The following is a 72,089-nucleotide window of genomic DNA, read 5'->3' as shown; positions in this document are numbered from 1 at the left end:
ATGCCTAAATAAGTGGTAGATAATCCCTCACCATGTAAATAGTTCGTGGAATGGAAAAAGAAACAAAGCAGTTAAAAAACTATTCTGAATCCTGTACTGAATGAATGCCATAAATTTTGCATTTAAGTAATTTCATCTAATATTTAACTAAGAACTAATGGGTGCTGCTCTCTTGTTTTCTTCTGAAAGAAATCAATTTCTTAGCTGTATGGCAGTATTGTATGAAAAAGGATTACTGTGTACATAAAAAATTTCCGTATTTGGCTCTTACCTAGGCATTTCTGGTAGAGTTTAGCTTCTATGGGACAAAACATTTCCTCATTAAAATGTTAAAGTTTCAGGACTGTGAAGTAAACTTATACTAGTTGTAGGTTGGAGAGGTATCAGGGACTGGACTGGGGATGCTAAGGAAAGCTGAACTGCATTAGGTACATTGATTGCCCATTTAATTTAAAATGGGTTTCTCAAACAAGCTTCACTGCTTTTTTATTGACATGATTTCCCTAAACAACTTTGTCTCACTGATACCCAGATCCCAAATCCATTCAAGCACAGGACACTGGGTTAAAGGCATCTTCTGATGTGACAGCTAGAAGGTATTTTAGAGAAAGTGGGGTTTATGTTTTTTCCCTGTTATTTGGCAGGTGAAGAATGAAAGCAAATAATCTAAACCAGCAAAATTACAGACAATAGTGGGGGATTAGAGAGAGAAAAACTGCTCAGCATTGACCATCTTCAGTAAGCGTTGCTGTGCTGTCACAAAGTTGCTTGAGCTGATCTTTAATTACCGTGAGGTAACAGACTACATAAGAGCACATGATCTAATAAGATTTTATAGGACACAAAGTTTAGGTTTAAGTTTTTAACAGCAAGTGATTACAAAACTGAAATTCTCCACCTTATTTACATTTTACTTTCAAATAAAATAGTATGTTCCTGAATGCTTAACTTCTGTACCACAGTAACATGGGTTTGCTTGTACTTGAACAAGTTTAATACATTTCAGCACTGTCACTGTCTCAACTAATACATATAATTTTGCTTTTGAGTTTAGCCCACTTTTGACAGACAATTTGGCAATTCAAAAAGATGGTTCAATTGTGTCATGAAAAAAAAAAATCCTTCTAGGACCTGATACTTAACCAAAATTTTCTGCTTAAGTCAACCAACTATTTGTCTTGAATTATTGATAGCTTTTCACAACATAACAAACTTGGATTGAATATTCTTTTCTGTCCACTTTTTGTATCTCCTTTTGTAATGATAAAGCTGAGGAGGCTGGGAACCTGGCTTGCTTAGAGAGAATGTGACAAGCACAAATGTGCGCTTTGGCACAAAGATTCCTGGTCTTAAGGAAAACAGAAGTGTTAGAAAGCAGGAAATCTTGATCCTGGAAGAAAACTACTTTACGTACTTCTGAAAACTTGGGGCAAATTTAATTAGCTGGCACAAGGAGACAAAAAAAAAATTGCATATGCTTTCAAAGTACTGTGCATGGTCAGGTGTTCTAAAATACTGTCAAGAGTTACTGTGATTAATCAATACTATTGTGCCACTTGCATGAAAATGCATTATCTGGTAAATGAATGATGATTTCAGGCAGAGCAGCCTAATTAGACAGGATATATATTTATGTAGCCATCTACTTTATACCATAATAATAAACAGTAATAATAAATAATAGGTGAAAATGGATTTTAAGAACCTGACCAAATATGCATTTAGTTGATCATGCTCTTTCCATTGGCTTCATTGGCTTGGACCATTGTTCATACTGGAATGCTGAAGAGCATTGAAACAAAAAGATTTAGTAAAAAAGATAGGAATTTGTCATTGGAGAGGATGTTGACATTTATCCAACACACAGAAATCCTAAAACTCTGCAAGGCACTAAGTATGGTTAACACACTCTTCCTTTCATGATGTGTCCAGTTTAAATTGCTGTGGCTCTGACTCACCGAAGCACTTAGCCCTGTGTTTGACTGCAGGAAAACTCCTAGAACACACAACAGGTCAGATTAGGTATGTGCTAAAATGCTTTTGGAGATTAAAATTAGGAAGCTCCAAATTCATTATATGATCAGACTTCTAAATGCAAAGAGAAAACTATAAAATTAGGTCTTTTTCTATACTTGTTTTCCAAACAAATATCATGGACAAAGAACATGAAAAATCAAGTACTCAGTTTGGGAAACAAATCAAGGCTGCTCATGCACAACTGCACCTCTAACAGCGTGCCCAGCCCCAGCCGTGTGTATGACAAAGGAGATGCCAGACACAGGCATTATGTGCTGGGTCTTTTTCTACTCTTTCTGCCACTCCCAGTTCAAGCAAATATCTTTAAAAAGAATAAGAAAAACTCAAGGGAAGTTTGGTCTGGATTAAAAACTCAGAAAAAAAATGGGCAAGGAAATTAGAACAAAGTGAGGCTCACAACCTTAGTGAAGACAGTTGATGCAAAATCTTTTTGTAACTGAAAGATTTGGATTTTGCAGCAGTCTGATTCCCTCTGATAGAATGATCAGTAATCTTTCCTCAGTCACTGCCTGTAAAATCATAAAACCTACTTTCTCTTGATTTAGATAATCAGATGTTACACTGTGTCTTGGCCTATTACTAGGAAAACCTTCCAAGAAAATTATTGCAGCAATTTTCTTAGTCCAAGAGCAAACTACATGCTCAGATCTGGTTTGATTTTTTAATTCTTTTCTTTAAAGCAGTATGTATAAAGAAAGATTAATGATTCTGATTGGGTTCATAATAACAACAGCCTGCCCTTTACAAAACTCTCAAGATTTATCTTGAGAGAAATCCCAGCATCCACACAATAGTTGGTGCTCCTACTCCTGCTTTTGTCAAGTGTCTGAAATTTTAGCCCCTACTGACCTGAGTCATTTAATCACTGCCATGAAATGGACATAAGAATCAGTCAAATATGCAATTTATTTCTCTACAAAATTCCTAAAAAGACTTGTCATTTAGTTGCACTGAAAATGTGGGAATGGACAAGGTCAACAGGAAGAAATGGGAAAGGAAAAAAGTAAAGAAAAGGCTGTAGCTGCAGCATTTTGTGAAAAGATGTTGCTTTGGTTGCTAGCACAGTAAGAGGCATGATGTGATGGCAGGTTTATTCATTTTTAATTATGGACATGGCTTTATCTGCAAGTCTTCCTCCCCCTCCACTAACTGCCCCCCTCCTTTTTTCTCCCATCCCCTGGGGCAGCACTGTGGTGGGGCTCAATCACTCTTTTATTAGTTGTGATATACTGTGGCTAATTCCCTTAATCTGGACCTTGCTTTCCTATAAAGCCCAGACCTCAGGTATTGAATTTCCCTGATCAAAGTGCAACCAGTGTGGGACACAGCAATCTCCACTAAACAGGGGAGCTTGGGAAAGCTCGTAAATGGAGTCAAAGAAATACACACACACAACGCGCTCACAAGATGGTGCAATCAATTGGTAGAACAATCACGTGTGAAATATTACTGGCTCCTTAAAGTGCTGGTTCTGGGATTTACTGCAGTGTATTAATCTGCTATGCTTAATGCATTGACCTTTCACCCCCAGCAATTCAGTAGACAGGGCTTGAATTGCCAGGAGCTGATACAATGGATTAGGAGCAGAAAGACCCCACCACACTCAAGTGCCATGGCAGCCCTAAAGCATACCACCAGTAACTTCTCCATCTTTCCTAATAGATACTGCCAGACAATGTGGCTACCACAGAAAGGACTGTATTGACAGCAGAATTTCTGGAAGGGGAGATAGTGGAAATAAGTCTTGTGTTTATTGTTATAAAACAATAGAGAAGGGAGTCTTGTGACTGAGTCACAAGTAGGGATTTAGAAGAATTGGTTTTATTCCGTGCAGTCATTCTCTCCTTGTGTGTGACCTTAGGCAAGACAATTCACTTCTTAGGATCGTGTCCTTCCTATCTGTAAATCTGGGATAATGGAACTTCTCTGATTTTCTCAGGGGCAGGCTTTGTTCACTGACATTTGGAAGACCCTTTAGGATCACAGGATTAGACGTGTTATATGATATGTCCATGCAAAATAGTATGGTACTCTGTACATTAAATTTCCATGTGGATGGAGAAGACAATGAAAAGAACCTCGTTTTCTCTTCAAAGTGCTGTGTTGAACTAAAAAGTTAACTCAGATCTAAAAATCAGTGCTATGCAGACTTGAGAAAATGTGTAGAAATAAATGAGATGGAGAGCAATGCATATTTATAATTGTGAGATAATCATATGTCCTCCTGCTTCCTTGATCATTCAAAATCTCAACATTTCACATACAGAAGACCCTTTGGAATTCAATTTCTGACGTTAACTCTTCAATGTCAACTTTATTCCATATAATTAAACAAACAGTGCAACTGAATTTGAGAGGAGTGTCCAAAAACCCTCATAAAGGAGATTATTCTAAGTAATTGCTATCAAATGCCATTAAATGCTGAATAGCTTTAAGCCCCCTCCACCCGCCTGCACAGGCACTCTCATTTAGGATTAAAGGGACCTTTATTTGATTTGTTTTACTTCAATACAAAATAAATTAGGTTGACCTGAATTAAGGCCTCTTTGATACTCAGGAAGAGTGTCTACACAGGGATTTACTACGCTTTAATTGGTCCACTTCAAAAGTTAATTTGGATATTTTTCCCAATATGCTCCAAAACTACCCCAGAGTACATGTGTCATATTTATAAAATGGCAGAGAAATTCAAGCACAAGGCTCTGTGAATCTACATTCAGAATTTACCATTTCAATAAGCATACTGGCACTGCAGAGTAGCCCTTAGAACTGGAATATACTTAAATGATAAATGGTGAGATCCACCTCACCAAACTTTGGTTGTCCAAAGTGAGATCCCTAAGTTTGTTACATGTCCTAACTCCACAAAAAGGTGTGCAAACCTAGAGGATGACAAAGCCATCGCGGTAGGCATCTCTGAGGGTGCTGTTACAGGGTTGCTGTGGATCCACATAAGGGGAGGTTGTCCCCAAAAGTTCACCTCATATTCCCTTGTCCTTAGCTGCATGTTTCCCCATGTTTCATGTGCCAGCAAGCATTCATACAGCCGCGGAACAAATCAAGTTGGGAAACTGATCCAACCCAAACCAACTCTGAACAATACCAACAACGAGAAGAGAGAGAAAAACATGAGTTATGCATCTTGACTTAAGCTGGCTTAATTTTGATTGTGCGACCGTATCCGAAAAAAAGCAGGATGAATTCTTTTCCAGAGATAATTCTTTCAGTCTACCAATTTTATGAGCTTTGCAAGTTAATTTATAGCAAACACCTAACTGAAGACAACTGAGGAGAAAGAAACTTAGCCCCAAGAAATCGTACTTGTGCCAACTCCTATGAATGGAAGTACATCTGAGTTTCTGAGCAACATTTATACCTCAGAACTTGTGGTTAAGTGTCTTTCCTTCAATTTTTCACAGCAAATATTGAAACAACAGTTGAAAACTCTTTTAAGTGCACAATTAATAGTACCTCAAAGGGGCCTGGTTTTCAGAAAATGCTGGGAGCCAGTCCTGTGAAAGCCATCACTCATGTAGGGCATTCAGAACTGCTAACCAGTTTTGAGACTCTTGGCCCTATCTAAAAAGAGTTGAGTTCGCATAAATTAGCTTTAAAATAAATCCATACATATATATTTTAATCCAACCATGTGCACATCAAGAAATAATTTTTGTATGTGCAGCACTGCTGATCCTGTTACACGTGGATCAGACAACACATCATGTTTTTCAAGAGTATCTTGACTAGTGGTCAAAAGGGCTGAGTGCTCAACTTGAACAGCCTGGAAACCAGAACTCCTGAAATCATAACACAAGGACTCGGGAGTAGCATAGGGTAGAAGAGATGAATAGTGTAAGAGTTGAGAATGGATCTGAAGGAAAGGGATGTCACAGGGCCAAAAAGGACAGTTGGGACATTTCTTTGCCCTGGTGGGTTTGTGGGCCCTGCTGCTCACTGCCTGACATCAGCCACTTGGAATGCCAGTAATATAACACCCCTGTGACACTCGTGCTCCTGCCGTACAGTTTTATTGCCCTGCTTCCACTCTCTCTGGTTTATATCGGATTGTGTTTTCCAAAGACAGGCAATAAAGAAGGGAGGAGGGGAAGGGGGATTTATAGCCTGCTAAACTAAACTTCCCTGGGCTTGCTGTCCTCTGTCCCAGCCCTCCTCTTGCTGCCCTGACTGATCTGGAGGAACAGTGCTTACAGCAAGGTCTCGGGGTGTGAAGGACGAGGCTTGTCAGAGACTACTTGGGTTCTCTTCTTGGGAGGTCAGGGAGCACAACCCGGTCACCCCCCACCTCTGCTCCCTCAGTGTCCCAGGCACTGTGCCCTGCTGCCATGGAAAACATGGTGGTGGAGTCATATGCTAATAATCTTTACTCACATACTTACAGTTTGCCACACAAGGCTCTCACTGTCTGTGGAAGGATTGTGGAATAGCTAAAGGCTCACAAAAATCTGCCTCAATGCAGGCATCTTTGGCACTTCTGCTTCTGAGAAATGATTGCCAAGGTCTCTATCTCAGCTGATTTGAGCTGAGGATATGCAGCTGAAAACAATTGCAACTGCAGTTTTCTGGAAGAGGGAGCTAAAATCCTGAAAGGGTGCCATTTAGACATATCTGTTTTGTGACAAGCCCTAGCACTATATGATTATGGCATTCTCTGTAAACATGAGAGGTGGGACAGAGGATATAGAGATGGATTTGGGACAGGGAGAACCATTTCCACACAGCAAATATGTGGTGAAACGCTCATAAAAGGCTTAAGTCTCTAAAAAAAAAATTCAACTATCATGAAAATTCCACTGAGTGGAATACTCAAACTCCTGTGCTATTCAGAGTTTTTAAAACATCCAGTCTTTGCCAGTATTTCCTGGGAGATGGGATAAATAGATGGCATTCTTCCCTACTGGATTTTCAGTGTGATGTGGTATAGGACAGAGAGGATGAGAGCAAAGTCACTTTGTGACTCAAGTCACTGCATTCAGGTAACTGTGGTGGGGAGGTGGACAAACACCAGTAAAATGCAAGCACATGCACCATGTAAACAGTGAAATTACAGTGTGCTCTGCTGTGATAAAACTGTCAAGTGTCTCTGAACTGCCTGTCATCGACAGAAATTTTAAACCAGCTCTTACTAGTGTGATCTCACAGTGCCAGATGCTCCCTTCTGCTCTCTCCATCACTGCTTCCTGCTCACCTCCACCTCTGGCAGCTGTCCTAGCCGTGGTGGGCAAGGGGAACACACCAGGCAGTGGAAGGGATTGCCTCAGCTTCTCTGGGGAGTAGAACAAGTAGGATGGGATGAAATGCAGAATGGTAAGTGCAGTCTGCAAGGGTCTTGTTAAACTGTGATGTTCAAATTGTTTTAAGATGGCACTGAACAAAGAACAAGAGAAAATACTGCATTGTGAGGGAAAAAACCAGCAGAGATGAGTGGTGTAATGGGACTTCTGAATGTACCAGTTCTCTGAAAGCCTGCCTGTCACAGCTTCTCAGCCCAGTTCAGCTGCACACCACTGGACATGCCAAAGGATACCAACCAAAAACCACCCACCATTTAGGTTAGAAAGTGGTTTTTTTACACTTGTTGTCATTCCTTTTTAATTTTCTGTCATGAACCAAAGTGGTGTTGTGCTCCATAGTGCAACATGTAAAAAAGAAAAGGGGAATCTGTGTTGGACACTGGTCACTTCTCCCATTGCACTTGTAAGGTAAGCCTGGTTTTTCTCACAAAAAGCAGAAAGATGGTTCCAACGTCATGAGCTTTTTATTTCCTTCTTAGTTTTGTACAGAGGTAGCAACTCCTGTAAATGGTTTCCCTACAGGTCTTGAGGGTAAAACACTACTCAGGGCAGCTTCTTGTGTTTTTATGCTTTGTTATTATCTGTTGTAAGAAGAAAAAAATCCTAACAGGGCAGAGGGAGAAGGCAAACCTGATGCTTAGAAAACATCCAATACATTCAGAGAGAAATCCCTCATCTCTTCTCTAGCTGTTGGGACAAGATCTTTTCTATATTGTGCACGCATAATTTATTTACATCTCTCCTCCTTATGCTTTGTATATTTTTAGAAATTGGAATTTAATCAATATTAATAATAATAACATTCCAATTATTATTTAAATATAATTCCAGCTTCACAAAGTATCAGGGAATGCAACCATGCTATTCTCTGTGGTGCATTACACAGATGTGCAAGGCTTGAAGCAGCAGCCAAAATTCTCAAAAACTCAGAGAAACACAAGCTGAGTATTAAAATAGGGTTTACCATTTGCTGCAGTGACAGGGCGTGTTAAATGCAAAAGTGTCTCTAGACAGTATTACAGACTGAGAAGCAAAGACCACAGCAGAATAATTCAATCCAACTTCTTTAAAAAGAGAACCAGCATAAACTGGCTAAGGACTCATTTTCACCTGTTAGTTCCTGGAAGGTCAACTGCTCTGGACACTTCTAAATAAACTGGCATTACTCATCCATAACATATCTATTCATACTTCCTTAAATTCTCCCCGTTCAGAGCAAGAGATAAAGGTACCATTTACACTCCAGAATTACAGATTAGGTCTAAGTGGAAGTTATATTTGCCCACCCTTCAGTGATCATCTACTTGGGAATTAATTCTGCTGTTTGTGAGTGAGAATGCAAGTATTCTTGTGGGATTTTCTTTCCACAGGGAAGTTTCACATTAAACTTTGTCTATATTCTGAAATATTTAACATAACCCTCTGCAAAAACTTCTGACAAAACCAGTGCTCATTAAACAGTTACAGAACCTCAACTTATCTTGAATGGTTTCCAGTCTGGCAATACACAAGTTAGAGCAGTATTTCCTGCCAGGTTTTCAGTATGTTAATCTGATATAAACATCTCTCCCACCTTCATGCTTTTATTTCCTGCTTGCCCTGCATAGTATTTAATGCATTTAACAATTGCTTCATCTGAAGTATTTCTAGTGAAATAAAAACAAATCCTGGACTCTTTCCTTCTCCATTTCTGCTGCTTATTAACCCAAGGTGATTTAGGACGTCCTTGAGCCTTACAGCAATTGAAATTTATTTTGGGAGCTGTGTGCTTAGGGACATGTGGAAGAGGTTATTTATTCCAAAGAGCCATCCAGCAGTGATGATGTCACCAACAAAACATGGTATCAGCTCAGTTGGTTTGCTACCAAATCACTGCCTTGAGTTTCCTATACGTGGTGGCACCTGCTGATGTACAGGGTGCCTGTATATAACTGGCACATAGATTACTTATTTTGTTATAAATACTTAAAATTAGCTTTTGGACTCTTATTTTTTGCCTTCTTGAAACCCCTGATTGCAAACTTGTGCAGTAGAGAAAGATATATTGTAAAGAAGTTCCATCTCAATCTAAAGTGAAATGCAGCTCAGTCATGGCAGGGTGAACTCCCAGGCAGCTCTTTGACTGCTTCCTTTGCATATACAACAAGAGATGACAGATTTGTGAATAAAGTGATCTAAAATGAGGACACTTTTCTGTAGACTACTATGCAGATGTAGTTGAGTTTGAAGAAATTCTGCTACAGGTAGCTCATCTTATTTTCAGTGCTGCTTCTAGAATTCCTGGCTTCCTCCTGAGACTAGCAGTATTCCTACTTTGCCCTTGGTTCTAGACAACACATACTGGTAAAAACTGTCCAGGGTGATGAGTAGACACAGTCCCTTCACTGGGATTTTTTAACTAGTTATAACTTGGCTGCTCCAAAATCCAAGCAGTGGAGTGTCAGACTTACTTTATAGAACACAGCAGAGAGTCATAGAAAACAGGCCAGAAAGGAAGCCTAACAAATCTCCTAAGCCATCCCCTCCCTGGGACAGCTATACTTGCAGTCTTCCTCAATGAGGAGTGAAGGATTGGGATGGGATGGGATGGGATGGGATGGGATGGGATGGGATGGGATGGGATGCTTTTTACCAGCTGAATTACAGGCTACCTACACACTCTTTAGGAAATGATTCAGCACAGCATAAGCAAAGCCATATGACCTCTCTGGTTTTCAGATGGGTATTGAGCTTAAATACTGACGATAAAATGCTGTAGGGCCACGCACTGCTGGATGGAAATGCATATAAAGGTGTCCAAAGTGGTTTTTTCTCATGGTTTTGATTCTCTTAGCATCTGATTCAGTGGGACTTAAATACCCAAGGGAAAATTCTGAGTACTAAATTAGGCTCTTTATAGTATCGAGCCATTTGTAAGTGGATTGTGACATTCTGAAATTTCAGATGCTTTACTACCTGTAAGTGTTAGTGTGCAATATTGCTTGTTGCAAATAGCTCAGAACCAGGCCACTGTGAATATCCCACCTGCAAATTCACCCCAAGTGAGCCAGTTACAGGGCTCAGGTGACAGAAATACTGTACACCCACTGGTGACTGAACAGCACATTCCAAGTATGCCATGAACAACTGCTCATTCAGTGTGTGCTTTCTGCAGATATTCAGATGTTAAATTCTCCCTTATTCAGGTACACTGCTATATACAATGAACATTTGCTGGCCCACAGAGCATCCTGCTATGATTAGGTCCATAACTCTTTCAAGATTATAGGATATGTTCATAAAAGTATTACTCAACCCTTAGCTATAACAAGTATAGGAGTGGGTTCTGTGCTAGAGAAGTGGACAGAGTATTATTGGGACATAATGGGAGTATCAGGTGTGAAACAGTTATTTGCTGCCTGGAAACTTGGGAGGGACAGAAGGTAAGTGTAGAGAAGGACCACACCTCCAGTGTAAGGTGAGTGGGTCACTTGGTGCTGTTGCTGTCTCAACAAGTCCAGTCTGCACTAAGTGAGGACCCACATACCCTGAAGCCGGAAGTGGTGCCACTGCACTTGTTTTTAATTTACACCTCTAGATCTCCTTCACTAGGATGATACAGGTCGTCACTGCTATCAGTCACTCTAAACAAACACATTCTTTTAGCATGATCTTTCCCACACTCTCCCATGGAAGCTTTTTCTTCCCCCTCAAAATGCATTGTTTCCTACCAATTCCTCTTCTCCATTTCCTTAACTTCAAGCAAAGCAGATCATGTCTCACAGAATAGGACAATGTCACCTCTAGGGAAGAATAAGGCTCTCACGTTCCTCTCCTACTTCAAAAATTCTATTTATAGACCTTTTTTTATTCCTATGCCAATTTCTCATCTGTTATTTCTTTGCTTTTGTTCACTTCTTACTCCCTTCATGGATCAGAATCTTTCCTATATCTGCTACAGACTTCTTAAGGTGTCCATGTACAGTTAAAGGGTCCTATTAACAAGAGATTGTTTGTATGACCTAATTAGATCTCCACAGAGACAGCCTTAATAGGCCCTTTTGGTTTTTTTGGATTGTCTGCAAAGTAATAGTGCAATGGCAGTGTTCATTTTGCTTGGCTGTATCAGGCCATATATCACATCCTTTTCCTTCCAGTCCTTCAAATAAGCTTGTCTCATTCTTATTTTGGTTTCAAATTATAGATTATAAATTTCACTTCTCTCCACTTTTCCCTATAATTTGACCCCCAGCTGTTGAAACTACTTCGAGTGATTCCCCCTGCCCACCATCCACCCCACGGTTTCATATGAAAGACAGCCCTGGCTTTAGGAATAAATGACGTCCCTTGGACCAGCTGTGCCCAATAAAAATCCAACTTCCACCTCTCACTTCCCTTCCTCAAAAGGGTAAAACTGATTTGAGAGTGCTGATGATAAGATACATGGGAATACAAAATCCACCTCAGTCAATAGACCAAAGCTGTGCACTGTGACATCATCGTATCCAAAAGAAACTATTCTGTCAGTTCCTCCACTGCCCTATAACTACAAGTTATTGCACTTGTCCTAGAGACAGGATCTTTTTTCATTTAATTTAGCCTTGTTTAGTCTGGCAAGAGTTATTTTCATTCCAGAAGTGCCATAGCAAATACTAGAAAATACCAGTTGCCCTCTAGGGTCCATTAGAATCAGTTCATGTGGTGAAAAACACTCCCTAGTACTGGATGGCCACTTGAAGCTGTTTTCCAGTAACCCTGTGGAATGCCTAACTGGGAAAACAAGGTGGCTTTCAGCTGGCAGCGAGCCTGCAGCACCTGCTGTGCACAGCCAGGGCTGGGAGGTGGCAGGAGCTGACACTGCTCACTCTTACCTGAGTGTCCTGGCAGGCAGACCAAAGGCTGCCTGCACATGGCTGTGTGACAAAACACAGCTGTACCAGAGCACATTTCAAACCACTCCACTGCTTGGGCACTGAACATTCAAAACATCTTCTGTTTCCCTGTCTTTTCCTCTCATCAGCCAAAGCAGGTATTTCTGTAATGCTTCGTGCTGAGGCAAAAACAATTACTTGATTTTTTTCCCCTCTTTCTTACTGGAGATTTATTCTGTTCAGCACTCCCAAAGTTTTTTAAAAATCTGCATTCTTCCTTCTCTTCACCCTTTTTTGTACTCTGCTTTGATAGTTAGATATATTTCCATAGACCTGTTTGATTGAAAACGTTTTATGGAACCCTAATACATAATATTTTAACTTCAAGATACCACTCTGGCTTTTAGTTTTTAGTTCCATTTTGTCCTTCAGTTCCTAAACGAAACCAGCAGATACAGGGCACCTAGAAATGATCTGAGAAAAATAGTCTGGAATCTTTTTAACAGTTCAATGTGTTAGCTATAGAATAAGGAGATTTAAATGCAAATTTAATGCTTTTGTTACTACTGTAGAGTGTGAAAATGTTCACGATCAAAAGAAATAAATATATCAATGCTATATTCAAATTTTGCATCAAGGCTGCTCTTGCCCATTCCTGAATTTTATTAGGGACCTGATTCTGCTGATATAACCCTTCTCTGCAACTGAAAATTGAACAGTTTCAATGATCTGGCGAGTCAGCTACTTATGACCTTCCAGAAAGTTCTGAAGAGCTTATAGAACTGAACTCTTAATTATTCACAGGTGCAAGCAATCTAGGCAAGGCAGCTGGGAAACCCCAGCTTTTTCACAGCTCCATGGTTCACAGAGCAACTCCCCAAAATCCTGGAGAGAGAACATTAGTTTAGTTTTGTCCTGAAACTGCTGCCTACTGAACATTTTGTACAATGAATTTACCACTGGCTATAAAACAGGGCCTCTGTGAGTTCCACTGGAAGAGAGTTCAACTGTCTAAAACAGATCTTACCATTAAGAAAATTTCTGGTACTCAGCTAAAATGCAGTAATATCCAATCAGAACTGCAGCCTTGCTTTAGTATGGCTGATCAATGACAATAAGTTGATTAAATACAGAATTTAGAGAGAAACACAGGAGAACAAACTTCAGAACAATGAGAACTCCAGGGATAGCTTTCTGATTTTCAGGAAACTGCCTCAGTTACCTTCTATATTTTTGATTCATTTCAACAAACACGACAGTATAGAGTAAACACTGATTTTGAGTCATAGAATATTCTGAGTTGGAAGGTACCCACAAGGATCATCAAGTACAACTCTTGAATATATATGACCCCTACAGGGATAGAAACTACAACCTTGATGTTACTAGCACCAAGCTGTAACCAAGAGTGAAACTAATTTTATTGGGAATCACCTAGATTCTTGTTACTTGCCTCAGTTTCAGCCTTCAGTATTATCTGAATGCTTCAGTCTTGCTAGTGCCAGTGTGGACCAGGAGATGGGGAAAGGCCACTCAAGCTCTCACAATGGGAGAGGAAACCAAGGCATTTTCTGTCTATTTTCTGGTGACAAATTTATTTGATTAATTAAATTTATTTTATTTGACTCAATGCCATGAGTGAGTTTAACAGAATGCCACAAAGCTGAGTTTAGAAAATAATTGTCACCCTCATCTCATACCTGAGGGTAGCCCACATTCTCCTTTTACAGGGTCCCAATACTATGAGGCGAAGCCCCGGCACAGGATGCCCAGAGAAGCTGTGGCTCCCTCATCCATGGAGGTGCCCAAAGTCAGGCTGGAAGGGGCTTGGAGCAACCTGGGATAATAGAAGGTGTCTCTGCCCATGGCAGGGCTTGGGATGAGATGAAATTTACAGATCCCTTCCAACCCAAACCATTCTGTGACTCTCTAACATCCGAGAGGATCTCTTCCTCAAGCCTACCTGGGATGTCCCTGGCGCTGGAATGTGCTGCTGGCAGGACACGGGTGACCAGCCACCTGCTGCGGTGGCGGCGGGACAGGGAGGGCAGAGCGAGGGCGGCCCGAGCCGCGGAGGGACACGAGGCGCGGTGACGCGACCCTGCGGCTCGAACGCGCAAACCATGAGGCGCGGAGGGGTACGCGAGCAACGCGGTGATGCGCTCGCGCTCGGAGGCGCGGAGGGACACGAGGCGCGGAGATGGAGCCCTGGGTCTCGAGCGCGCGACGCCATGAGGCGCGGAGGGACACGAAGCGCGGTGGTGGTGGTGATGCGGCTCTGAGGGAGCGCTGGCGGCGGGAGGAGGTTGAGGATAAGGAAAGTGACCTCAGGTGCAGTAAACGCGGCTTTCACGGGTTCGCGGGATAGTCAGGGCTGGAGGGGACCTCTGCAGATCACCCAGTCACACAGGGCCACCTGGTGCAGGTGACAAAGGAACATGTCCAAGTGGGTTTGGAATGTCTTCAAAGAGGGAGACTTCAGGTGTTCCAGCTCTGCCACCCTCCATGGAAAGAAGCTTTTCCTCATGCTGAGGTAGAACTTTTTGTGTTGTAGTTTATGGCCTTTCGTCTAGGTATTGTTTGTGAAATGCTACAAATGACTTTAAAACTCTTAGTTGGCTGTTTCAGTATCAATAGTTAATCTCATGTTCATTTCAATGACAACCTTCCTGAAGGTTTGGTTGTGTCCTAGTCTGCATTTCCAATTCTATGCTTGTTTCTGCTTATGACTATAGACAGTTTATATCAAAACTCTTTTATTCTTGTTCAGCAGATCCATCCCTTTAGGGTCACGTGATTTTCTCCTTAATTCCCACTGTGTCCTCTGCATCCTGGGATAAAATGGCTCCAGAGCCTTTGGTGGCCCATCTGGGCTCCATTCAGTAAGGCAGGACTGGTTTCTCCAGGAAATCTGAATATACGCAGTCACAAATATGTTGTTAGTACAATTATTTAGAAATAATTTTGTTGTTGTTTAGTAAAACCCCATTAGAATTGTACAGTGATAGAGCAAGGCCCCAGGGGGCTCAATATCTGTGAGACCTGGGCTAAAAATGAATATTACAGGGTGAAATTTTAAACAGAAGAGGAGCAGAATAGTGATGGGAAGATGGAGGGGTTGGGCAAACCAGGTATGACTGAACAAATTTATTTATGGGAGAAGCCTGATACTTGTATCCCATAACCTATTTGAATCTTTTTTGAAGTAACATAATCCCTTGTATCTTAATTACCTGTAATTTCCACTGTAAATGAGGTTTTGGTGGGTTTTTATGTATTAACTACAAAGTATTTGCTGCCATAAATACCCTGATACAATTGTATCACTGAATCTTCTGAGTGGAGCCACGGCTTTAAAAGAACCATTTATCTGCATAGTTTATAAGGATTTCCTCATGCCCGAGGCAAGCCCTGGAAGAAAATTGACTTTGGTTGTTTGCTTTTGGGTTTTTTGCCCATTTTTGAATTCATCCATATTAGGGTTACAGGAGTAACTCTCTACACCCAGTCAATACCAGTATTCTTATGCAACTTTTAAGTATAGGCCAGGTTTCAGTTTTCTATTCTAAGCTATTGCTACCTGTGCTAGCTATGAAATTACTTAAAGCATATTTTTCTGTAAAGCTGAATGGACATCGTTTTGATGGAAATGGGAATTTTGGACTGAATTGTATGACAATGCAATTTCTAACCACAAACTGTAAAAAAAAAAATAAAAAGGGAAAACCTATTTAAAGCTGAAAGCCCAGTGTTTCTTGTGGTTCCCCACACAATTGTGGATTCATTATAATCTACTTATGAGTTAAAAGAGTTGTTAGAAAATTGAACTTCTGCATGGAAATTGTTAAGTTCTCTCTTTTGCTTTAGAATTTGGAAAATGTTTCTCCAAGTTGTTTGAATTTAGCCTCTACAGATGTGAAATTTATTTAAATTCTGTTTCAGCCTTAGTTGGAATCTGTGCAAGCTGCTTTAAAACAAAGTTTAAAAACATAGTGTCAATTGGCCCAAACATTTGCTATAGGTAATATTCTGACTTTATTCTTAAGGTGGGAAGATCAGGTAAATAAGTACTTCTGTAATGTTATGAATAAAGCTAAGAACAGCCCTTGTTTAGGTTGTGGCTGCTCCCATTGGGCGTCATTCCCAACAAAATGATAACAGGAATGGTTGACAAGGCTTGTATGGCATCTCTCAACAAAGGACACCCCATCTGTCAGTGGAGAAGTGCTGGTGGGTTTAGCTCAGCCTGTAAATTTAGTCTTAGCCTATAGCTGAGCGTGGTGATCGTGTCCTGGAGATCTCTGCTAGAAGAGCTTGATGCCAGCCTGGGCTGGAGCCACATGGTTCCTGCTGTGAGCCGTGTGCTGTCAGCCCATTCCGAGGCAGAGCTTTATCCCTGTCTTATTCCATATCTCCTGCCTCGAGTGCCTTGGAGTAGAATAGGCCCTGTGTGCTCCTGAGCAGGCACCGAGGCAGCCACAGTGCCCTACAGAGTCTCACATGTTCTACTGATTATGCAGCACACTTAAACTTTGAGTTATAAGGGTGACCCCAGCCAGTTGGCTGAAAAAATATATTTGACATCATTGAAAATGTATGCTGCTGCTGAAGCATGGATTTTAATTTGAGGAAAATGTCGGCCATAATCTAGCATACATTAAAAAATATATCTTTTTATTTCCATATGGGTCACGTTAAGGAAAATATTAAAAAAAAAAAAAGCCAACCCTATTATATGAAGTCTCATTAAAGCAGCCTGGAAAAGTTTAGCCAATTTACAGGCTATACATCTTAATCTCCCCAAATTACAGGACCGATAGAAAAACGGGTGGTTGAGAGGGAAAGCGGGTCCAGCAGAACCTGGCTGGGGGCCAAACAATGGATCAAGTAGCCCTTGCTTTCACTTGACTGCTACCCCTTGTTATTTAAAGAAAAGAAAGGATTTTTAAAGAAAGGCCTGGAAACGGCAAAGCATGGAATGTACTTCCTTCTCTGGGTGAAAACTAAAACCCAAAGCTTGGTTATTTTAACATGGTGTTTTGACCCAGCTCTCTAGTGCCTGTGCAGAGAGATTTTTGTGAACTCCTGAGAGAAAATAAAGTATCTGCAGCTCTTCTGTAGTTTTCAGCAGGCAGGTGGTTTAAGGACTGATTGTACCATCTTGGATAGTGTTTGTGGGGAAGCCAAAGGTGGAATGGGTATAGGGATACTAAAGGATGCGGGGGAAAAAGGGTAGGAAGCAGTGAGGTGTGAAATGGCAGAGAGGTCATTGTCACCAGTAAATTCGGTGCCGTGTGTGTAAAACTACGCACGTGCTGCTTTTGCTGCAGTTGCACCGTGACACAGAGCTCTACCCAGTGGCAAAGAGGGTCTGTGAGGGGAGCATGGAGAAGTTGGGGATAAAGATGAACACCTCTTGCATTGCTCCAAGAGACCAGACACTGCAGAAAGTGTGGAGAGGAGGTGAAGTGTCCTGATGTGAGTTAGCAGATGTTTTAAGAGCCAGCAAAGGGAACAATCCTGATCAGCGGAAAGAGGAGGAAAAAGCTGCTAGATCTTGAGTGTTTGTAAATCATCCTCTTACCTAAAGCCAAAGCTGTCCTAAAGGATCTAGAAGAGAGTAGGATAGGACAGGTACTAGGTTGGTCTAAGAAATGTGTTGTGCCTGCATTGTTTTCAGTGAATAAGAACTTGCACTGCAGCTCGGAGCAGAACTGTGTGGCAGAAATCAGTGGTGTTTTCCTCCTGCAGGTGATTGTAGCTGACCAGCCTCATCACCTGTTTCTGTGGAACCAAGAAAGCCAGCTGGTTACATGTGTAGATGGAGGTGCTCACTGCTTGCCTCCCTGAGTGTGTCTGTGCCTGTATTAACCTGCTGTGCATTGATGTATTTATTAGACAAATTATGGGTGACTGACAAGTTCTATAAATTTTTGAGAAGACTTTATCTCCCTGAACCATTTATTTTCTGCTTTTAGATCAGGGAAAGTTGATGGGGATGTGTATTTTTCTGTGCTCTGGTAGCCAGTGTTTCACTATGGTATTCCATGAACTGGATCTTGAAATTTCCTATTCCTGCCTTCCTATTCCTCAAGCCCTCTGGCCAGGGATTGCCCCATTATAACGTAACAACCAAAGGGAGGGGTTACACTTTTTGTGTGGCCAGCTCTGGCTTGTTTGAGGAGTTTCCTGCAACTTGTTTGCTCCAGGAAACTTGGAGCTTGGCAAATGGGCTGCTCAGCCTGCTTCTCGTGGATATGGGAGTGGTTTTTCATGTGTTTGCCATGCCCTACCTATTTCTGCTTTAGCACTGTTCCTTTCATAGCGCTCAGAAATATTGCCCGCAGGGGCTGAGGCATTCTCTGTGCCTTCCATGTGAAATGGGTGCATGTGGGAATGTGAGTATGGGCGTGTCTTGGAGGCAAGTTTATTAATACCACTGGAGATAATGGCCTTGGCAATATTTTGAAGCATCCTGCTCCATTAAATTATAGACTTTGTGGAGACAAAGAGATTAGGGAGAGCAAGGAAGATTATTTCACAAAGCATAATATTATTATAATTTGCTAGTCTAAAAAACTTTGCAGAATTCAGTGGGAAAAATTAGAGGCCTTAAATATGCTGAAGTTCCTACAGCTACACTTGATGACTGACTCACTCCACTTTCCAAGTTAGTGTCCAAGAATGCACAAAGAAATACATGTTTGTACACTGATATTGTTAAAAATATTTGTCATTGATCAGTTGTGTGTTTTGAAAAAAAAAACAAACAACTGAATCCTTGGCTTTGTTGAGGTCTGCTAGGATAAGTAATGGTGCATATTTTCTCCTGATTAATTTAATTTTTTCCATCCCTGTTTTTGTTCATGGTTTGTCTGCAAACAGACCATAGAACATCCCAACTATTCAGCATTTATGAATTCCTTTCATCATCCTAAATGCAAATACTTCAAGACGGGGCCAGGATTTCTTATATGTTCCTACCATGCTTAATAGAACAGTGTCTCAGTCTGGACTGAATTTGGTTGTCTGGGCAATGCTTTTCCTGTGTATAGTAATTTATTTTCAAAAGAGATTTTTTTTTTTTTTACCTGTTTCTTATGTACTCCATCTTTTCACAATTTCTTTTGTTAGAGCAAATGTCTAAGATTTTCCCAGCATTCCCATTGGATTTTCATGACTGCAATGCCTTCAGCTGTTCATATTTACATTACACAGCTCTGCCATGGGCTTAGTGAGTTTCATTTGAACCAAGCTCCTAACACCTTCTCTCAGGTAGGCTAAGACATCATAGATACCTACTGATTTAATTTGCTTTTAATAGTAATTTTTATTGCCCATTACCATCCTTCTGTATGAGTCTGAATATCTTGACATATGCATAAATCTGGTCAAGGTCTTCTGACAGAAGGAAAAATTACACTTTATTTATTAACATCTGCACTGAAAAGCTGACGCTTCTGTGATGTATTTTTCTGAGATACCAGGAAGAAGTGTGACCCTGTGTTCCGTGGGTTTTCTTCTGTGATAACTTTCTTTTGCAGCCTCTTTTCCATGGAATTTCACTGAGGTAGTCACCAGTCCAGAGTTTCTGCTGTCCACATTTGAAAACCCAGTGAATTCAGATGTATGAGCTGGCACATGTCTCTGTCATTTCCAGAATAAATCTGCACATTGGTGTCACTGTACTGGTTCTGGGGCTTTATGGCTCTGTTAGATCTTACACCCTCTGGTAATTGTATCACTAACCTTTATCCTGTCTGATATTTGGGTGCTTTGTGTGCCACATCTCGTTCTTTGTTCACATCACAGTGTGTACACCTGCCTAGTGCAGTTTCAAGCTACACTAAGGAATTTTACTTTTCTATTTCTTCATCACTATAAATGGAACCCTTTATTACAGAGCATTGGTCCTTTGCAGGTACAGTGCTCTCATTTTATCTTACCCAGAGCTCCTGAAATCTTCTGTCACACTGATACTTACTGTACTCTTTTTCCCATATTAAATGTCTTAACAAGTTCTTCAAGGCTACACCTCTATTTGTGATTGTTTGCTTGAGTATCTGGGAAAGCAGGACTGTAAAATGTGTGTATATATATGCGTACTATAGAAAGGGAAATTTTGAATTCTTAGAATTCTTTATTGTATGTGTTATATTTACTGCTAATTAGAATAAATACCCTACACTCTGCATGAAATTCCAAACACTGCTCAGTGGGAATCTTGACTGTTCCCTACCCCTGAAAGCTGAAAGGGAAAGTATGCTTGCTTCACCTGCTATTTGAATGCTGACCTAATTTATTGAGGAAGCTTTTCCCTAAGGTGGAAAGTTTAAAAAGATTTTGCTGGTTGACCCCAGCTAGAACTGTCATGGTCTCCTGAGGCAGCTCTCCCTCTCCCCTGGGAAGGAAGTTCATCCAAGTTCCCCAAGGTGAGCCTGTATCTTTTACAGATATAGACAATAATACCGTGTGGCTGTGCATACACTGATGGTGTTTTCCTCTGCCATGGAGATGAATACAGGTCATTTGGGCACAACCCACTAATTTAGGCAGGAAGAAAATAGGTAAGTATTTGTCTGTGACTGTATCTTAACCTCTACTGTAGAAGTACCCCAGGGTCATGGACAGTGTTTAGGGCTGATGTCTTGGTAAGATCTGGTCCAATTTCTGCTCTGCTGCTGATCCACGTCTTTGTGGAGTTTGCACTCCTTAGGACTTTTTGCGAGTGTTGGTGCTGGAGCAGCTGGTAGGCTCTGCTTCTGTCTGACCCAGTCCCTGCACCCTCTCTCCACAGACTTGCAACACCTTAAAATTAAAATACAATGCCTTAAAATTAAAATACAAAGCTTTAAATGATCCTGACCTTGACAGGACTTTAAGCAGTTATTTCCACTTGTGCTTGTACGTCCTGACTTGTATTTGGCAGCACTACAACCACTTGAATATGTGCGTGTTACTGAGAGATCTATTTGGCTTTCCTGTTCATTATGCTCTTTACTGCCTTCTTGTCATTCTAATCAACTCTTCTTTTTAGTCAAGAGAGGCATGAAAGAAGAAAACAAAATTCAGTTCTGAAAAAAGCTATATACTGAGCTCTGAGGAAACCCCTTTGATGCTAAAAATATGATGTAATGGTTTCAAGAACAAAGAATGTCCATATCATACTTTCTGTTGTCTGGTTTTGAGGAGCTTATCTTGCCTATTTTCCCACCAATCATTTATTAAAAATAATTAATAGGGTAAAAATTAAAATCAGAATTCAAAGTATCTTTCAGCTGACTTCAATATACCTTAAGCATGTGGGCATTTTTGAAAATTTGACCCTGTCTGTACGTTCTGTGTCCTTCTCTGAAGCCCTGTCTTGCTTCTCTAGAATGTGAAGTGCTCTAGGGGAGAAGATACCAGGGTGCATGTTTGCACAGCATCCACGATCCCAGGCTCTCATCCTCAGAGCTCTTAGCGCTGCCGTCATGTAACTGAACGTGCCTCCTTTGAAGTGAACATTTCCCAGGTCTCACAGATCTGCTGCTGAGGCATCAGGTTAGTGCTGAGCAAACCTGTTCTGGGATACCCCTCACCTCTGAAGCTGCTGCACAGGCCTCCCACTGTACCTAAATTGGCTGGGCTGGAATCAGCATGGCATGGAGACAAAAGCAGCTCTATCTGTCCTGGGGAACAATGGAACAACCTTAGCTAGTGCTGCAAGAAAGCAGGTAGGGAATGTCTTTGTGCTGTGCTAATGCTGGGAAGTTAGCACAAGGAGTCAGGCGTACAGCTCCTGAGAGCTTCTGGAAAGCAAGAGAAGTGAGTTTGCTTTCTTCCCTTTTTCTTTTTTTTTTTTTGTCAAAGTTTAAGTTGATTCTCTCATCTACTCTCTTGCCCCCCTTCCCCCTCTGCTCCCTAAGCCTGCTTTTGATTTGGTTTTATTGGCTAGTGAAAGGAATCATTTACTAGTCAAGGGCCAAGCAGTGACAAAGGAATGCAGGTAAATTAGTTTCAGTTCCTATTTCTCCCCGTCTTCCTCCTTTGGAATTTGAGCTTTAGAAAATAAAGTCCTTTTACCCATACCGCCCCCCTCTTTTTTCCTAAAAGGATTTCCCCCCTTCTCAACCTCTCTTTCAAGAACTTCGTTTTTGTAACTAAGAAAACCCCATTAAAGTACCTAAAATGTCAAGGTGTACAACACATTCAATGAAATCCAACCAAAATGCTTTTAAAAAAAACCCCACAACTTTCTGCATGCACCTTAAAAATGCAGAAATTAACCGAGAGTGTCATAAAGCTTGTTTTAATGAATAACTGTGTACACACTGGAGGTTTTACATGCACATATATCATGCTTCAAATGCTAAAATGTAGTTAAAGTTTAAACATTTTGCAGAAGAAGATATGCAAAAGAACTTGCAGAGAATCAACATGGAGAAAACCTGTATGTTCAGTCTTTCATCACTCAGTATTATTGAAGTATTAAGCACTAAGTAATAGTGTTAGCATTCAAACTGTCTTTTTCTTTTCTTGCTTTTTTCCCCTTTGTAGCTTATCTTCCTTTGGACAACTTGCTTCAAATATACCTGGATGTTTCACCAACTGTGCTCTTAAACAAAATTCTTTAGAGGTTGAGGCCTTCTTTTTATATCACATTGGTGTCCTTGGTAAATAATGTAGTTTAAAATGCTCTGTGATGTTAAATAGTACACAGCGTTGTGGCATTAATGACAGAAAAGGGTTTGTATCTCATTGGTAGCTATTTCTGTTAGTTCTTTCCAATTCCTAACATAGAAATAAAACTATGATTTATCTTTTTTTTCTTAGCGCAGCAAAAAGTTGTGTATTCAGTCTTAGTTGACTTCATAATTGGATGCATTTTATGTTCCTGCACAACACAAACTTGAAATACAAAAGAACTCAGTTCTGTCTAAACAACTGTAAAATTTTGGACAGCAGCTGGAAGAAGCCAGGAAATGTAAGTTAAGACTGATATTCCCCACTTGCCTCATGCTATTGTGAGGAAAAAGCACAATGATGAGAGAGGTAAGAACACAACGTCAGTCCTAACACTGCATTTCCTGGCTTTTGTTGGTTTGTGTCACAGACCTAAAAAATTGTCTTTAATTTCCTCAAAAAGGGGGCAAATATGTTTCCCAGAGTGTTGTATTATATACAAACATAATTTAGCTGTCCAGGCAGAACATTGGCTACTGGGGGAGTAGAATCAGAATTTGCCGTGATTTTCTCAGAAAAATCTCTCCTGTATTTTCTAGCTGTGTTTAAGTACAGTTACTTTAGTTGTAATTTCCATCTGATATTTAAATGACTGTTGGAGACCAAAAAATTCCTTCTCCCAGTGGAGCAGTACCTTTCATTAAACACCCACTAAAGGTGTTTTTACAAATGATTTCTAAAGTTCAGTGGTGGTCTGCTTTTACTTGATTTAGAGCCACTGAGTCAGTTTCTTTTCTCCTGGTGGGTTTAGAAAGTACAGAACTTGCTTGGAAGCTGGGAGGTCAGATGGAAGGAGTGAGATCTGTTGTGTCCTTCCCAGAACAATGGTAGGTTGGATCCAGGAGCCGCTGCAGTAAGAAATGCCGGTCTTGGTTGTGTCAGAACTGAAGGACGAGATTCTTGTTCTGTGCTTGGTGTGAAAGGAAAATGGAGCTGGTGTAAATTCATAATGTATGAGTGACAAGTTATGGTCGTTTTTATCTGACATAGCTGCATTTCCTTCTACTTCATGATTTTGTCAACAGAGTTTGAAATATTTTCACATGTGCACATCTTGTTACATTTGTAACTCCTTGGACAGTATATGAGGCAGACACCTCCACTCATTCGATATTAGACCTTGTTTAAATTCTACAGATTCTTTAAAAGCATCACTGTAAGCACAAATAGATGTCTTTGCAGTTAGTAGTCCTATATAACAGGATCATACCAAGGATGTACAATATTTGTACAGGTTCCTACTGGGAGACGTTATTATTATTATTCACTTTAAGTAAACACTTTGAAATACCAAAAGATTAGATTTATTTAATGTGTATTTAAATTTTCTTTAAATATATACAGAGGAGGAAAAAAGTTATCAGAAATATCAAAATCACATTAAGTACCTAAGTTATGGATATGAACATGAAATGTCCAATTAAAAATTCTTGAGCCCAATATTGTCTTTACCATTGAAAACAAATGTGTGTGCTAGTAATCTAAAACTTAAACAGTCAAATTTCCTGCTGCAGTGAGCTTCTATCCATTTTTCCTGAAAGAATGGTTTGGGGAGGAAGTGTTTATACAATATTAAGAAGAACAGTGACGGCAATAACTGAAATTTTAAAACAATAAAAATTTTGCATATATTGGCCCAATTTTGTGATTGATTACACATGTTTAAATGTTAAAACATTATTATAAAGTCTCTCTGCCTCTATAGCAATTTTTATCAGATAAACAAAAGTCTTGGGATCAATGGATACTCTTGTCTCAAAACCAGAATGATTAATTTTCTGGTCTGCACCCTCCAAGATATTTTGCATAGTGAATTGTGTCTTAATGAAGCAATAAACTGGATTCTGATAGTCTACCCCACCTTGGATATATTTATTTTTATCTTAGAAAAGTAACTGAATTTCACAACTTCGAACCCAAACTGGAATTGGAAGTCATGTAATACAGGTATTTAGATCTGTGTATGATTACCAGGTTTGTATTCAGTACATTTTAAAAACTGATCATATACAAATATGATGGACTTTGCTGTATATGGTGAGCACTTTCTCTGCTTTAGTATGGTGCTGTTAAACATAAGAGTTTAAAAAACATGTGTGAAGTCTATAATTATAGGGGTTGAGCTAGAAGGACAGAGCCCGAGCAGTTTGGTCATGAAGGCTTTAACTCACTCCGGGCAGTTTTCCATACAAGCTCCCACCTTCGCTAGTTCCATAGGTAGCAGATTAAAATCTTTGGGAAGCGGCCGAGGTCAGACCCCAGCTAAAGGAGGCTGAAGGGGAAAGGGGAAGAGCTTTTGTGAGCAATTTGCCATCATTTGGGAGCTCCGGGCCGAGACGCCGCCGTGCCCCGGCCCGCGGCCTCCAGGGGCCGCTGTGACACCACGAACCCCGGACCGTGGCTGCTTTAAGGGTTCCTTTAAACAACAACAAAACATCCAACTTGGAAATCTTTTTTGTCTTCAGATGTTCCAAACCAGGATTCCAGCAAAGGAAATGAAAAAGGGAAACTAAACGAGCTTTCCCCCGCCCCCCCCTTTCTCTCTCTCTGGTTTCTATTTGTAATACTTTATTTCTACAACAAGCACAAACCACTAGAAAGGCAGAAAACAAAATATGAATTTTTCCTTCCTTTTTCACTGTAAACCTCTGTAAAAACAATAAAAAAAATTCTGGACTATATTAGATGGCCTGTTTCTTGTTTCTTCTTTTTCTTTTTTGCTTTTTCTCTTTTATTTTTTCCCCGTTTCCCCCTCCCTTTCTCTTATATTCACTGAACTGTTTGCATTTTAACTTTGCAGGAGGAGGAAAAGAGGAAATAATGTTTTGTAGAAATATGTAGTAAATACCAATTGGACTACACTAGAGGCAGCAGCTGATGGTATGAAATGGTTATGTTTTATGTCAAAATTCATCCCAACAGGACAGAAAGTACTGGATTTGGTGTTAAGAAGCTGCATCTATCAGACATGATAGCCTTCTAAAGAAGAAAAGCCGATGTAATATTCAAAAGAAAAATGGCATTTGCTATATGATAAAGATTTCATTATAGGTCTCCATCAAACATTATCTTACATTCTGGAAGCAAATCATAAATGGTATAAAAGAATATAGTTGATGCATACATTTAATTAAGGTTTATTTACTGTGGGCTATATAAACACTTTTGTTTCTGTTAGAGGAAGGATTTGTATCTGCGAGTTCTGCCTTGAACATTTCAAGTTAAAAACAAATGTTTTAAGAAAAGACACTAACATAAAACAGCCCAGTGTTGGCTTTGTGTCTTTGTAAATGTCTGTGGCGGTTTCTCCTTGTCTGAGGGAAAGAGCCATTCATTAAATTAAAAGTGAACCAGTTAAACTGGACCTTTCATTGAAGAAAGTCTCCCAGTGATCCGTGCTTTATTTGGTGGATTGTCTTACAACACAAATAAACCAAGGGGTTTTTTATCTTGGGATCTAAAAATACTAGAAAGAAAGGAAATCCAAGCAAGGCAGAAAATACTAGGAAATAATTTCCCATTAAACAGACCCTCTGCCTCCATATATCTCAAATCATGAAAGTACACAAGAGAGAAGGGCTCATATTCCTTTTTCTCTCAGGTTAAAAGCCAGTGACAGAGGAAATCAAATTCAAAGGTACCGTCAATGTTTGCAGTGTTCAGAAATAGGAAAGAAATATACACTGCAAATCCATCATGGCTCTTTGCTGGCAGCTAACTGCTAAATGCAGATGATATTGCTGCCTCTGAAAACCATTGAAATAGGATCCTATGTGCATAAATGTTGTGTAAAATGCATAGATATTTGGGGCAGGTTTGAAATAGTTTGTATTTTCTGAACAAAATTCTCAGGCATTTATTTAGATATCTCTTTTGGCTGACTCAAATCCACACTTCACAGTCTCTTTTTCCTGTCAAATCTTATGCATAGCTTTACAAACCCTGCTTAGGAACATTATGTGATAATAAGCAACAAAGAAATCAGTATAGTTTGGAAGAACAATTACAGTAAAAGATGGAAGAGAGTTTAGGAAATACTTTTTCCTTATTTTTTTTTATTTTTGCTGCAAATGAAATCTTGGTGGTTTTATTTGTATTTTCATATTTTTGTAAAACATTTGGATGGAGAATTTTCGAAATAGACTTTTTATAATTGTGTACTTAATGAAAAATGGGAAGAGTAGTGGACTCTGAGATACAGAATTGAAATTCAGAATAAAATTGAGTCTTGTACACTGAAATTGCATGAATGCATAGCTGATTAAATTTTGGAAGGCAGTTAGTAGTTTGATGTAATTTTTACTTTTGGTTGGTGGAGCTCAGATGCTCTAAAGGAGTCCAAAGATGTTCTGAAAGGTCTCTTGGTGCTCATGCTGATGAGCAGCCAAAGGCACCAATTTCCTCTGCATGGTGTCTACAGGCACATGTATTTATGAACAAAGACAAATTTTATCTTCTGCAAACACTAAAAATAGCTTTGCCTTTATCTTTGCTTGTCAGCAGCATCCACACATAAATATAGCACATCTCATAAAATTTCTTTTGCACCCACAATGAGCCTCTAATTAATTCTACATATAATTCCATAGAATTAATTATTAATAAGTATTAAAACAATTAAAAAAATAGAGCCATTCTCAGCATTATGACTCTGACTTAGCATGTCTGGGATGAAAGAATGTACAGAGATGATACATGCATTTTTTGTTTTCTTGAGATAAAGATGAAACAAAGCTAAATTAAATGAAACAAATTGTCACCAGGCTGCTGTAATAGGCAGATCACTTTTCTGTGCATGTGATTTTTTGTTTAGTGATATAGGCATGATTATGCTGACATGTAAAAAATACTTGCCAGTAAATTTGCTCACTTTTGTGAGTAGTGTGACCAGGTTTTGAGAAAAATAGATATCTGCATATATTCACAGACACTTTAGATAGAAATTACTTGCAAGTTTAACCCCACGGAGTCTGGTGAGGTCTGTGTGTGAAAAGTTCATGATAAAAGCATGGACAGGGAAGAGGGAAGAGATCTGTTCTCTTTTCCTTGCTGGAAGTTGTCTGTAATGCTGGGAGCAAATGTGTGAATTTTTGTGTCTCTGTAGGTCTTCACCGAATGAAAGGGGTGTGAAACTCTGCAGCTTCTCCTCACAGCTTCTGCTCAGCCATCGTGGGAGTCGCTGCTTCCTCAGAGTTCGCTGCTGAGAAGGTACTGTAGCCTCTCTGGATAGGATTAGATATGATACATTCTATCAGTCACTACTAAAACGCGGCTCCTTCTAGGATATAACAGACTAGCTCTGAAATGCAAGAATACCTAATAACCTGCCTCTTGACCCTTTCCCTTCTATGGGACTTGCAAGGCAATTCAGTGCAAAAAGTAGCAATGAAGTACAAAAAAAATAAACTGATGGTTTACCTTTTACATTCCGGTCCAGTAGGAGTTGGAAACTAAACTAGTACTAGCAAGGCCTGATTTTAAAAGTTTTGGCTAGTCTGATGCCAAAAACAAAGTATGTTTCTGACTGTGATCTGGTGTTAAGGGAGCACATTTTCTGAAGGCTTCACTTCTCACCTGGGCAAATAAATAAGGATTCAGAATATCTTCTCCATCCAGGACACATCAGATGGGTTTAACTCATTCCAATTATATGTCTAGTCACCCTAAAAGGCAGCTTAGCTGTTCTGAAAATCTGGCCATTTGTGCAGAATGGAGCACAGTTGCAAGTGTGTTTACTTGTGCCAAAAAAAGCACACGAGGACCGTCCATGCTGGGCTGCCAAGGGCTCCTTTTTTCAAGTGGTGATCATTTGTAATCTGTGCCCTATAACTGTCAATGTGGGCTACCATATATCTGAATTGTCCTGAAATGTTGTTTATAAATGAAAAGGAACTTTGTGCTCTGCCTGTTTGCCCAGGATTTCCTGACATTCAACAGCCTTTCTGGAATTGTAGTTTTGCTGCAGTTGCTGAATATTCACCGGTATGGGAGAAGCAGCTGTTGTGTTGAACTCCTGTGTAGGTTGTCTCACACTGCACAGGGATCTGAGCAGGCACCATGAGCCCAGCTTGTCTTGGATTGTGGAGAACACTTGGATTGCTTGCTGAGTCACTCCATACATGAGGTCATGCTGCTGTCTAGAAGCCCTTTCTGCCCAACAGTCCATACTCAGAATGGTTTACAGCAGTAGTAAGAGAAAATTTCCAAAGGCTTTGCACACTTGAACTTCAGACAGTTTCTCATCCTCATTAAAGCTGGTGAGTGGAAGTGCACCAATCCTCTTCTGGCATATGATTCTTACTCTCTGACTGATACAGATGAGAGGGGTTTGGTGTAGTTTAACAGTTGTGCTTTGAAGAAATGTTTGCCTTAAACAGTTAAAAAGGAAAAATTGGTTTGGGTTGTAAAGGCCTAAAGGGTATAATCTGCACTATCTGATCCATTTGCCTTAGGAGCTGCTACACTGAAGCACAAAACAGCCACTTGATTTCTTAAGCACCTGAAGAGGAGGAGAGGCAGGGGCTGGAGAGTGCAGGAGAGGGGAGCAAACAAACCCTCGCCAAGGCTTTCACCACAGAAGTTTCATTGTTTTAATTTAGAAATAGTCACACACTTAAAAGTTGCCAATTTTTTTTCCAGCATTTCCATTAGCACATTTAAATCACAGTTGTTGGAAAGCTTGGTACAGGTAAAAATACTCTTCTCATAAGCTCTTGGAGAGCAGTGAGGGAAGTAAAATAAGTAACAAAACACTTTTCCTTGATTCCCCTCCACCCCCTTCAGCAAAGTCACCTAAAAATGAGGGGATTAACTATTACCAGTCAATAAGAGGCACTTTTGAAAGAGGAAGCATTGCTATCCAGATTTGAGGGAAATGAAGCATTTATTGGAACAAAAATATACTCTTTGTTCACGTTACTTCATTGAATTGTGTATTCTCTTCTAAAAGCATCAAAAGCAATTGAAGAAAATGTTTCATGCCGCTCTTTCTTTTACCACTCGACTTTTGTTTTCCTGTTTTACCTCCTTTTCTCTTTTTCCATCTTTCTCATTAAATTACTAACCAATGCTTTGCTAATTAATGCCAGCTTAATTTAATGTTTAATGACGCTCTGTCTGTGTGGGGAGTTTGATTTCTTTTTGTGATTCTGGCCTGACCATTGAGATTAGCAGCATCTGTACAAAGCTGCAGAGTCCCTTGGGGCACTGAGCAACACTTTTTTTTCACAAAATCAAAGTGACTGGCATGTAGGGTTAGTAGAAAGTATCTCTTCATAAAGTGACTGCAAATGCTTTGCAGCTTTCTGCATCAGCTGATATTTACTCACTTTCTTGTAGATTATTAAAGCTGATTGAGTTAAGTACAACATTATTGTAATACAGCAGCAAATTGAGCTGGGAAAACTTTTTAAGAAAAATGTTGACAATTTTGTCAAATCTCATCTATCAATATTCTATAACTATTTATATAATTATACCTATCACTGGAAAATACTAACAAATATCGTATATGAATGTACTTCAAGCTGTAAGTTGTTTACAAATAGTTTTCAGACACTTTTTTCCTTAAGTATTCAAATTTTTTATCCCACTGGCCATCTAGATCATATGATGCTCTTTCTGTTCCATTTTGATTAAATAGCTCAGAACAAAGGCATGATGGCTGACAAGTTTTAAGTGTCACTGCTGAAAGAGTTGGCGTTACCGGACCTGTCCAGAGAAGTTGGGCTGTGGTGAGCTGGTGTCTGAGGCAACCAGGTAACTGCAAAGCAAATCCACACAGGCTCATGGTGGCTAAAACGAGCACTGGTGCAGGCCTTGCTTGGCTCATAAACATGCACTCACTGGTGCGATAGACTTCAGTGTTTGTTGTTTCCAATCATATTATTTCTTTTGTGTATTTGTTTTTTCTGGTGGGATTGGAAAGAAAGTGTCTTTCAGATGTGTGATGAACTTGTCCATCATAGTCTAGCTCTTAATGACTTTAAGACTCCTCCTGCAATGGTAAGTTTATCCTCTACTGGCACCATCCTGCATCATTTGGATGAATACAGAAAATTAAGGAGCATCCTCACAGTTTTCCTGTGAGATTATGCATTGAAGCAGAACTTATTTAGGACACAGTTGAATTCTGAGGTTTGTTTTCATTTCAGAAAAAGACTTGCAACATGATTGTGTCTTTTTGCATGGTAACATGCAGGAGTAGGATACAGATTAGATGTTTAAGAGAAGCTAAGAAAATACACATACTTTCGGACACATATATGCTTCTTATATGACTTTCACCCATTGCTTCATACAACCACTATTTACATTTGGAGCTAGTGGTTTCTCAAATGCTCAGAGCCCACAATTGAGCCCAGATTTCCAAAAGTGCTTGGCACCCAGCAGTTCTCACTGAGACATTTTTATGGCCAGATAATCAAAATTGCTCAGCATGGTGGAAGCTAGGGAGTTTTGAAAATCTAGCCACTTATTTTAATGCCCAAATGGAGGCTGGATTCTTCAGGAAAGCCGGTTCATATATTACTGTTCCTATGACTCTGTATTAATCCTGTAAGTACTTTTTTTTCTCTTATGGACATACAGTCTATCATATATGTGCCCACTTTAAGACTTTCCCAGTCATTCTTCCATATAAATTGTAATTACATTAGTTTCATTGAATTTCAGAAGTTGTTGGTACCATACGAATGAAGCAAAAGTTCAAATGAAAATCAGATCTGTAATTACAGGATTTTTCTTCAAGCATTTTTCTTTTCAGGCTTGACTTGGAAATGAAATAAAGACAAGAGATGCCCATTTCCAGGTTAGGAAGCAAACAAAACCAAATTGTAGAGGGTGAGAGTTGCTTAGCTGAGCTGCTTTTTATAAAGCACTTTGACAGCTGAAAAGAAAAACATTGAGGTAACTTGTAAAATGAATAACTTCAGCTATTACATTTGCAATTTTCCACTCAGTGTTCCCTGTCCTACTGCGCAGAGAAACTTGGTGGGACGTAATACCCCAGCAATAATAGTCAGCTTTGACTTTGTACTCTGCAGACATTAACTAGCTCACCTCACACCCCTGCGAGGTAAGGAAATGGTGTGATTGCCACCTTGCCTCTGGCAGAGCAAACACTCTAGTTAAAGTTGAGGTTTGCCAAGAGAACTGCTGGCTGTGTTGTTCCTTTCTCATTTCTCCTCACAGTTGCAGAACCACCTCTTAGTGCCCCAAGAGATGTACTTTCTCTGCACCATTCCACACACCTGATCCTTATCAAAGGATATGCTGTTCTGTTTGTGACAATAAAGGATTATTATTAATATTTGTGATGGTTGAGATATTTCACAGCTGCCCACAAAAGGTTTGTTTTACTCAGGCATTTGTTAGACGTGAAGGGCAATTCTTGTACTTTGTAGAATTTCAAAATGTGCAATTAATAGCAGTCTCCATGCCTCACAAAGTCATTTGGAAGAAGGCTTAAGGAATGTTAGAATGTCTCTGTGCTGCAGGAGGGGCACCTGGATGCAGAGTCAGCAGAAGCCATGACTGAGACAAAGAAAAGTGTGGGATTTTGTGGGACCTGTGTCATGTGAACCTCCTTGTTCCTCATACTGGCTGCTAGGAGCTCAGCATCCCCATAGGAGCTGACCGGGTGCCTGGGAGTTTTGTACCACTCAGCCTCAGTTTCTGAGGGATCCAATCTCTGCGAGTGAAGGAAAGTGTTGCAAGGCTGGGTGTTCCAGGCAAGGACTGGTTCTCTCTCCATATGCTGCCCAGTCAGGAGGTGTATTCTCAGTAGCAGTATTCTCATACCAAAAGAATGCCTTAAATTGGATCCTCTGAATAAAAACCAGCTTCCAATGCATTCACCTGCAGGCTTTGTTCTACACAACTCCTGTTGAACACTGTGGTTCCTTCCTACCTCTCATCTGGAAACTGACCCTTTTTTTGCTAAAGATTGAGCAGAGCCACCTTTTCAAGGACACCCAGGTAAGTTTCCTCAGGCTCCAGGTTCCCTTGAGCAACACACATGAGTTTCAGTCTTACTAAAAATCAGTAGATAGAAGCCCAGTTCTTTGAATATAATCAGGTACCTGTCTCTTACTGATTTCAGTAGAGATGGATGTATAAATATGTTTAATATATTGGACTATGGCATGTCTGAATTAATAGTTAGTGAGGTTTTAACCATTCCCTCAGACCCAATTTTCCTTGCTATTTGCACTCTATGCCTCTTAGCTTGGTCACCAGCTCTTCTCTTATGGAGACTGAAACGCACCGTGGAACTTCTGTTTACAGGGTTTGGTTAACATTTTCCTGGGAAGCATTAACCTTGGGATTGTCCCACTCTGCTCTCTTCTTACCCCATGAAACATATTTGTTTACTATCCTCTCTCAGCTGCTTGTAAGGAGTAAAGTCAAGGTACAGGCCTGGGGAGAGGTGGGTTGTTTGCAAACCTATGTCCAAAAGGACTTCATTTAGCTAATGGTAATCAATAATGTAAGTAACTGTAGGGAGGAGATAGGTAAGACGTGGCTTGTGTGGTGTGAGCTGATGAATTCAAAAGGAATTTGTCTTTTAATTACTTTGCCGCTTTTGAGAATGTGTGCGTAAGTCTTTCCTTCAGACAAAGGGAACTTAAGCCTTCAGACAAAGAGATCTCTGACTCACTCAAGGCATTATGACACTAACTGCTTGCAAGTTCATTCTGCTGCTGGATCTGCTTCCTTAAATATCTTGTTAAGAAACCTTTGCCAAAAATTGTATTTGAGGCTGGCTTAACATTGTGGTAAATGAACTCTTTCATCTGCTTTCTTCCAGCAACAAGTGATAGCTTAAAAGGAGGGTGCTGAAAAGGACAAAATAAGTGCTATGTTAGTACACTTATTTTTAATAGCATTACTGGTAGTGGCTGGCACTAAAATATATTAGAATCCTTTGTGCTGTTCACTACAAGAGGTCCAGAAAACCAATATAAATGTCTGCATACTTTGTGATAGCATCTGATATTCTGAATAACAGGAATGATAGTAGTCTCCAGGTCTCCAGCCCTCCCTCTGTACAAAAAAAACCCTAAACCAAACAGTGTTGTTTATTTGACAAGTAAACACACTGATGACTGGCAATTGCTGTTATTAAAAAAAGATTTCAAACAGTGGCCACTTCTTTGAGGGGTCATTAAAAATGCACTGGCAACTGCATGCAGTTAAATTGACAGCTTGAGCTTTTGCTCTTGTACTCTGCATCCTTTTGTCCTTGTAATTTCCAGTGGAGAATTATTCACTGTCTAATCTAAGGTGTTTAATTCCCTGGTAGGCAAAGCACAGACAACAGCTCCTGGTGGAAAAAGTAGTACAGTGATTTTATCCACCTTAATGCATTTATTTCCAGCTCCTCTTGCACTGTTTTCCTGTTTTCTGACATCTTTTCCTACTAGAAGAAGACAAAGTTAGGTTACAAGATTGCACCTGAAGCCCCAAGCTCAGATCTTTCAGTGTATAACTTTAATGTAATTTCAGTCAAGAATCTGTCTTTTGTATAGTATCATGCAGTGTTCAGCCTGCAAACTGAATGATTTAATTGCCCTGCAGGGTATGCAAACCAAATAAAATTAAGTCCATGTGAGCTACTGTCATCTCTTTTGGCTTGACAAGAAAAAGTGATGTTAGTTTTGCATCTGCCTTAGTGTTATTAAATCATTCAGTACTTTGGGTGTGTCATACTTTGGAATTTCATTAAAACCTTATCATTAACTAAAGGGTCATATTGCTGGTCTTGGTCACGTTAGAGAATAGCCTGAAAGTGTGTTCCTTAAGTATGGTAATGGTTGAAAAAAAGAGAAGATGGGTGAAAATAGTTCCCACTTTGTTCTTTTGGAATCCAAAAGTACTGCTTGCTCTTCATTTATTTTTCTCTTTGTTTTTAAGATCCTGTGACTGTCTTTCAAAATCATACAATTGTGAATTTACACACCAGTTTTGCAGATATGGGAAGGGGCAGTTCTAAATTCTCTGTAGGGGACTCATGCTGGGGAGCTCCTGACTTAGTGATGGAAAGTGCCACATTGACTCAAAGGTTCATTCTGGAAGCAGATTTGTGCTATGGAGAATGTAGACATTATTTGGCATTTGAGGTAGTGTGTGTGAACCAGGATAGCTATGCCTGTAAGATTGCATCACTGCAGGTGTTCCCTTTCTGCTGGGCATCACTGGGAATGCCTTGGATTTGGTAATTCATGGAAGAAAAGCCTGTCATTGCTGTCTGTGCCACAGTGTTTACAAGCCCAGAATCAAACCTTGTAAAATGAGTCCTTTCTCCTGTTGAGCAAACACAACAGGGCCTTCTGCTGCCTCCCTTTCCAAGTAACATCACAGGCCACACTGCTCTGACAGAGCCTGCCTAAGCCTTTTGTTTCAGCAAAATGCACACCTGCCAAGGACAACATGAAGCTTTACCAGCCAGTGTTTTTTCAAACAGTGCTATTGCCCTTCCACCCTAGCCAAAGAATACTTGTATGTTGCTGCCAATTTCTGCCAACGGATACAAGCAGTGGGGAATGCAGGAACTGTCACTAACTGTCCAGAAAAACTAGACTTGACATATTTTGGCCAAAAAGAAATCTGTAATCCTTAAGAATCAAGGATTGCATTTCATGGAAATCGGTTTAATGGGAATGGAATGGCAGAGAGATGTAATTCACATTCAATGGGATGTATATAAAGTAAGCCAAAACAGTTTCTTAGCAGAAGGCAGGTCTATGATTTTAGTCCCATTAGGATACCTCTGGAATGTTGCCCATTTCTGCAGTGGAGTAGCAGTGAATTTTCATGAGACACACCAGCATCTGGCCCGTGGGAGAAGCTCATCTGACCTGATCCACTGGTAGCTGAGGCTGCTGTGTACCTCACTGGGAGCATGTCTCGATTTTCAGATAGCATATTTCTGACCACAGTGTCTTTTCCCAACTCTGTTTTTGAGGGCAATCAGCATCTGTTTTAAGGGTATTTAATGACTCTTCAAATGGGAACAGTCCACTGGCAAGGCAGCAATATCTTACAAGAAATGACACATCTGTTGAAGAGTTTAAAAGATTTTCTTGTTCTGTAACTTGGAAATTTCTTCACTGTTCAGGATTCTCTGGGTAGAAATAACATCCAATATAATTGTTACTTTCTCTTTGTTCCCTCAGAGTATAGATAGTGGAGTGTCTCTTGAGCTTGAGCTTTTTTCAGTTTATGAATATTGTTTTTGTTACAGCTTCTTTATTCAGTAAATGGGCATGAGGAGAAGAGCACCCAAGATTTAAAACACTTGGTGAGGGAATGATAACTATGTGGTCATTTTATTGTATCCTACTCATTTTTCAAACTACTACGTAATCCTTAGTGGAAACCCCAAATGAATTTGTTTGATTAATTAATGGGTTGGTTCCTTAGCAGGTATGACTTATTGTTAATGGAGCTATAATAAGGCTATGTTGATCTGTACCATGGATCCAACTCTTTGAAGTAAAGAACTATAAAGTACTGAGTATTCTCTGTGGGTGTGCAGAATTAAATATTGTCCATAGGGTGTGTGTGCATGCATATGTTAAAATTTATGGTTTTGGGCCCTACATTTCTTTTTGGTGTTTTATAAAGAAAAGGTCTGGGAAATTCCCTTCTTATCCTACCTCTAAAATGCTCAGCAGTTCTTCCTGAGGTTTATGTTATATTGTGCTGGGAACAAACTGACCAGATTTGTCTCTTTTTTTTTTTTTTTTTTTCCTTTTCTTCCACCCCACCCCCCAAATGGTTCAAAAATATCACTTTAGGTTTCTCATTGTCAAGGCTTTATTTCAACCACCAGAGAGAACAGGCAGATTTAGTAACAAAGATGTTCAGCCCCCTTGGCCATAATGTTCCTGGGCTTCAGAGTAATTTTAAGCAGTCTGCATCTACAGTTTGAAAACTTGAATTCAAAGATCTAATACAAAACAGGTAATAAGCAGAGGAGCAGAGGGCACAGAACTGTGCTACTTTATTCTTCTCAGCACAGTGACCTTGGCTGAGCTTTGCATCTTTTATATTGCCCAGTGGAAGATGTGATAAACTGAATGGCAGGAGAAAGTACAGAAGTTCCTGTATGTTGGATGACAAGATCCTGTAGTTTTTAACATCTACACAGGGTGTCTACCTTTAGGAAGAGTCAACAGCACTCCAAGTTTGGAGACCTCCTTGGTGGAGTTCTTCAAAATTATGTTTGTAACTAAATTGAAAGTAACTTGAACTAGGCTTTGACAGTTACTGGTTTCAATGACTATGGGAAGGGGATAGGAGATGAAGTAGATGCTCACCTGTTTGTTCTTAGAAAAGACACTCTGGTGTTGGTATAATCAGCAGAACACTTAGCCTTCCCTTCCCCCTGCATCAGGACCACTGTTCCTTTGCACAGCTTTTATATTGAGCACAAGGACCAATAAATAACAAGGGAGCCTATAAATAAATACAGCTGTGAGCCGACAAAGGCTTCTGACAAATGATGTTTATTGAATTTCTCACGTGTGGTCCAGTTTGAGTCCAACAGTGGGGCTTGCTATGATTTTTAAAGTATATTTTCTGCCCAAGCTTGGGATTGCCCTCTGTTGAACTAAGGAGATCTCTGGCTAGCTGAGGAAAGGAGAGGAATGTGTGAAAACAAGAGGTTTTTTCAGTGAAGCTAGGCTCAAGGTATTAACTTTAGACAAATGAACCCAAGATCTGCTGATTATTTACATGAGAGGGTTTATGAGAGAAAACAGTATCACTGTAGAGTGCTGGCTCAGACAATACACACCTTCCCTCAACAATTCTACCTGATGCCATTGTCCTAGAAATGCAGTAATCCATACCTAGATTTAAGTCCATTTTATGGTAGCCTTCAAAAATGGTAGTCAGGTATGTATGTAGGTGGGGGCTGTTATAGGAGGTGTTGCGTAGACAAGAGCACAGAAAGCCCCAGTCCCAAAGAGCTTGAAGTCTCCCACTCGAGCAGAAGTTCCAGGTCTGCTGGGTGCATGGAGTTCATTGGATCTCACCCATAGCCACCATGGGAGCTCTAGTCAGGTAAATTGACAAAGCATTAATTACTTCAAAGGAGAGCTAATGAGGCAATAAACCACAAGGGTGAAACTCAAATGGTTTATGGTGCCATTAGTAGACTGAAATGGAATTATAATTAGAGCAGGGCAAACGATTCATAGTCCACAATTTATCCAATGGATTTAGTGCTTGTTTCTGTTCATGAATTATGCACAAGTAGGCATATTTTAGGAATGTATTCATTGTTTTCAATTGCTCAGCAACGACTTTATATGGAGAGATTTCTGCCAATATGAGTAGGCTTATACAGTTTGCATCTGGTTTCTCTTTACTTGGGGGGCTTTGTGTATATATTTGTGCTCTGCAGTGGCTCAGTGAAATTCTATGGTGTGTCTACTTCCTGGAATATTATAGAAAAACACGTTAATTGTACTGGGATATGTAGTAGTTACCTAAATTTGAAGGAAAACCTTTTTTGATCTTCAAAGATGAGTTTTTTGCTTGATGAACAGTTCTTCTGTAAATAGCTCAGCAGTAGGGCAAGACTTGCTCAAACATCCATCCCCTAAAATGAATAAAATTTGTGTGTCCAAATGAAAGTGTGGTTCAGAAACAATGAAACATGATGAGGAAAGCTTCATTCCACTGCTTAGATCTTGACTTAAGTGCAGAATAATTCAAACATTTGTTGAGTGACAGTCTTATTTTGGGCTTTGAGGTGGTGTGGGGTTGAGCTCATAAAATTCCTCTTGGTGCTCTTCCAGTTTGCATAAAGTACTTGTATAATATAAGGGATGATCCTCTGTTGTGGGACTTCTTTCCTGTATGCTATCATTCATTTGGATTTATACAAGGAAACAATGTTGCTGAGAGGGGTCTAATGTTTGGAAAGGACTGTGTGCACTCTCAGATGCTCCTCGTCCTTGCATGGTGTGTTTGTCTCCATCTGGCTGTGCATGCACTATTGTGTCACAGGCTGTATTGGTGACATCCAGTTCCTTCACAGACCAAAAAATATGGGGCTACTTGGGAGTGTCCAGTCCTCTATCCAGTGAGATGTTCTGGTATGTTGAACTCTCAAGTCAAAATGTCTTGGGGGCCAGTCTGTCTTTTTGTTACATAGCCCTGTTCTCTTCTATGAAGAACATATTCAGAAGAGACAGAATTAAGCCACAAACCTTTATCTTCTCACATTGCTGTGTCCTCTAGCCTGGCAATCAAGGATTGGTTCTTCTCTCAGGTGATTAAAAAGCTTAGCTTCTTAGAGTGAGGATGCTCTGTGCTGCCCAGTGGTCACCTGGCTCCATGTTTGTCTTCCTGAATAAATCATGCATTCTCCTTTTTCTATGACATGTTTAGCTCCATGATTTAAGAGCTTCGACATATAGCTCTTACATTTGTTAATATCTAACCATGAATTGCCCATGAATGGGCTAATTAGGCATTAATCATTTATTATGGACCACCCAAAGAATCAGAACTTTCACAGACATCTATGTACTTAGTAACTCAGAATATCCCTGGGCTAGGGATGTCTGCATGTATTAGGGAAGTGCTTGCAAATCCTGGCCTACAGGGTAGTTACAACATAGCTCAAAATTGGAACAAGTCATACATGGAACAAATGCCTTGTAGGAAAAAAAGGTCAGGATCTCAAATGGTGAAATATGGATCAGGAATTTGATAACAACTTATCCTTTCTGAGAGGACAATATAATTGGAATTGATTTTTAGTTTACATGTAACACTTTGAATGAAGCTCACGTAGAATGAAATGGAAATAGAAAAACTATCCATGTCCTGTGAGATTATTTTGTGAGTTCTAATATTGTAAATATATTCTATACTTTATTAGAACAGAGACAGAGACACTTTGTAACAGCTTGTGTTCTTTATATTCTGGGTACCTGTTGACATTATTCTCCCATGATAGGTTAAAATTTCTGTTAGTGCAGTGATGATGAAAATCATCAGTGCAGAGGAGAAATGAACAGAAACTCAAGGTATCCTGGAAGTGGTCAACACAGAGATTGAGGAAAATACTACAGAACCAGGAGTAGGTGATGCTGATGCCAGAAGTGTTCAGTAACATCAACAGTCATTCTCTGGTGTTCTTAAGTGAACTGTGTGTCAGACTAATTGAGGTGCTGTTGCCTGGCCATAGTGAGCCTGGCTGGTTCTGTCTGCCTTGTGCTGTCTCTCCAAGAGCTCAGCAGCACCTCTTCTGTCTGCTCCCCTCCTGAAACATTTTCTCAGCTGATATTTGATGGGCCTCAGAATAACATTATAAAACCCAGTCTGTAGGTCCAGTAGTGCTCCTGAGGCTCTAAGGTTTCTACTGTCCAGCTCTCCACCAACAGTGTTGTATGGTCTGTCTCACTTTGGACTTTCTGTGTCTTTGCACATGACCCAGCAAAACCCAGCTCCAACTGTGAGTCACTGTACAGTAAAATAACAAAGTCGTTATTTAGATGTTTGAATTAAAAAGATTGTGGAGCCTGTTTCTGCCAAATTACTTTCCTATCAAATATTAATAAGCTTGGCTGGTTGGGGGTTTCTTTCAGAAGAAAAATCCAAGAGACATAAATCTATATTAAAGCCTAAGTTCCTATGAAATGGAACTTTATGCACATTTGCTGTGGTTTCTCGCTTTCTTTTTACTCAAGTGTAACAGAGGAAAGTCAGCAAACCCCACAAAGCTGTTATTTTCTCTCTTCCATCTTTTAGACCCAAAATTGTAGTTTGAATGCTGCTGTTTTCCCTAGCACGGATTTCTGAGTGTCTGCCTGAAGCAGAGATGACATGATACATGATGAAAGCCAAAGGGTTAATCTTCTAGGGACTCAAGACTAATGGCCCAGTAATGCTCACCCAAGAGGGAATTGTGGCTGTTTCAGATCTCAGTCTTAGTCACTTTATAATAATTTGGAGATTTCCACTGGAACTTAGGTGGCAGTAGGAGCAGCTTTTAATAAGAGACAGCAGTGCTTGAGGTTGATGCCTTGTACCTTGGATCAAAACCTTGCTCCTACCTCTCCTTCATCTGCTACTGAAACCTCTTGTTGCAGGGCTGTATGTGGCAGAAATTCAGAAGATACTTCAATCCCTTTCAGTGGGGCCTTAAATTTTCATTAAAGCCACTATTTGCAGCTCTCCTTCTGTCATGATTGTTATATAGGTACGAGAGAGTGCAGATTACTTTTGGGAGCATCCATATATGTGGTACAGGGAGTTTCTGTATATATGTATATTTACATCGATATATACATATATAGATGCATATATGCATTTACATGCATTCAGACAAGTCATGGAAAGTATAAGTGCATGTTTCTATCCATGGTTTTTGATCAGCACAGAGGTGTGTGCACAGGGGAGTCTGTGGAGCTCCGCATATGTCATGGAAGTAAACACTGCAAATATTGGATTCCTCCCTCTGATTTTTGTTGCTGTGGGAATTCTGACTTGCATCAAATCCTCTTGAGCAAATGGTTTGGATTTGGGGACTCCTCCCCTTGCTAATGTGCTCTACCAATCTCTCTCTTATTGAAAGAAAGAAAGAAGAAAGATGGAAGGCAGGAGAGAGAGCAGTGTAAAGGTCAGCCAGCACTGCAGCCCGACACAGAGATTTATAACCCTCCAAATTCTCCCTCACTCTGGCAGCATGTCTTTACAGACTCACATTATCTCTATTAATACCAGCCACAAGGTCATTACTCAGGCACTGAGCCTTCCTCCAGCATAAATATTTATACAAGGCTGACCTGCGGCTGCTGCGTTTGCCTTTTATTTGATTTCTGCCGCCTTTTGTGTCTGTCAGTAATGTCTTTAGCTGCTCTGGCTGGGACAGGGGGAGCTCAGAGGAGCCAGGGAGGGGTTAAGAAGGGAGTGAAAGAAAAGGGGGGGGGGCAGGGAGAGCAAGAAGAGAGGGATGGATGGGAGGTTGACATTTCATATGATCCCCATGGATGGTGACTTAATAAACCCTTATTTCACATCAGCTGAATTTTTTAACAAGTCAGTATTTTGCAATGAAATTATAAATTTAGTGAAATTTTCCTTTTATGTACTCAAGAAGATAAGAGTGCAAGAATCTTTTGTGTATGAAGTGTTGCTTTTGCTGGAGATTATTGGGATTTTAGAGATCTATTCCAGAGAATAAGCTAAGGTTAGTTTGCATGTAGGCATGCACGAGTGAATACATAAAATGCTATCTCACAAATTTCCATCAGCCATGAATTCATGGATGTGCATCTTTGCTCATCCTAGCACACTGCTCTGAACCATGTTTTTAGTTTCTGTCTGAGTCAGGTGCAGATACCTGTCTGGCACAAAGGGAGACAAGGTTGCTGTGCTTCTTTGGGAAACATGTTCCAAGGGGCAAGGACAGCCTTGGTGTCTGGGTTGTAGTCCTGTCCTCTAGCAGAGCTTTATCTCCCCATGTTCAGAGATGTATGAGGAGCTTGGGAACAGGAATGGAAACTTGAGACAAGTGTGGTGCATGCCAATGATTCGTTGAAGTTTTCTAGTGTAATAAAAACACAGAAGCTGAAGGGAAGAATCATGAGTTTAACCATGTGCTAAAATTTATAATGGCACAACCTGTCTTAATTCCACAAGGACTGGATATTTAGTGGCACTTGTAATTGCTGATACATCCCTGTCCCTCCAGAGCTGAGAGCATTCTGTGCAGTAGTAGTGAAGATCCCCATACTATAAGATGGAGCTTTGCTGTAGGAATGGATTAGCACTATCTTAGCATTTGCATTTCTGAACATTTTAAGCCTGGTAATTTTACTTAATTAGTTTTGCTTTTCTCTATTTCACTTAGGTCTTTGGTCCTGCTGAAGGCAGGGTATAGGTTGGAGCTAGTACAGCAAATGAGGCAGTCCACTGTAATGGGCCTTTTCTTGTTGTTGAAGAAACACTGTTTAGTGTTTGCACAGGATTCCCCCTAACACCCTGAAAAACATCAGTAAAATATAAAGTAAAATTAGGCTAACTTGAGTATGGCTTTCAGATATGTTTTCTCTTTCTGGATGATTCTTTCATTTTCTCTTCGTCCTTTTTAGAGATTGAGAAACAACTTTTGCCTGCCTTCAGGATGCAAATGCTACCTGTGCTATGATGTCAGTGCTGATTGGAGAGTTTCACTGCAGTGGGAGAGTGAGGATCCTCCTTAAACTAACATATTGTCTTTTGTCATTACTCTAAGCAAGGATTTTGAAGCTTGAGTCCCAGACAAACAACCCTGTGTGGTCCAGTTTGACTGAGTTGACTGAACTAATCACCTCAATGTATTTCTGAGAAATTCTTAGGTTTTATTGTGTGTATCTGCCTACAGCCCTTTCCTGAATTCAAAGATCTTCAAAGCCTTTCAAGTGTATTGTCAGTGCTGTGGAAATGGCTTATTTCAAGAATCCCTTCCTTTCCTTATGCCACCTGAGGATATTTTTGCTCCATAATAGTGGTTCTGTAATACTGCATTTGCACGGGACAAAAGCTGCCCTTTTTGTCTGTGAATAGGTTACAATTTTAAAATTAACACCCAAGAAGCAACAACAAAAAATACACCCCACCCACCTCACCCCCCCAAAACCCCCCCGCAAAATCAGGTGTCATTTCTGTAGCTCATTTTCCCTGTAGAAGAGGATGTTCATGAGCATCTCTGGTGATCAGTTTTCAATTGAGTCTCCACAAATCAGTCTGCCTGGTTGTTGGAGCAACCTGGATCCTGTTAGATATTCACACACAGCTGAAGTTGAGGATCACTGACTGCTCAAATCCTACACCATAGAAAATATGGCCAGTAAGAGTGATCAGTGGTTTTTTTTTTTTCTCATGCACTAGATAAGCAAGTATTTAAGGTTTAGGATGGGTGTAAGAGGGAAAGGCAGTTGGATTCTGCACATGATTAAGAGAATAAGGAGATTTCAAGATGCTTGGAGTGTCTCTGACTTATTGCTACCACTGGTGTTCAGTTTCCATAGGCAAACTGATTCTGGTGAAGAAAAAGGTTGAGGGACTGGTACTGGCACCTTCCAGCCAGGTTCTGGCCTGCATCAGCAGAAGCTGCAGGCAGCCAAGTTCTTCAATACCTCATGTTCATGTCTGTCCTTCCTGAGCTGCAGATGAAACCATGGGAAAGGGAATCCTGTTGTGGAATAGAAGGTGGGGAGTTCTGTAGCCCTTCTACTGAAATTAGAGAATTTTATGGGGGCGATGTACAAAATACACCACACAGTCTGTCCCTTCTTACTGATTGTGATACTGAATATTCTTTCTCTTGAGCTGTCTTCACACTTTCCTTTTTTGGTTACTGTTGTCAAAACAAAAATCTACATCCTGAGTACGAAAACAGAAGTTTCTGTTGAGAAGCTTCAGCTGGAGCTGTGGGAGCTCTGCAGCTGAGACAGTGTGTGGGGGGTGTGTGTGTATGCACACACTCCCATCCCAGGAGTTGAGGCTCTTGAGCAAACAGTGCCAGGGAAAGATCCCTCCTTTCTCATTATCTTGGCTCTCCTGTTTGTGAAGATCTGTATTGATTTAGATGGAAGGATTGATACAGACTACAGCTAGAAGAAAGAAAGAGAGAAAGAAAGAAAGGAAAGAAAGGAAAGAAAGGAAAGAAAGGAAAGAAAGGAAAGAAAGAAAGAAAGAAAGAAAGAAAGAAAGAAAGAAAGAAAGAAAGAAAGAAAGAAAGAAAGAAAGAAAGAAAGAAAGAAAGAAAGAAAAGAAAAGAAAAGAAAGAAAAGAAAAGAAAAGAAAAGAAAGAATAGGGTGGAGCCATTCCTTTTTGTAATTTGCATAGAATTTCCATACCAGCCTGTGGAACAATAGTGGGCACTCCTGCTGTGGGACACAAATTTCAGTAAAAATACTTGAATAATAATTAGCAGTGAAACAATTCAATAACTGACATTTAAATTGTCCTTTTGGGGCTCCAGGATTAAAAACAATAGAGGTAAATGAGGATGATTCTTCCCTGTCAGAAATACAGCACCAGTTTTGCTTGGTTGAGATTTCAAACAGATGATTGCATGCCGTGTTTAAAATGTGGTGTTGTGATCAGGAACAACAAATTGTGACAGGAAGGATCTGTGCTAACTTCCAGATAAATAACAGGGGATACATCCCATTCTGTGTGCAGCTAGGCAAGCTTCCTACCTTGGCTACTTTAGAGGGAACTTACAGGGAATTAATTACTTATTTTAATACAGATCTTAGAGAAGATGGAAAAATCAAATTTCTCTATGACTTCTGATCTTAGAACTTAATAAAGCAAAGCCATGAAAGGTAATTGCAATATTTCCAATGTAAACAATCCTTGTTGGAAAATTGCATGTCTTCTGGTTGAAGGGGAAGCAGTTTTAAAGAAGGGAAAATTGTTAATTTGGCATAGCGACTCCACAATTCCCTTTTCTTTACTAACATTTTCCCCCCATTTTATTTGTACACAGCTGCCTTACCTCTAAAACCTGGAACTGCTTTTCCTGGGCCAACCTGGTAATTCACAGTAATTCATTCAGGAGCCCTTTTCCTGGTTATCCTGTCTGCTTTTATTCCAGTGATTTAAGCAAGTTACAGAACTCCTTCTCTGTCTGATAGGTTGTTAACAAACACTTTTGCTGAAATCAAAGCCCCTTGTCCCATGTAACAGTTATAAATGGGGAAAGCAGGTTTGTATTTCTTATCCATGTGCCATTTTTAAATTGCACTACAGATCTGGAACTCTGGGAGCCAGTGAGATCAGTGGAGGATTTAGGGAGCCTGGAACAGTGGCTGCATCTTGCAAGATCAAGTTTTTATTGGCCAAAGAGTAAGGGTTATGTACCAGTCATAGCATTTTTCTTTAGCACAGTGTAAATCTGTGATTTGAGCCTGCGTTGTCTGAGGACCTATTTTTCAGAGCAGCAGTTCCCCTGTAAGAGGCAGTGAATTGTGGTGGTATCTTGCACTGGTAGGTGTAATTTCCCAGAACAGGTTAGTATGAAGAGAATGTGGAAGAGTCTTTAGGTCGCTTCAGCTCTGGTTCACTCATAGGCAGTTCTCAGGCAGTGATTGAGGCTACCAAGTGACTCCCACCATCTCTACCCCAAGTAGATGTGGAACTTAACTCTCTGTAGGAGTCGCACTGAATGTGCTACCAACACATTGTACTTTGACTTGGAGAGCCTTGAGGAGCTCTGTGGAGCCTACATGTAGTAGAAAGATTCACTGAATGCCTCTGATATGTTCCTGCTTGGCTGATATTTTGGGGTTCCAGGTGGTGAGTTTCATTGTCCATTGTTCTTCATTTTGAGGATTTACAGCATCTAAGTCTGTTAGTAATGGAACTGCATAAATCTGGTGCAGATTTTTATTGTGGTTAGTGAAATCCATCAGAAACTGATCAGAAGAGTAGAGATGAATAGGTATCCAATAGCTGGTTGCTAGCTTGGTAAGGTAAACACACTTCAAGTACTTTGCAAGTATTTTAACTGCATTTGGGTAATTTTTGGGAACTGTAGTGGTGGGCAGACACTAAAACCTTAGTGTTCAAAACAGCAGCATCAGTCCCAAGTCTCCGTGTGACGGAGCAGTTTCAGTGCCTGTATGATGAGAATTAAGAGTGACTTGTCAGCCAGGAAACATGAGTTCTCAGCTTGCCTGTGGTCATACAGCACATTGATTTCCCTTCTTGGTGTCTCAGTGGTTTCATATGGAGTATGGTGCTGAGGACACTTACCTTGCTCTGGGAAGCCCTTCCTGATCTGTACATGTTTAGCAGTCTTACACCCGCACAGCATGATCTATTCTTATCTGCATTGTCTCTGTGTAATAATACAGAAAACACCAAAGAGTAAAAGGTTTGAAATGTGAACACATTGAAAATCCTGAAATAAAGTCTTGCTGTGTGGTGGTTAACTGAAACACAGACATTTTGGCACTTGACAGTTTTAACAAGACACTGAAACTATCCATTTCTTACTGTTTTGTTTTTTGAAAGTGTGACAGTTGTGATCCATTTCAGCTAAAATCTTAAAATAAATGCCTCAGAGGCACCAAATAAAGCAATTTTCTTGCTCTAAACTCCACTCTTGATTCTCATATAATGTGAACCACTTGCAGTTGCTAATGTGTGTGAGAGTTCATATTATGTTCTCCTGTATGAGTTTGGACGTGGTGTATTTTAAAATTACATATGAAGAATGCTGAGCTTATGTGAAAAGGATGGGCCTTTATGACATTGAACTCACGTTCTGAAGTGAGCCATGCAGGCAAGATTGAAGATTTGAACAACAGTTTGCTGTTTTTCAACTCGCCCATTTGGTGGATGAGTGATCTTCTGGGAGAGCAACTCCTTAAACTGAAGGAAGATTCAAATGAAGATGTTTTGAATTAAGATAAAACCATGAAACAGAATATAGAACCTGTAATTGCTGCAGAGTATTTGCTTGTTTGGTGAAAATGCTGTTTTCTGCAAGCATTTTAAGGTGCTACTTTAGCAAACCAAAAGCAATTACTGCTGTGCCTGATTATGTGTGTGAGGCAAGGATGATATTAAAGAAATACTGCACAGGACTTGGACAACAGGGTAGTCTTATTTCTTGTACTCCCCTCCACAATTTAGAGTGCTAAACCAAATTTTCCTAGGATCAAAGTTCAAGCTGTTTTGCATGAACTACAGGGTGAGTTTCAGTCCTTCCAGCCACTGCTGGAAGTTCCCTCTCTTTGCTGATGTAAACCAAACCGACATGTTGGCATTTCTGTAGTTCATGGATTTCATCTGCAGATCTGGGGAGGAGTGTATTTGCAAAATTCAAGTGGGGTTAAGGAGTTGAATAGATAATTCAGCTAAATAGCTGAGAGACTAGAGGGGAATCAATTGATAGGGAAGGGGCTGATACTGTAATCACTATTTCAGTTAAATAATTGGGGAAAGGCCATGTGGAAACAGGAGCTGAAGTGCACATGCCTGCATCTTCTGGGGAAGGAATGTCTGGAAGTTCCAGTGTCAGGTCTTGGGACTGAGTGCATGGACACAGCTGCCTGTGCTGTTTCTTTCCCTGTGTTGTGAGCAGCTCTTTCTTTCTGTCAAAGATCAGGTCTAAAATGGTGCAAGTACTTTGTGTCTCTTATGCTATGAAACACCATCTTTGCTCAATTACTGGAAAGTCACCCTCCCCACAGGGAGCCATGAAGCTGTAATGGAGTTGAACACAAACATTTGTTTTCTTTAAAAACCCTGGTGTAACATTGCTGTGCAACTTTGGATATGTCAGTTCCTGTAAATGCTCTAAGCCTGAGACCAACAGTGCAGAAAGCGTTGGAAGAACCCGTTGTGGAAGCGAGGTTTACCGACCTCTCCAATGTTTCATGCTGGCTTCACTGATCTCCGTGGCTCCCTGCTTCTGCGAAGGCTTCCAGCTTTCTACTTGTGACATCTCTCCTGATGTGCTCAGACAGAGGGAATATGCAAAAGGACGGCTGCGGCTCTGTGCTCAGGAGATGTCATCTCCGATGGATGTCAGGCAGAGGCGCAGCAATTAAGGCTCCAGCCGACTCTCTGCTCAAGCTTCAGGCACACTGGGGGAGGAGACGAGAGGAAAAGAAGATAAAAGGGAAAAGTAAGATAGCGGGGAAAGGGGGGAGAGAAGTCTTTACTTCTCTGGAGGGCGAAGAAAGGAAAACTTCAGTGTGGAAGAATGGGAAATAAGAGCAGCATGAGACAAAATATGAAGAACAAAATATGAAAATATCTTAGAAGAGGGAATAATAAAGAGAGGGGGAACAGGAAGGAAATAAACGAATGGACATGTGGCTTTGTGAGGTGAAAGAAAGAGGAGGTGGCAGAATGAGACAAGTGGCAAGAAAAACCATGAAAGCAGGGAGATGAGGGCAGCTTGAGTGCTTTTAGCTACTTGCTGCTGGTGGCAAAGAAACCCATTGTCCCAGTCCACCAGCTATGTTGCTGGAGAATCCCTTTATTACTGACTTACAGTGAGTTACCAATGTAAATCAGCTGCTGTTTTACAGTTGTCTGTCAGTGGGGAGAACCACTGAATTACTTTTGAAAGCAACTCATCAGATGCATCCAAAACTCCAGTTTGACAGTGCTCAGAATTAATGCTTAAAATTGAAACAGCAAGCTAAGCAACTTGTATCTCACCTTCTGTGCCATGAAAATTATCTGTTACTGGAAGAGATACAAGGATCAGCCCTTGGGAAATGAAAGTACTGAAAGATTTTGAGATTACAGCTGAATTAGAAGTTGAGTGTTCTTTATGAACCCCAAACGTTTTCATAATAAAATTACTAGATCTTTTCTATCTTTTCAATTTTTTATTGTTTGACTACAAAGGGGTTTCCATCTCTTCTGACTGTTCAGTCTCTGACTTTCAGGTTCTCTTGCATGTTCCCTGCTGCTTGGCATCATCATGACTTTCTCTTTTCCAGTAACTCTTATTATCTGGGATCTTCTATTTTGTATCTGTTTTGAAATAATGTGCTGGAGCTGAGCATTCATTTTTTGTCTTCACCTATTTTTAAATACATTATTACTCCCTTGAGGAATTCAGTGTCCTTGTCCCATAATCCTGCTTTGGTAGCTCATCTAGGAATGGGTAAAAGTTCCTGGGTGATGACGATCATGAGCAATAAAATAACGAAATTGTTTAGATTGGAAAAAATTTTTAAGATCATCAGCATCACTGGTTCAATCTTTCTTTGCCCATTCCGAATTTCTGACTGGCAAAAAAAACTAACTTCTTAAAAACTTTCCAGAGTCTCTTGGTGCACCAGTTATTAAACCTTGAAATACAATTTGGAACATAAACTATGATGGGATTATTAAATCTACAAGGTTTAGCTGCAAAGAGCCAGGCTGTTGCCAAAGCTCTATGCTTTAGCCTATTAATAGTTACTAAATTGGGGTGAGAGCTGGCAGAGGGCAAGTTGAGAGTGAGCTTGAGAGAAGCACAACCCTTATGCATTCAGTATCCTTTGCTGTGTTTTATTTTCCCCATCTGGATTTCCCCTGCTGAGCAGCAAGCGGGCGCTCAGACGTGCGCGCGGTGCCAGACAGCTGAGAAGGCGCGGGGAGTCAGCCCGGTGATGTTTGGCATTGCTGGGCCTCTTTGTGCCAGTGGTTTAGTGCCAAGAGTAATTGTGATTTACACCCGCTGCCCCTTTGGTGGCAAAATGGTTTTGATTAAGTGCATACCACATTTATTAAGTCTTGCACAACCCAGCACAGGGTCTTGGCTGGGATGCCGTAAAAGGCAGTGAGATTTACACATCTCACTGCAGGATTCATTTAATCTCTTGGGGATTTACTGACCTTCAATTAGAACTGTTAAGTACTGTTTACTTGGTACCTAAATCATGTAAGGCCCAGCTAGAGTTTCTTTTTTTGTTTTCATTAGTAATATTGTGATTAAATGTGGGAAGAGAAGGGAAAGGACCTAAATACTATTTGACCAGTGAACACACGCCCTAAAGAGAAAGACTTTGAAGGTTTTTAATCAAAATACTGAACTAAACTGACCCATTTTTCCTTAATGATCTCTGATCTGAGGCCATTGGTTCATCTGAAAGACAAGGAGTGACTTCATGGGAGTTGTGTACATACTGAAGGACACCTTCCTCCCTTTCTTTGCTTTCAACTAATCCACTGTCTATGGATTTAATAGAAGAATATTTTTTAACTTCAGAGAACTTCCAAATAGGTATTGAAAGAACTTCTCAGCTTGGCTGTGAAAAATGTATTTGCTTCATTGCTTAAAGTCACTGAAGTTGTCTGCGGTTGAGGTACCTCTCATAGTGAACCAAATAACAGCTTTATTGGGAAGCAGGATTGCTCTTACTCTAAGTTCCTTCAATATCATCCCAACTACTTCAGAAAGTCTCTGTGGTTCTAGAGAAAAGATCTGTTCTTTGTCAGCAAATACATAGAATTTAGAGATGGCATAGCAGATTAAAAGTGAAAAGTAGGTCTGAGCCTATATTACAGACCAAAAATGTCAGTATTTTAGGTCTAGGTTACCACTGAGCAATGTGTCATTCCAGGTGGATAACATCACAGTCAGGAAGGAAGGGAAAGAATTTTGTATTTGTGAATGGAGCTCTGGTTAATGATGAGATTTTTCTAATAAAAAGGTTTCATCTTTGTAAATAGCTTCTGGTCTTCCAGAATATGGTATTTTTAAATATTGGCTGGAAAATGTTGGCAGATTATGAGCATCTAGGTGTGAATTCTCAACGTTCAGAAGTGAACTAATTGGTCTAAGCTTTGTTGTGCAGGTTGATCATTTGGGATCTTCTCTGCACCCTGATCAGATGAACACATACAGCAGCACTGAGGACCTGTTTGCTGGGATGAAAGTGGAGTTTGACAACCTGAAAATTCCTTTTCCACAAGTATTCTCTAAATGTTTCTTTAGAACTTGGCTGCTTCTGAGATTTTTCCTGCCAAGAAACTGGTCGGCTGGAGTGCTCATGGAAAGTGAACCCCAAAGGAACCATGAGCACAGGCAAAATGAGTTCATGGGTTGGAGAGCCAGAGAGAATGTTGAGCATTCACTCAGCTCTCATTAGCTCGGGCTTCTTGCTTCCTCCTGACTACTCAAATTAATAACCCAGCTCTCCATCCTTGTGCTTTCTCTGGCATTATATCAAGAGCAGGGGAATGAGGTGTGGAGGGGTTCAAGGAAACAGTCAAATGGTACATGCCCTTTTAATTCAAGGTGTAGAAAATTCCCTTGAGACCTAAATCAAAAATTGAACTCACATCTCCTGTCACAACAAGAACTATATAGCATCTGATCTGAAAAACTTGGAGATAATTTACAGTTTCTGGTCATTGAGCTGAGCCAAATGAAAGTCCACTTCTTTTTAAAGTGCATCAGTTTACCTATGTGTGAATTTTGGATTCTCATTTACACAATCTCATCTGGGTAATGACTGTTTAGGGCATATGCACACTCAGTGGCAAATAATGAATGAAAGGAAAAGGTCCTTAAAAATGTTTTCCATATTGGTGGCATTAGGCAGCCCAAGGCTGCTGTGAAATCAAAAGGCAAAGAAGGGAGGAGTAGGAAGTCTCAAAAGGCCATGTTTTTCACCTTACTCTCTAGTTACAGAAAGTATGTATTTTCTTTTGTTATAACACCATCATGTCTTCATGTTCTGTTGGCTTTCTTTGGTTGGGTAAACATGGAATTGTTCCTCTTAGAGCTCTGGTTTTACTGAACCTCCTCAAACCTGGGGCTACATTTGCAAGTGCCATTATGTAAACAAGTGCAAAGTGCCAACTTATAAAAGACTGTAGTGGTGAACAACAGGGTGCTGTCAGGTGTGTAATACTGGGAATTGTCCTCTTGGAATAAAGTGTAACTGGAAGTGAAGCATGTACAAGAGCTCAGCAGTTCCCAGTACTTTGGATGCCTCATTTACAATGTCCCAATGGAGGAATTTTACATGGTTTAGTTTGCAAGTTTTTGTTGTCCAACAATACTACACCCGGTGCCATGACTCATGATTTTGTTTTTAAACTGGAACCTTTAAATACCCAACTTGCAGGTCCAGGGTCTTTCTGGAGTTTCAGATCCAGCACAGTCTTAATGCAAAATCATAGTGATTTTTGACCAAGCTTCAAACTGTCTCTGGATCCACAATGGGCCAGGACCGATGTCCAGGTCCATGTTGGTTTGAATACTGGAGGTGCTTGTGGCTGTCTGTTTTATTGTATTGATCCTAGGCTTGAAGAAAGGTGGATGAAAGTGGCTGCACTGTTGGTGAAGGCACTAGGCATTGTTAATATGAGCCTGGGGGTACCTGACAAAGCCACAGTGACAGTGTGGCAGTGATTTCAATAGCGTGTTTCTTTATACACTCTCAAGCAAAAGGCAACGTACATGAGAGGGCCCCGTCCTGCTGGGAGAGGGTGAGCACACCCACCCCAGATGACAGCAGGGCCCTTGGTCCCCTGGTGGCTCCTTGAGATCGGCCAGGCAGTTCTGCAGCCCACAGAAAGCTGCTGCTCTTGATGAATAGGAGGTGCTAATCTCCTTCTTCCTAAGAGACCTCTTTGTCCAGAAGTGTTGGGGTTTAATTGGCTTGTTCACACTTTGTCCAGCAGACTCTGACTTCTAACATTTCCTCCACACCCCACCCCCAGCCTTCGGTTCACGGTGTCAACAGGGCTGGAAGTGTTTTAATTCCTTTACAGACAGTCCTCCTCCACACCAACTGCATGACTGGATGGACTGCTGGGGTTGGCATGCTGGGAGCTATTAATCCAAAAAGGCGATTTACTTTTTTTTTGTCTGGAAGGATTTAGTCCATTGCACTTGAACACTTGCAGAGACTGAAGCATTTTCTCTGACCAAACCATTAATTCTTGACTAGGGGTGGAACAAAAAAATTACCTTGTAATAATCCACTTTTTATTTCCTTACGCTTGCTCAAATCTATTATATCCTGACTTGTCTTTTCATGTAACAATTGTAATAGCACCCATTGGTCCCAGTGTGTTGTAGGTGTTTGCACAGTGCTCACTGTATGGTACACTCAAACTTTTGTGGTGCCACTGAACAATAAAGACCAGTAGCAAAACTGTCAAGTTGCTGGTGCAGGAAATCAGAGGGAAATAAGAAATTTAACACCAGTGTGGACTTAGACAAAACCTGTTGAATTTCTGATGCATTTTGCTTTGATAACATATACTCTCTCTTCTGTTTTCCACTTGAGCAGCATCACCTCTAGGGATTGTGACAGTGTGAGCAGGTGCTGCTGAAGGTCTTTACAGGTAGGAATGAAATGGAAGGGGGGCTTGTGATCAGACTGATATTGTGAAGAGGTAAGAGTTCAGAGAAGGAGGCTATGGAAAGTAACATGGGGAGGAGGTAGTGCCAAAGGAAAATCAGGGGATTTGTTTGGGGAGAGGAGCCTTGGTGGATGTAGCAGATACAGTCATTAGGTACATATAGTCATTAAGGGGCAGAAGGAGAATTAAGCAGATAGCCATGAGTGCCTCTCAGAGCTGCTGAGAAGGGAACATTCACTAATTACACCAGAGGCCTTGGAAGCCTGGGAAGGCTGTTTCAACACACTGACAGTGTGTCCATTGTGTAGTCCTCACTCCCTGGGTATGGGAGGCACCACCCTCCCAGTCCTAGAGCTGAGAACTGGGACTGTGGAACAGCCTCTGTAAAGTCTGTGTCACTCTTAAATCATTGTTCCAAAGAAAGTACAGGGTTGCTTTTTCTTTTTGTTTTGGATACTTGAGTCATAGCCAACAAATAGAAAACTCATTCCATGGTTATCTGAAAGACGATGTCACATACAATGGCAATTAGAAATATTTCCAAAATTAAACCTCCAAAGGAGGAAGCGAATTACAATGCAAGCAACCTTTGACCCTGGAGAATCATAATGGCTTCCTGGATTTGGAGATATTATGAGCTGAAGCCAGAGAGGTACTGCTGCTGGGTCATAAGAAGTGTTAAAATTAGAAAACAATGTGGTAACCTTGGGTGTGTCTTTCTGACCTGAAATCTCCTCCCACCCACACCTCTGTTTAATAATGATGTGTTTTGAAAAGCTTGTGTCTGGCTGCCTTAATGTCTCGGCATTTGCTCTTCGTGCATCAGCTTTGGTGGTTATCACTCTGCCAGACTGTGGGCCACAATCCAAAAAAGTACAAAACTACTTGTTTACCCCTAAGTATGGGAACAAGGCCACAGAGTAAAGACAGCTACTATGCTGGGAGCCAAGGAAATCAGATGTGTGCGCGCCTAACCTCTCCATCTCTGAAAACCTTCTTCTCAATTTTGGTTTTGTTTATTTTTGACATTTTAATTTACTTTCTGGACCTAGACCTGCATGCTCATTCCTTGGGGAAACAGGGATCTTGTTGCTATATACATCCCCAGCACAGGCTTATTATTCGAACAATATCAGTATCCAGAGGGGGCTGGTCTCATTGTACCAGGCTTTGTGCAAACACATAATAAAAGACAACTCTGGCCTAAAAAGAAAAAAATTACAGCCTAAACAGACAAGACAAGACAGTGGGTTTTTCTTGGGGAGAATGACAGAGAGATAAGCCGGCCTAGGAAATGTTAGGACATTTAAAATCTTTTCCTGTTCTCTCTCACAGAAGAAAGAACATTATATTTGGCTACATACACAAATCCAGATTTAAAAATAGCTGTGTTCCTTCCTGGCTGAGGGAGAAAGACTGAAATGAGTCAAATTTATTAGCCTTCTAGCAAGCTTGCCTTGAATTTTTGCTTGTTGGGACTCCCCCAAGTAATTGTGTTTTTACAAACAAGTTGGTTGAGGAAGAGTTTCATGGGCAAATGCCTTGATTTATGCATGGACATGCAGGAGAAAAACAAGTCCAATGTTTGTGCGAGTGAATTCCAGCCACACAAATGCTTGAGAAGTGAAGCCAAGGGGGCAGAATTGTCATTAGACTGATTTGGGAGCTGGATTTAGTTGAAGGGCAACATTTTAAAAGCACCTAAGTGACACTGGAGCCGCAGGGCAAGTCTTCAGCAGGTGGGGCTTGTTAGGGGGAATGCGGTATCATGCTAATGTGGCCGGGCTCTGCGGGATCCCCGCACCCAGGCAGGGCCAGGTTGGGGGGGATTTAGCAGCTTAGGGACCTCTGCCCTGGGAGCCACGCTGCTGTATTGACTTTCACCGTGTACCATTTTTAAAGGTGATTTAGGCGTGAGCGCTGGATTTACAAACGTATTAAGGTGCCGATCTTCCACTGAAGGCAGTGAAGGCTGGAAGCTTTAAATGCCTTTTTGGAGGGTCTGAGCCTCGGGGCCAGATTTACAGAGCTGTGTAGATATCTGAAATGCCTGGTGATCTTTACAAAAGCACCAAATGAGTTAGACCTGTCTCCTCTTGACTTCAAAGTGACTGACTGTTAGAGATAAGAGGGTTCGTCCAAGATCTGAGTCTCAAGCTGCCTGTATGGCTTTGTGGAGATGATCTTTAGGAGACCACATCTTACCTTGAAGCCCAGCTCAGTCTCATTGAAGGTCAGTGTTGTGGGTATTTCTGAAAACGCTGCCTTGCCGAAATTAAGTAAACAGAAGGGGTTGCTGCAGTGAAACTATTGCCCAGCTTGACATCCACTGTGCTCTACGTATACTTTACTTTTGTTATGCAATAACAAAACCAAATGTGACAGAGGAAAATGGGATTCCAGCATTATCCTTTGGAATGCGGGGTATTTAGCAGTGAGGACGAAGATGTTCAACATAGAAAAATGAGGAAAAGCAATACAAACATGGTGTTTGGGGTGAAAGAGAAAAGGGAGCATCAGTTAATGGAGTAAGGGAAAGGAAAAATGGGTAAACATCTGGCCCAAATGGACTTCTGTGCCAGAGTAGCTGAAGTAATTTGTGCAATATACTCCTTGTTTTTGGTTGTAACTGAAGGCTCTGAGGATAAGGGAGAATGTGTCTCATGCTTTTAAAGCTCTGTAAGAAGCTCCAGGTCTGTGCTACTGAGGACCTTTTTATACCATCAGATGATGGCTGGATTCACTGTGAAGCAGGGAAAGCACCAGCACCAGCACTGCAAGTCATGCAAGCAGCCAAACCACTGAAGTTCTTTTCCCCCATTGCTGTTGCCATCACAGTCACAGCTGGCCCTGAAGGGTTTTCTGCTGTTCTGAAAGGATGTTACCAAGAGAATGCGTTTGCTCTTCTGCCTGGCAAAAGGGGGGAAGAAAGTAAGATTTTTGACACATACTCTTCATGTTCAGTTGTAAAAATTCCATTCTTTGTCCTACCCCTGTGGCATGACTATCTTACATCTGATTGCTAGAGAACTGTTGCAACAGATCCTTGTCTAGTCTGGAAAATCCTTTCTCCTGATACGGCCACTGAGGAATTAAAACATGACAATGATCCACAATCATGTTGCACAGAATATTCCATCGTGCAGGGAAGAGGTGACAAGAGCTTGCTTTAAACAGAAATGAATGTGGGTAAGATTTAGGTTGGTCTCCTCCCCTAAGGAGCGTCTGTGAGGGGGAACAGTGTGGGCCGAGAAGCCCCAAAGCTCCCTTGGCCTACAGCACGGTCAGAAGCAGGCAAGGCAGGGAGGAGGGCAGGGAGGAGGGAAGGCACGTCCTTGCTGCCCCTCTGGGGCCATGGTGATGTGACAGCCCCGTGCGGAGCCGTGACTGTCCGGTGACAGCACAGCGACCCCGACAGCTCGGGGTGCTGCGGGTGTGTCCCGCCTGCTTGGGGGCTGAGAGCAGAGTGGCCGAGGCAGTGGCTTCCCTACACATCCTGCTCTTTTCCATGCCAGCCAGATCGTCTGAGTGAAAGAGAGCACAGCAGACAGGGGCTGAGTGACAGCTGCCAGTCATGTTGGCTGCAGGGTCTTCAGAGGGAAGGAAAACAACTCCCTTGTGTCTGTGTGTGTCTCCTTCCCATATCCCCAGCTAGAAAACCACCCCCAGGGCTTGCTCCTCATGCCAGCAGCCACTGGGTACATTCTTTTCCTTTCAAGTCCCTTCTCAACACAGACCTGTTTTGCTCCTGTTTCCTGCTTTAGCTGCGTGCTGCGATATCTATAGTATTATTTCTCAGTTGAGCCTTGAAATACTCCTTACAAGTGCTCGCGGGCTCATTTCCACACAATAAAGGCAGTTAGCAATTTCTTCCCGTTCCCATCTGCTACCTGCCTGCTCTGGGGGACTCAGTGAATAGCAAGAGACTGGCAGAACTCTCATCTGTTGGATGCTTCTGACAATTTGTATTAAAGAAAGCTGAGAGCATATCAATTAAATAAATAAATTATATAGACACAGGCAGCCTTTAGGATTTGCTTCTATTTTCTGCAGCACTCCTTGATGTCATGCCTTGAAGATGTCTTACCTCCAGTAGCAGCAGCTGCCAGCAGGATTGTGGTTTTGGGTCAAGAGAGCCTCAGCTCCTGTGAGAGAATGAGCAGAGCTGAAGGAAGAAGGAAAGTGGCAGAGAAAGATCCCCCTTGGCTACTGGGTAACAGATATTGGCTCGGACTTGGGAAACAGCAGAGAGGAACCAGGCTAAATTTAAATAGATAAAGAGGCAGATAAAAAGAAACCAAGCAAAGCGTTAAGGTTTCTGAAGCTAAAAATTGGGCCAGTCTGCAGCTACCCGAAGCATTTCCTCATCATTTCCAAGCAGGCTGGATAAAGAACCAGAGAAAGTGCACTCTGGGCTACCCTCATGGGCTCTGCTGGCCAGTGCAAGCCAGAGAGATGTGGGGAAGCTTTAGGCAGATTCTTGTTTAGTCTAGAGGGTGCATGAACTTGGTAGCTTGAAGCACTCATTTGTGACAGTAAGCAGAGGATTGAATTGGTAAACCTGTCAATCTGGGCTCTTAAGCCTGGCTGAACTCGTCCTTTGAGTTGCAAAAGCCAGTTAATGGTGTGATGGGAAGGCCTGGGAAGGGGCACAAGGAGACAGAGGTACATGCTGAGGTGAATGCTGCCTCAGGACAGATAAAAGGGGACAACACTGAAATACCACAAATACCACGGGCTGGAATTGCAATTGTTCAGCTCAGATTGGGTGTCTGGTACTTTTGAAAATCACCCCATCAAGGTGGAGCCTCTGTAAATAGCACCACTTGATGTCTTAGGCTAATTCTGCAAATGTTGATCCTGAAAGGATGAGGCAACAACTTCTGATAAGCCTGACTCCTTGGAGGTCTTGTCAACTCACCCAGTGACTTGCAGGATTGGCACATCAGGAGGTTTATTTCTTCTGCAGCTGCCAACAACAAGGAATCATGTGGGCTGCTTTCCATCCCTGTTAGTTCATTCATGGAGGACATCCCAGAGCTCAGTCTGTGACCTCACCTGGACACTGTGGAAGAAGATGGGGAATGCTTTTGCTTGAAGGCTCTGGAAGGCACTATGAGAAGCATCCTGATTCTCCTCAATAAGAAGGTGCTATTCAGGCCCCTTTCTCCCTGCCTGAAAAGCCAGCTCCTGCTCTTCTAGTTTCTGATGGAAGCCAAGCAAAAACAGGGACAAGGTCCTGTCTGGTGAGCCCAGACCTCAGGCTCTATCTGATAATTTCTGGCCAGAAGTGAAGATACTTATCTGACATTTGCAATTCAAAAGTTGTGTCATCCCATAACCCTCTCCTTTTGGCCTCTGAGGTGGTAACAGAGACAGGTATTGCCTTTCCCTCAAGCAACTGGCCCTGGGCTCTGACTACTTGTGTTGGTTGTGGACCTGCCCTGCATCAAGCCCTGCTGACCTCAGGGCTGGGATGCAAAAATGTGCCCCAGCTCTCAGAACAGTCCTGACTGCAATTCAAATAGCACACTGCTGGTTGGGATGGAGTCAAACATAGGGAACTATTCTTTAAGACATTAAATATTGGATTTTCCTGATGCTCTGTATCAGCTGCCTCATTTTTTGTGAATACAGCAGAAGGGATAGATATGGTCTGATTCATTGTCCTGTGTGGATCAGAGAAAGTATCTGAGAGCTTTCTGCACATTAATGTTTCACCAATGTATTTATAAAGAAGGGTGTTTATTGCCTCAGATTTTGAGGTTTCTCTTTCCAGATGTGGCAGACAGGCTTATTCAGAGGCAGATTCACAGTTGCTGGGGCCAGCTTCATCTTTTGAGGGAGCAGAAGCTGTGCTCATGGACAAAATATGTACTTGATGAAAACTGCTGAGTTCAAGGGAGTGATCTGTTGTGGTCAAAAAGAAATTAAAACACCTAAATTGGTGATAGATGAGCTTTATTAAAGTCTTAATGATTATAGACCTCACAATAATATGACAATATAGAAAGAACTGCACTTGCTCTGTGCCCTAGATTTGTGTCTGAGTTATCCAGATTATTTGTGTGATATCTGATATCATCACAACATTAGATATCTTTTTTTCCTCTGGATTCTGAGTTGTGTCCTATCAGGTGGATGGATACAGTGATTTTGGTGGGGTTTTTGTTTGTTTGTTTTTTTTTTCTTTCTTTTCGTTACTCTTGTTTTTCATGTTTCTTCTGAGATGTTAAAAAATCCCAAAAATGTAACAAACCCATCTACTTGAATGGATTAGGCAAGTAAGAGCCCTAAACAGAGATAGAAGAGAAAATTCATAAATGTAGTTTTACAGGTTGAATCTTTGCCTTTTGGATCTTAGTTTCTACTGCTCAGGGTGTTACAAAGAAGAGCAAAGAAATTTTTGTCTGACTAAAGTGATAGAAATATATTTGCATGATTCTTATGTGCTTCTTTTTTGTGTTAGTACTAAGGCTGGATTTTTCTTGGATGCAACTTTCTTTAAAACTGTGGGGAAAGAGAAAGTTGTTCTCCTACTGCCTCTGCTGCTCCATCCCTTTCCCTCCTTCCCCCGCCTTTCCTCTTGGATTGCTTGCCTTTCATGTCTTTGTTTGACATCTAGGAAAGAATCATGAGGTGCTGAATATTATTAACTTCTAAACACCTAAGAAATCAGTAGGAAATCGCAAACATTTTGGCCCCCTGACAGTCTCCGTAAATGACCTGTCCGAAATCCCTCCCCTTCTGAGATGAAAAGAGGGAGCCAGGCAGAACGAAGGAGAGAATGGGGAGAGCCAGGGAGTGAGAGGGATACACAAAATAAATGAGAAATATGATTAAGTTATTTCCTTGGCTGGGTCTACAGCTGGTTCTGGGTATTTAATAAACAGGTTGACACTCCAGGTTCCCCTCATTAGGTGATCACTAAGGTCTGAGCTGTCATAAATCAAAGAGCCAGGTTATCAAGGCCTGTGATCTTTAACTGTACAGGGGCGCCCAAGTGTCTGCCCCGGCGAGAGCTCAGCAGTGCAAGCTGTAAGGAATTAGCCGCTGCGGCACTTCAGACCGTGCACAGGCACCAGCCCTGGCCCGGGATGGCTGTGGGCTCACACAGCTGCTCTGTCCCCACTCAGCTGGTGCAGGAGCCAAAGGCACTGCGCTGCAAACCTGCCTGAGCCCGCCTCTGTGTCGGGACAGGGAGAGGAGCCATCTCAGTTATGTGCTCCTGAAAGGGACAAGCAGTTCTCTTCATTTCCTTCAGAGAGGAGACATGGCACAGCCCAGTCTGCTGCTGTGTCATTCCAGCACCAGGCTGGCACCACGGAACCTATCTGTGAGTTGTGCAGCTGAGAAGGAATTGCTGCTCTGCAAGGCACACTGGTACCACTGCAGCTGGTCCTGCACTCCCCTTTCTAGAGGCAGGTAGGGCCTGCCCAGCTCTTTTTACAGTGCAGGTGAGGCAGAAACTTGAAAGTTGAGCTGCCTGAAGCTACACTCTGAGGTCTCATAACAAACCTGGCACATGAATAAGTTCTGTGAAGTCTTGAGTACAGCAGAGCATCAAATCACACAAGTTTGGGCAGTAAGTAATACAAGTAAGAGCCAAGTGGACTTCTGGCAGGGGGAAAACTGTGGTCAATTTCAGCCCCACTTTTGTGAGCATATGAGATAATTTTTAGATGCTGGGAGTGTTCTCCAGTTCCTGGTTTTGCCCAGTGTTGAATAGCCTTTATTGCCCACAAAGCCAGGAAAGCCTTGGGAGGAGTCTCTAGGCTGATTCTGCAAAACAAGAAGCTTGGTGACACAAACACCAATTGGTGAGAGAACTGAACCTTGTGTAGCTCTTGTAGCTGTAGTGTGTGTTAGAAACTGAAATGAGCAGTGGGGGAAAGGGGAAATAAGAGGGCTTCCCAAAGGAGATGTGTAATCCTGTACTTTAACCGGCAGCTAGAAAGTACCTCAAGCCACCTTGGTAGAACTTTTGAAAGAGCAGGAGTGGGGACTGTGGACAGAGCAAAGCTGAAGGCTGTGTTTTACTCCTGGCACCCAATGGGACAAGTGACATTTCCACATGCATCTGGAGGGAGTTTGAGGCCCAGCTCTGTGTTAGAGGGTGGGAATCAGCATGGTTCCAGAGGGAGGCAGTGCCTGTGAACTGCAGTGGTGTTTAGCTGCAGGTGTTGTGGCTCTGCTGTTGGCACCTCCCTAAGCCATTGTCCATGGAACAAAAGAGACACTGTCAGTGTACCTTGGCTGCTCTTGAGGGCTGGGAAGATTTTCAGTGGGGTGCATGTGAGGAACCACATCAGTGGGGCAGGGAAGAAGTGCTGAGTTAGGCTTGTTTTCCAAGTGATCTCCTAAGCTGGGCCTCAGCTACTGCCTCCTGCCTTGGACAAGGGGATGATTCTCTGTGAAAGAAAGACTGGGGGGAGATGAGATGACATAGAGATGACTGCTGTTTTCAGGAACTGAAGGCCCCTAAAGCCTCATCCCAGCAAACATGGATTCACTGAAGCAGCTGTACACCTTGTCACATCTTGTGTGAAGGCCCACATCTACCTGTCTACTAGATATTCAGCTGATAGGATAAGTGATGTCCCTACGGTTAAGCCGAAGCTGAAATTCCTTGAGGGGCTCAGAAGGCACAGTTCCAGCTCTGCTGCAGACACTCCAGGGCATTCCATGACTATTTATAATGGTCTCTGTGGGTTTACTACTTTACAGATTGTAATGCAACTCACTGCTGTGGGGGAGAAAAATGCAACACTAAAGCATGACATGCTGCCCTTTGGCCATCAAACCTTGTGGTTTGTGTCAGGCTGTGCGGTGGAAGCATCTGGTTCACAACAGTGATTTCAGGGTGTTTTCCTGCCTCCTCCTCCCGTTTTCCTCAGCTGTACTGTATTCTAGCCACTAATCTGTCCTTAAACACAGAAGCATCTCTGTTGTGAAAAATCAACTAAAGCTGTGCTTGTAAAGACCAAGAAAATGAAAGAATGTATTAATCCATATGCCCTTGTTTTTAACCCCTCCTCTGATTTCAGTCGATAATATACAGATTTTGGCAGAGGCCAGAGACAGATCTTCACATGTTTGCTTAAAAAGTGTTTGCAGTTTGTCAGTTTTACATTTTGACAACAGAATCGAGTGCCTGAATTTTCAGAAGAGCTCAACACATGATGTGTAGTCAGTGTATTTTGTTCTTTTGAAAACCAGTTTTGTGCTTCCTTATAACCACATAGGATTTACCTGTACAGCTAAAGGCTCACATTACAACTTTTAAAAGTGCTTACTTGGTTTAGGATTAGGCAAATTTACAAATGGCAGATCCATAATGTAACACCTTCTTAAGAAAGCTGATATGAGTAGGATGCTGAAATGCCCTCTCTGCCTCCAAAAATCATTCAATAGCCCTGTATCATTTGGGTGATATTGAAAATCCCATTCTGAATCCTAGTCTTTGCTCAGCTCTTTTTTTGCTGTTGGACATAATTCTCATTGACTGTAGTGGTAGCTTTTCTTGAATAGCCAATTTTTTAAGCCTCTTCTCCAGTAATAAACCATGCAAAAGTGTATTGAAACCAAAAACCTGTCTAAAAGGCACTTGTGTAACATCTAATGTAGGTATACCATGAACTTGGTTCTGTATATTCCACATTCTTGTGTACACAGTCTATATTATTAATCACTGGATTGTGTGTCAAGACTTGAGGTTCTTGAATTTCAACCTAAGGATATGAGTTACCAACCCAACCAAGCAAGTGAAAATCTTCTAAGTTATTGCAGGAAATTGCCATCACTACCAATTTGTAAGGAGTTTCCTGTGTTCTTGTTAACCAGTTCCTTTCTGTACCATATATTTATGCAAAACAAAATCTGTGCAGTGTTTGGTGTCCCATCAAAGTCATGACTGTCAAAGCGTGACCTGTGTGGTGCATATCTGTGTTCCATTCCCTTGGAGAAGATCTTCAGATATTAGGGAATAACTACTTTGCTCAGTAGGTTCAACCTGTCCTATTTTAATACCTAGGGAAATAGGAGGATTTTAGATTTGAGTAGAACTGTATGCTAAAAGAATCCAAAGTTAAATAGTTAGGAATTTATTTGGAGTGCTGGCGTTTTCTACTTAGTAAACCACTGAAGCTTCCTGAGAAGAAAGCATCTCAAAATCCCCCTGATTTTTCCAGGCTGTTACTAACATAGGTGCTGATGCAACTCTTTCAGTTTATTTATTTTTCCGTGACTTTAGCTGCAATGCCTTTTTTTTTTTCTGATGGAGGCATTTACTGTGGAGAGCAATTCTGCACACCCTCATTATCCTGCTGGGCCCCATGGAAGAAGGATGATGTGCAACCCTCTGAGCAGGAGGGAAAACTCTTGTGAAGGGAAGGTTGAATGACAATGTTCAGACAGGTGTGACTGAATGTCTGGAGAGACATGAGCCTTCCCTGGGCCCAGCCAGCCTGTTTGCTGCTTCTGTTCCTCACTTCCACTTTCCAGGTTGCACAGCTGAGCTCAGGGGCTGTAAACTACATTTTGAAAGTTGCTGAGTTCCTCCAACTAAATGTATACAGGAATGGGGTAAAACTCCCAATGTGCTGATGTCCTTTTCTATATGTATCACTTGTCTGTAGGCTCAGATAAGTTGAATGCAACAGGTACTCATATCACTCAAATCCCCTCCAAAAGTCAAATTTTGGCATTACATGACTGTTCCTTTTAATTAAAAAAGCACAGAACACCCCAGCTAACTTATTATTTTGAATTGCATACTGAGTATTCTAATAGAGAAAAAAAAACCTTCTGATGTCCTGGGTGTTGTCACAGACTGGGTCAGTTTTCTGTTATGTAGTTGTGGGTTGGGTGTTGATGTATTGCTCTGTTCACTTGCAGAGTAACGAACTACTGAGCTGAAATCAACTGTCTGGTGTCCAATATCACATCATTTGAACAGAGAAGAGGAGGTGGGTTTACCTCTGGCCTAGCAACAGCTGAGCTATTTCACAGGAAGGACTGAAATATTTGGAATATGTGTTTTGGCTGAGCTAGAAAGCAGGCCAGGCTACAGAAGGAGATCTGTAACTCTATAAAGAGCAAAACCAGTGGAAGAAAAGAAATTGTAGGGCTACAGAAGGCCTGGCTTCTGATCTAGTTCCCCTATTTTTGCCCCTCATAACTATGACTGCTTTTGTTTCTTAGCTTTGTCCTTCTAATTCTGTCAGTGTCCCACTCACAATAATTGTAAGAAGCACTGGATTTAGTTGAATGGCTTTGCAGTGGCCTTTGTTGGATGTTTTGAGGCACAATTTAATCCTTTGTTTCTGTAAGGTACTAACTAGCTGTTTCCAAATCCTCTGGTGCCACTGGAGAGTGATTTCTTGGAAACTTTTCTGCTGAAAGACAGAGCTCATGAGATATAATTAACACCAGGCTAAGTGCTACTTAAGCACCTGGTGTTGTTTATATTCTGAGTTATGCAGACTCTACTGTTAATTTTGTCATGAGTAAGCACATGTCATTGTCATCTAGACTTTAGATGACTTTATCTTTGTTATCTTAGAACTTCACTGTTCTGCGTGACTTAGTTAAGGTCTGAACTGAGAAGTTTTCATTTCAGCTATGGCTGTTGCTATTATTGCAGTTTTAAAATCATACAGAGGTTGCTGAATGCTAATTAACAGGAGTTTGAAGCTAAATATAAGCACTGAGGAATGTGGGGATGTTTCTGTCATTTGACATATGCACCAGACTGGATTAACCTTTCTAGAGTTTTCCTCCTCGTTAGAGATGTCTTAGATGTGGTGTCAGAAATATTTGTTAAAAAATTCTGCAGTCTGTCTTATGCTGAACAGTGGCATGAAGGAACAAAGTGGAAAAGGGGCATTGAGGGTTAGGATACTGTGGTTATTAAATAACTTAGAAGTATTTTATACACCTTCTGGTGGTTCACACTAAGGCTTTTCTATTTGTTCAGATTCTACTTGTAGAGAAAGAGAGCAAACAGGAAAGAAATGAAGAACAAACCAGAAATGTATTTCAACATATTTAACTTGTTACTTGTTTCTTGATGTCCCCACTGAAAAGGAAATAGGGGGAACCTTGGAAACCCAAGTGTTTTTGGCTGTAGTTAAGTTAGGAGCACCCTGGTGAATTATTTTTCCCTTCTCCAGTCAGGACTGTGGCCTGAACTGTAGATCAAAGAAGAGCAGCACTTTGCTTAATCTGGCATAGAAATCTACTTTACCCCAAAGAGACAAGAAGAAAAAGAAATTGAGGCCCAGGCTCCCTGGCAACTATGAGTTAGGTTCTTCAAATTGTTGGTAACTGTAACAGTTGAAAAAAAACACAGCTAGGAAAGAGGTATTGCTACTGTGTTGGAAAGGACATTGCATCCCTAGCCAGGGTTGTTTGCTGCTGTTCCAAGGGATGTTCACAGCAGTATATGGAATAGGCTTCTCTCCTGTTTTCCTCATGGTATTGCAAAGAATAAAAGGTGGCCAGCTGATAAATCTTCAGTCTGCTTCAGAAAATGTGTGCTGAAGATGCAAGCAGTGATTTTCTTTTTTGAATCTGTTCTGCATCACATGCTGACTTTATGGCTTTTGAGCCAGGGAAATGTGACATGGCAGGTCCCCATTTGTTGTGAGTGTGACCACATAGCAGGCAGTGCCTGCTGGTGACACTGAGCTCTAATGCTGTGTTTGGAGCAGAGGATGCACTGTGACCCTGCATGGTGCTGTCAGGTCCTGTGCTGTCACATGCAAACCTCCCAGCTGCTTTGATGGGGGACTTGAAAGCCAGTCCAGGATCGCTATTCCTGGTGAATCTTCTCAGTCCACACCAAAGTCTTGACTGCCTGCTGCTGAGTGATCTGGGCTGATCAGTGTTTTGGTGCAGGCCAGTCCAGGTGGGGAGCTCAGGGTGACCCAAATGTGGTTTCCATGAGGTCTAGAATTTTTGTAGTTCTCTCCCCAGAGCCTGTTGTTACAGGAGGAGACCTGCTGCCATTCCCAGTTCCTGGCTCTATGGGCATGTGGTGATCCAAGCCCTGTGTATAGAATCTGCTCCACAGCTTGGATAATTTATGATGTTTCCTTTTCTCTCTGGGGAAAGAGAATTTAGCACACAGCCCCCCAGTTGGGCTGTACTGACAGAAGTGTTATTTAACCTGCTTTGTCTTTGTTCTGGACTGTGTCTTTCTCTTGATAGGAAAAATTACCTTGCATCACCATTAATCTTTTAGTGAATGTGGAAGTAGAGAAGCCATTGATGACTTTCTTATTTTCTCCCTTTCTGCTTTTTATGTGTGGTGCATGTGATTTGTTTTGCAGTTCTGTCCCTGATTTTTTCTTTTCCTCATATGCTCTTCTTTGATATTAACCCTTACTTGAGTGTTGCTATTTCCAAGTCAGTGCTCAATTTTTTTTCGTTAGTTAAGATCAGAGGCATTCAATTTCCTTTCTGTCAGTTTGCCACTGTATTCTTGCTGTATGTTGTCCAGAAAATTCCAGCTTTACTCTACCTTGCTTCCCATGGGAAGTCTTTCCAAGAAGCCAATCTCCCCAGCTTGCTGGCATCTCCTGTTTTGCAGTCCAGTGTCCAATATTACCTTTCTTCTGACAGCAAAACACTTCAGGTCATGATTCTTTTTCATCCAAGTTATCTTCTGGTTGCAGTGTTCAGCCAGTCCATTCCTGCTGGGTAGGAAGGTGTTCAAGGCAGCTGATGACTCGGTTCAACTCCTCCACCTTGTGAAATAAATGTGCTCCTGACACACTGGCAGAGTGTGGTGAGCAGTCTTTGACTGGCAGTGTTGCCTTTCCAGAGGCTTCCTGGCTCATTTTCCATGAGCTCTGGGCAACTCCTATTATTACTGTGTGGAAGTTTCTAACCACACTGGACGCCTTTTCCTCCCTCTGACATGACATAATATAACATTTCAAATTCCCAGATAAATCAAAACTTTTGCTGGTGGGAACTCATTTACAAAAGACAAAAGTATATTTGATCTGCCAACTGCTGTTTGTATTCATCCATGTTTGTGATCCCTGTCGTTTGCTGTTAGGGAACAAACTTGACGTATGTGGATTTTGATTCGCGTAAAACCACAGAGAATGTGATGTTTGATCTGAACATCTTAGAGAACAAGGAGGATTTGGTATGTGAACAAAACTCTTCACTATTCTTTTGGGTAAAGGGCTTTGCACATCCACCCAGAGGGCAGAAACAACAGCATATGACTTAGGTGCCCAGTTATACCCTGTGTGTCACCAAGGAGTTGAACGAGCAGCTCACAAATGCTCCGTAGTCTGAAAACAGGCAACTGAAAGCTCCAGCAAAAGGCACAATGCATTTGGGGCAATTGTGTGCTTTAATGCTTTGGGAAAGAAAAAAGGGCTAAATTTGCAGCCATCCCTAAGGAATTATCTATGAGCTTTATCTACAAATAATAATTTAATCAGCTTATTTGACTGCCCATGGTCACAAAGCTGTAATTGATTAAAAATTATCCTTTTTGTAACAAAATAAGGCTGCAGAATAAAAATGAGATTCTAAGGTGATTCTAATGTGTCCTGCTCTGGCAATGTGATAAGGAGCACTTCTGTAGAAAACCAAAGAATCCCACAGCAAAAGGTTTGGAGACTGTTACAGAGGAGTCATTTCAGACTTTAGGGCAGTCTAGACTGAATTTAGACTTTTTTTTTCTTTCTTTTTTTCTCCTTTCTTTATTTATTTTTTTTCTTTTGCTCCTTTTTTTTTTTTCTTTTGGTTTTTTTTTTTTCCCAGTGTATTCATGTTTTCTTGAGATCTGAATGGGTAGAGGAACTTCTTTTAAAGGCCACATGGCTCCCTTCCAATTCTGATAGATAAAGTCAACCTGCTTGGCCCCACCAACAGGAAATAGGATGCTGCCCCTTTAAGCGGACTGTAAGGAGTATGGAATTACGGCTAACTTGGTTTGGAGCCTTTGTGTAAGGCTTTCAGGAAGAGATAAACCATTAATCATGCACAATTACTCTGACCTTGCATGAACTAAAGCCTCTCTGAACACATAAGATTACGGTCTCTGGAGACCTTGAGACACTGACACGATCAGCTTGTCCGAGGGCATGGAAACGGCTGCACAAAATGGCTGAAAGCTTGGCCTTCCTTTCCCTGCCTTAAACCCGAGTCTGTCTTTTCACCCAGCACAGGGATTTATCCACCTGCTTGCTGCGCAAACTGCAACAGGCTTTGAGTTCCCAAGTGGAAATGATGGCAGTGCTGAAGAGAATAAATTACATTTGAGTTTTGAGGAGATGTTTTTTAATACTTACTGAGTTGGAGCATTTACACTTATTTCCGCTTTCTCCCTATGGGGATCCTCTTTTTTCCTGGGGTTAACACAGCTTGTTGTACAAATGTTATGGTCAGTGGCAGAGGTTCTTAGGTAGCTCTGCAGTGTAATTCACTTTTGTTGCTGTTATTCCTTTCCTAGTGCCAGCCTCACATGTTCTAATTAGATTTTAGATTATGATTTTCAGGGTCAGTTACATTCTCTCTGTTAGTTTTGTTTAGGATTTCTTTGACTTCTTAAACTCCTTAAACAATCATGTCTCACACACCTACTGTGATGTACTTTCCTCTGTCTCTTCTTTTTCCAACCTCTGGAACTAGCAGCAATATGTAAAATAATAATAATGATGATAAATAAAGAATTGAACATTTACTCATTAAGTAATTATTGATTTTAACTTGTAATTTTTCAAAATTAGGGTGAGCTAAAAATGCACATGAACAGTTGCAGAAGCTCAGCTGACTGACTCAGTGAAATGCAGTTCCTTGTTTGTTTGATCCTTCATCCTGTGTTTGATCCCTATAGCTTCATTCACTTACCACGTTTTTACTGCTATAAATATTTTACTTATATATGTGATCATTTGATGTTATTTACTGCAGTGTGACACCTATTTTGAACTAATTTTACATTGCTATAACTATCTTTCCTCTGTCCACTGAAGTAGGAAATGTCTGATTTTTCAGAGATGGGGTTTTAAGAAGCTGGAGATAGCTTATCCTGCATTAAAGGACTGAACAGGGGATTCCAAACTAAAATACAGGCCCAGTTCTGACCAGTGCCTCTGTGTTGCTGTATAGGAAGATGGGTAAGTCCAAAAGGAATAAATATGGTCTTCACAGAGTGAATGATGCAGAGAATATGTATTAGGAACTTCTCCCTGAAAAGGGGCTTCGAAGGTAGAATCATAGCATTGAAGAATGTCCTGAGCTGGAAGGCACCCACAAGGATCACTGGAATCTGAAAGGTAAGCATGATTAAAATACAACAAGGACAGCGAAGGAATTGCTTTACCAGGTAAGGTCTTGGGCAGTAATGTCAGACTTGTTGCTTCAGGACATCAGTTGCTCTCTAACTCTGAGGATAAATGAGAAGAAATTCTTTTATAAGGAAGGTTTCTCCAGATTGTTTGCTGCAAGCCTTCTGCACAGTGTCCCTGAGTGTTTTCATAGACCTGGTTCATGGGTTTGGTAACAGCTGATTCTGGTTTGTATCAGAAGGGTATTAAAATGCTCCCTGTGTTTTGGGGCTTTGAGGATGAGAGCCTGGTTTGAGGGAGCTGTCCAGTCCTTGCTGGAGAAGACACACTGTGCTGCTCTTCTTCATGGATATTTTATTAACTTTTTTCCTTCTTTTACATTTTCCACTAATGTATTCTAAACATGCAGCCAATGGTTAAAGGGGTGTTGGTTCTAAGAAGTATTCAGCAGAATGTAAACTCACTGAAAACAGAACAAAACCAAAACAATGTGGTGCTAAGGGACAGTTTTGTCCTGATTGTGGTGTTGTAAGGCCACAAGTGCTCCTGGCATTCTTGGGCATCTTGGGCCCACAGCCGGTTTTCAGAGAAGCCTGGATCCCAACCCTGCTCCTCTCTTAGGAAAGCGGCTGTGGAAGGAATGGGAATTAGCTGTGAGAGGGAAAAGGCAGGAGCTTGCTATTAGGAGGGGATGAAGACAGTCTGTGCTGCAGAAGCCAAAATCAAACAAAGGTAGATTTTTATCTGATGTAACCCAGCTGAAGTCAGTGTCAGGGTTACACCAAAATCAGGCTTGAAGGGAGCAGTATTATGCCCACAAAGGTTTTTTGCATTGTTTTTAGTCCTGTTGCACCTTGTTGTGACCAAAGATATGTAAAAATCCATTGTAAGAGGTTTTAAAGTGGAATAATTATTTATTTGAAGGGAAAAGGACAACCCACTGCTTTTTGGGTTCAGTCCAGGTGTGCATTCTGTATCTACACTGCAGTGCTGTCAGTACAGCTGTGTAGCTCTTCCTGAGGCAGCTGTTAACAAGCTGGCCTTGATACTTCTGTCTGTGCTGCCAGAACCATAATAGACTCCATGTGTGCCTTCTCCAAAAATATTAACTCTGCGTCTCAGTATACCCCTAGGAGTACTGATGCTCACTACCTTAAAACTACCTCAGCCATGTCAATTCAACCTGTTCATGCTTTGGACTAAGAGGATGGGCATTTTCTTTAGTTTCAGATTTAATTTTACAAAATCTGAATTGAATGGCTTCTGCAAATAAACCTGTCCTGGTTTTACCATTCTCCATTTGGGATCTGAAAGGCTTTGTTTGTTTGGCTCTGAGAGATAAAAATGGGGAGAGAGACAGGCAGCAGAGATCTGCGTAGATTATTCTCTGCTGCTGGCAGTCCAGGTGACTCAGTTAAAGCAGTGGAAGAGCTGGCTGAGGGCTGTTCCATCCTAATAGGGGAGAGAGAACTCCAGGGGTTAAAGGCAAGAGCATCCCTTTTATAATTAGGACAGATCAGAAGTGGAGCAAAATGTTCTTGCAGCTGAATCAGCTGCCCTCTAACCAGGCTGGAGTCTGGAGCTGGGGCCTGATGGACACTTGTACAGAATGCAATTTAATCTGTAATGGCTGAGGAGGACTCCTCAAAGTCTGCGGCAAATGGCAATTATTGTCCCTTTTTGTCACATCCTCCCCCAACCAAAACAAAAAAAGAGGAAAATTAATGAAAATAACAACAGGGAAGGACCCTAACTAGCATGCCCTGCCTCCCCTTTTCTCTTTAAAAATCCTCTGCAATATAGTGACTGAAATGAGCTGCCCAGTATAATAAAATCTCTGGAGCACCAATGTGAAACAAGAATTCCTCCCCCCAACACAGGCACACACACCCCTGCTCCCTAATGAGCAGGGAGACGCCAGCTCGGGGGCTGCAGCCAGTGTTAAATTAGCAGAGAAGGCCATCGAAGTGGGCTGACTCCAGCGTAAACT

Source organism: Molothrus aeneus, chromosome 18, assembly GCF_037042795.1.
Source record: "Molothrus aeneus isolate 106 chromosome 18, BPBGC_Maene_1.0, whole genome shotgun sequence".
In the NCBI taxonomy this organism is placed as follows: Eukaryota; Metazoa; Chordata; class Aves; order Passeriformes; family Icteridae; genus Molothrus; species Molothrus aeneus.
Note: the sequence above shows the minus strand (reverse complement) of the source record.